Source organism: Anguilla rostrata, chromosome 1 (genome assembly GCF_018555375.3).
Source record: "Anguilla rostrata isolate EN2019 chromosome 1, ASM1855537v3, whole genome shotgun sequence".
Lineage (NCBI taxonomy): Eukaryota > Metazoa > Chordata > Actinopteri > Anguilliformes > Anguillidae > Anguilla > Anguilla rostrata.
Window position 1 is genome coordinate 26746140 of NC_057933.1, and position 60948 is coordinate 26807087.

At 44.9% G+C, this 60948-nt stretch overlaps 4 protein-coding genes across 5 annotated transcripts in view; 1 reads left to right on the forward strand and 3 right to left on the reverse strand.

The window, feature by feature from the left end:
* Positions 1 to 7146, reverse strand: part of LOC135253310 (serine/threonine-protein phosphatase 4 regulatory subunit 3-like) — an 18393-nt gene extending 11247 nt beyond the window's left edge. Inside the window, 5 exon segments of the mRNA XM_064332441.1 lie at positions 1167 to 1244; positions 3858 to 4475; positions 5111 to 5209; positions 5528 to 5583; positions 6189 to 7146. Of these exon segments, the coding sequence (XP_064188511.1) occupies positions 1167 to 1244; positions 3858 to 4475; positions 5111 to 5209; positions 5528 to 5583; positions 6189 to 6330 (993 nt within the window). The 5' untranslated portion in view covers positions 6331 to 7146.
* A 2356-nt stretch (positions 7147 to 9502) lies between these two features.
* On the reverse strand, positions 9503 to 14673 carry eif2s1a (eukaryotic translation initiation factor 2, subunit 1 alpha a). Its single transcript, XM_064332427.1, has 8 exons — positions 14470 to 14673; positions 13277 to 13518; positions 13084 to 13163; positions 12690 to 12841; positions 12227 to 12333; positions 11195 to 11292; positions 10499 to 10642; positions 9503 to 10353 (listed from the first exon to the last, which is right to left on the reverse strand). Exons 2-8 carry the CDS (start codon positions 13515 to 13517, stop codon positions 10228 to 10230), a joined length of 948 nt encoding a protein of 315 aa, XP_064188497.1. The 5' UTR covers position 13518; positions 14470 to 14673; the 3' UTR covers positions 9503 to 10227.
* Positions 14674 to 16550: 1877 nt separating this feature from the next.
* atp6v1d (ATPase H+ transporting V1 subunit D) lies at positions 16551 to 23538 on the forward strand. The gene is made up of 9 exons (XM_064332452.1): positions 16551 to 16780; positions 17427 to 17544; positions 18025 to 18104; positions 18398 to 18465; positions 18564 to 18608; positions 18830 to 18933; positions 19362 to 19428; positions 20416 to 20494; positions 22160 to 23538. The coding sequence occupies exons 1-9, from the start codon at positions 16740 to 16742 to the stop codon at positions 22302 to 22304; spliced, it is 747 nt and encodes a 248-aa protein (XP_064188522.1). The 5' UTR covers positions 16551 to 16739; the 3' UTR covers positions 22305 to 23538.
* A 1998-nt stretch (positions 23539 to 25536) lies between these two features.
* Positions 25537 to 60409, reverse strand: pals1a (protein associated with LIN7 1, MAGUK p55 family member a). Of its 2 annotated transcripts, none has more exons than XM_064332472.1 (14): positions 60140 to 60409; positions 44041 to 44570; positions 40597 to 40805; positions 37420 to 37497; positions 34390 to 34539; positions 33501 to 33662; positions 32833 to 32910; positions 32085 to 32268; positions 31349 to 31420; positions 31129 to 31200; positions 29596 to 29763; positions 28681 to 28883; positions 27723 to 27833; positions 25537 to 27139 (listed from the first exon to the last, which is right to left on the reverse strand). In XM_064332472.1, the coding sequence occupies exons 2-14, from the start codon at positions 44504 to 44506 to the stop codon at positions 26963 to 26965; spliced, it is 2130 nt and encodes a 709-aa protein (XP_064188542.1). In that variant the 5' UTR covers positions 44507 to 44570; positions 60140 to 60409; the 3' UTR covers positions 25537 to 26962. The 2 variants fall into 2 exon arrangements, with proteins under 2 accessions (XP_064188542.1, XP_064188532.1); XM_064332462.1 differs by lacking the exon at positions 60140 to 60409 and adding an exon at positions 59961 to 60061.
* Between the last annotated feature and the right edge of the window lie 539 nt (positions 60410 to 60948).

Consider the following 60948-nt stretch of genomic DNA (forward strand, 5'->3'; position numbering starts at 1 on the left):
GGGGTTGTACTCCACCAGATAGGAGAAGATGTCGGTAGCAGCACTGCGCACCTGGACATCATCCATTCCCTGCCAAGGACCAATGAGGAGAAACTTGTGATGTCACAGACACAGCAAGGATAATCCGTCTAGTAAGATTTACCCCTCATGATGTCATAAAGCAGGAGAGCCAGGCCCAAACAAGCAAAACTCACTCCTTTTTATGTCACAGACAGAATAATATAGCCAAATAAATCTCACTCAATGTTGCATAGCCAGGACCAATCAAGCAAGACTCACGACTTGTGATATCACAGACAGAGCAGCACAAGGAAGTTAAAATCTGAACAAAGACATAAGGTGTGTCCCAGACTGCAAACTTCCATGCTCCAACAACACAAAGCGAGTATGCAGCCATCTTGGAGTGTGACTTTCAAGTATGCATTGATGCATGCTTTGACAGGGAAAGAAGTAACTGAACCATCTATTCAGTTTTTGAATAGTTACGGCAAACTTTGAGGATAAAAACTCACCACTGCATCCCAGTACTGAACAAAATCTTCCATTTATGCTTTCTGTGTTCCAAGAAACTGGAGTGGACATTCAAGAGAACAGTAGTACAGAGCATGGAAGTATGCAGGGACACACCTGTTGACACCGGACATTCTATACTCTTTGGATATGACACCTAATCACTGAAAACATCTTGGAAAATGCCGTGGAGCTGGGGACCAATATATCATCTCTCTGGCTTACCAAAATTACTTCAAGTGCTGGAAGTTGACAATGTTTTGAAGAAGGCATCTCTGTTCTGAGGTTGTAATGTTTGAGAAAAAGCACAAAATTCCTTCAGGAAGTTTACCTACATCAAGGAAAAATGTTGCATTAGACAGGAATACACAAGACAGGAATACACATATAGATAATGGTTATTTCAGTTTCCTTAGTCAAGGTTCAATTTCAACTGCAGCAATACTGAAGAGTTTCATTACAGGTGATGCTGTACAAGCAAATGGACCCAAGCCAAGCATGAAAATACATCCATTTTGTGAAAAAGGAATTTGTCAACCTTCGCTAATGACAGTAAAATAACCCCTTCTAAACCTCAGTCTTCGCCTTTCACTGAATAATAATAACAATCACCAACCAAAGAAGAATATTAAGATGGCGGTCACTTTTTTCTTTACCAGTTCGTGTCTTTTGTGGTCGTCTGTCGCTTCCTCGGTTAGCTGTGCGAAGAGGTCCGTCAGGAACTTCTCATCGTCCTGAAGGAGTAAAAGGAGAAACGAGGGTGTTCAGGGCAGAGTGGTCACATGCATGATCTATTCCTGGGGAGCTGATAACGGCGCCGTAGTGCGGAAAAGCAAAACAGCCCGTTCTCCTACTGCACGTTTATGCTTTTTTTCTGGAAAACCTACAGCCCCTTCCACACTTCGGTATGAAAAATACCATTGAGTTGCGTGGTATGTGTGTGGCTAGCCAATTGGAGGATGAGGGAGGACACTTGAACGGCATTCAAAAGCAAAAACCACACCAAGAACATACACCGGGGCTACACTTTTTGGAGGTGGGGAGATGGACCTTCCCATTTCGGCACGGAAAATGGGGGTATGGGAAAAGACTGCACGCAAACTAGGGAATGGGCTATAAAACTGCTTCCGGATTAATCAACAGCAGGCCATGCCACCGTGTGGCTGTAGACACCACTTACCTCAGTCTAGTCTAGTGCCTTTTTAGCATGGTGGTCCCTGAATGAACAACAGCTGCATGACAGTAAAACATGGTACAGTCCGTACAGTACTGCTCAACCACAACAACCACCAGTGGATTTGAACCCTATGACCAACTGACATCCAAGGTGCCAGGGAGGAGCTTTGAATGATCTGAGGATCTTAGGTGAAGGTTCCTTTCTTGCGCATGCTAGCAGACCTCGGGGATCTGGAAACCTCAGCTCAAACACAGAAACGCAAGTTCAGAAGGAGCTTGGTTTACTTATGCGCGAGACACTTGGGATGAGTTCATGAAGACCAAAAATTACACAGACAACCTTTAATACAAAAGTACTCCATTCAGCACCACCAAATGGAGGATACAGTTTTAATATGACAGATGAACATTAAAAAGAAATCCCAAAAGTTCCCATGAATTTATCCCTCCACCACAGTTACATCTAACGCACTGGCTAATCGCTTACCTATCCTGTCGAGTGCGATGCCCAGTTCTGCACACACAACCACTCGAGCATAGGGCTTCAATAGTCGATTTGAAATTTGTTTTTATGGTGGGGTTGGAAGTGACATTCTGGACCTGAGAGCAGATTTCTGCCACACAGTCTTTGACAAACCCTTTAGGCATACCAATATTTCCAAGACTTTTGTAATTTCTCCAAATACGATGAAAACGTACAGTTCCTCGTATCTGGCCATCAAGTTCTATGAAAGAGTCATCCGCAGAAAGAGAAGTAAAGAGAATCAAGGCCAGACGTATGTTACAGAGCGTTACATCTTTCACAAAGCAGCAAACAAACACACGTAACCTGTAGGCTTCAGCTACCAGGTCAACACATTACGAGGTCATTAATGTTCATTTAAGCAGATGAACTGGCACAATGCAATTGCACTAAATTAACAGGTCTACAAAATGTTTTTTTGAAAATGCTTACCCAACTGACAATTCAATGACTCATTCTTTGACATTACCGTAACAATTGCCTGGATTTAAATACATTTATTGGTTATAAAGAAGTTCAATGCATTAAGAGTTAATACATGACTTGGGTGTTTTAATGTTTCAAAAATTGTACCAGAAACTGCTGTAATGCCACTGTTGACCTAGTGGGCACATAAAAGTGCATTTCCCCCAATTTTACAGCATAACCAATATTCACTAAATGTCATTTGTAATATTTAAATGTTAAATACATACTGAGTGGAAAAGCCTATTTGAATGTAAAAGGGTTTTGATGATATCAGGTGAGGCAGGGGGCAACTCAACGCAATTACACTTCTCAGTGCATTTGTCAAAATGGCAGACACTTTTTTGTGATTTTTAAGTAAAGTTTAGTCAGATTCAGCCATTTGGTCAGTTTGAAAAACTTCCACTGACCTTACGTGCTTACTTTAGCTAGCACCATCTGCAGTTACATTACAAGGAGTACAGCTGCAATTTCTGAGTTGTTTCATCACGGTCAATGTTCCTTACTGTGCGCTCCAACTATGTTTGAGTCACACCTTTACACCACGGGGCAAAAATGAAGGAAAAAAAAAAAACAACAGACAATGCATTCAGAGAATTTACACAGAAATCCATGAACAAACTGTTTTTTCCCTAAACTACAACCACTGGCATCACCATGTATAATTTTCTCAAAAGTAAAAAAGTCATTCTGGCACAAGCTTCTGAATTACATGGCAATATTGACTGCTTAAATACTGTGATGAATTCAGTCCTGCAATAGGGCGTCTGTGTAACCATGACAGTCAAACAAACGCATGATCTTAAAAGTCATTAATGTTACCACCCAAGAGACATTTTAAAATAAAAGTGCCAAAACTTCCAATTAATTAAGGGAGGTATTCTTTTCTGTAATTTTTTTGACCACACCATAAAACAAGGTCTTAATGGAGCTCACAAAGGCTATAGTAAAATAAACGTTAAAAGATAAAATTGACCTACAAAATGACACCAGAGTACTTATTTTCAGACTGCAATGACTTCTTGTCTGCCCACCTGAAAACAAACCTTTTAATTTCACAGGAAGGCAAAACATACAAATTCATAAGTAAATTGAAAAAGGTTCAGATTTACACACAATACAAACAACTTCAACTTCAACAATACAACTTCGGAACACTGAGCAACGGGAGAGAGCCACTTACCTGCAGCATTCCTACAATTTCCACTTTATTAAAAAAGATAAAGGAGTGGAGGGTGGACAGCATGTTCTCCTCAAAGACGGAGGGGGTGGGGAGGACCATGTCCTGAATGTACTGCACCCGGTACGTCTGGTGGATTTTCTGCTTGAGTTCCGGGTCCGATATTGGGATGACCTCTTTGAACTTGGCCGTCTTAGTCAGGAACTCTCGGTGCCTCCTGGGGTGAGGGAGGGCGGGGTCAAACTCCAGGCAGCCAATCACGTCCATGATGCACTCCTCGGAGAACATGACCTCGAAGAGCGCCGTCCGGTTGAGGAGGAAGATGCCCTTGATGATCTCGTAGAGGTGGTGGAGGCCCTCGCGGTTCTCCAGGTCCTCGCACAGGTGGAAGAGCTCCAGGAGCTTCTTGATGTAGCCCTCGTTCTCCACGGCCAGCGCCAGCTTCTCGCGCCGGAGGGGCGAGGGCAGTGAGGAGGCCACCAGCTCTGCCACCTCCTCCAGCCGGCTCAGCTCGCACGGCGGCAGCTCCAGGCCCGGGGAGGACAGGTCGTCGAAGCGCTCCTCCTCCGACTCGTCCACCAGCTCCTGGGTGATGTCCACTGACGGGTCTTTGCCCTGGACCTGCACGTATGTGCACACAAAACATGCACGCGCGCATACACACACACACAAACACAAACGCACATGCACCCACATAAACACGCACGCACAGGCAAACAAGCACATGCACAACACGGACAGAAAGACAGACACAGTGAATGTTTAATTTGGGGGGAAACATGTCTGGCTAATGGTCCTAAACTCCAATAGAAGCAGTGGGTCCAAAAATCATAAGATGTTGGAGCATAAGGGGATTTACAGAGAATTTCTTCAAATGCATTTTACCAGCCGGTTAGAATTTACTTAATATTTCATGGTGGTATCTCAGAAATCACAAAAAAAATCACAAAAATGTTCTCCATGGGATGAGATGTTAACACCTCTCATTGTTATTACAGGACAAGTGTGTGTGAGTGGGAGAGGGAGCTATCTATGGCAAATGGCACCTTCAATGTGCAATTTTCATCTTCAATGTGTGAACAGAAACAAAAAAGAATTAGGTTCCTTAACTTTTTTCTTTTCTTTTTTATTTGCAGTGTGCAAACGGGACCATTTAATCGTTTACTGATCTGTAAAATGAACATGTCTACACTCTAAACAACAGACCCAGTACAGATGCTTAAAAACAAAATAATTAATTAGAAAAACCATCTCACCTGGCATATTTTCTCCCATATTTCATCACATCCAGCCTTTTCTTGGAAGCTGAGAGCCAGATCATAGTTCTCTGCCTCCGACCACACTATCAGGGTGTCCTAAGGAGAAGTATTATAATTATTAATATTAATAATAATAATAATAATATTAATAATAATAATAATAGGCTGTCCATCACTGGCAATTTACCACCCTACCCTGCTTCTGCACCTCACTTAAAGTTTACTCTGCAAAAGAAATTAACAACAATTTTTAAATAAAAAAAGCCTAATTGGAACTTTAAAAGTGACTTAGGTCGGCCTGGATAGATGGAAAAACTTGCATTTGTTTCCTTTGCTGGGAAATTCATGCACGTGTATTGTATGTAGGTTTTTTGCCCGACGGTAAGGGTACCTGTCAGTCTGAACACTACTGACCTGTTGTTTCTGGTAAGCTGTATTTGGGTTTATTTTAGACTCCAGTAGAAGTGACCCTGTAATGAAAAAGCGCAATAAAAATAAGATAAAGATAAAACCATTGCTACTAAGATACGTCAAAATTCCTATTGGTCGTTTTTCCTATGAAGACGTTATGAACAGATATATATAGTTACATTATCGGCAGTTTTAGTAACACAGCAAACAGAACACACCTGGGCCTGCGATATGAACAGTACAATCTCTTGTGACAAGGACGAAAAGTACTTACCCGATTAATGTTAACAGCCAAAGGGATTCTTAATCTTACGCTATCAGCAACCCTACTCATAGACACACATTCATTTTGTGTGCATTATCGCACACTACTCATATTGGCTCCAACGAAAACAGACCTTTAGGACTAGACACCAAAGTTGAATCGTTTATTTTTAAACGACTTACTCATAGAACTTGCTGGAGGCTAAATCAAAACACAACCTTCGTTAACATGCGACGAATGCCAAGTTAAACGGACTAAATTGTTCAAAACATTATTTAGAGCAGTACTAGCCTGCTCCTTTTTGCTGGTGGCTGCTTTTGTTTCGTTTTCGGCGTAATACTGAAATAACAAGGAAACTAGGCTGTACAGCAACTAACAAAAAAGACAACATGGACTTACCATCGCTTTCAGCCCGCACCAGCAGGGACATGCCTTTCAGCCTTTCGACATAGCCGGATGACACATGCCCGGTGCCGCGGTCGTCCCACTGTCTGTCCTCGTTCAGGGTGTAAACCTTCACTCTTCGGCGAGTGTCGGTCATGCTGCAAATCCTCACCGCTGTTTACACCCGAAATATTTTCAGGCGACACCTTCAATCTGAAAGTTAGGTAACGTGAACCTCAGCGTGCTACTTGTACAATACAAAGTGACTCAGTTCGGTCTGCCTCAATCAAAGACAAGAGTTCTTGTTCTCCCGCTGGGTTATGAGAGGAATTGCTAGCTAGCCTGGGTAGCTAGCTTTGGTATTTCAGACTGTTTTCTTCATTATACATTAGGTTGTTCTTTCTTCTTTAAACACGATCCCTTAACAATACAAAAAGGAGTTGAGCCCAAACAATCACAGGCTCCGGCTAACTAGCTAGCTGGTTTGAGTTGTCAGTCCAAGCTGAAAGAAGGTGAGATCTTCAGAGCACGACGGGAGAATTTTCGGGTACCCTCAGCGTTTCTCATCGTATTCCTTTCTAAATGTTCGAACGTGGCTGTGGGAAAATTAGACGACATTATCAGTCTTTTAGGTGTTTATCCGACACCATGCACATCAACAGGAACGCTATGGCGTTTGTATACAGCCCAACTGTTTATCCCCTTATTATTTAGTTACACCTTTGCCGAGTGTGCCGCCATGTTGACGATTTCTAGGGCTGCTGAGGGACAAACGTCTAGTCTTTTCCCTCTCAGCGTGTCAATATTTTATAAATCGAATCGCTTCGATAATCTGAATCCTTTCCTGAGAAGTCTCAAAAAGAGCTACCCTTGCTTGTTTATTCCTACCGTTTCGTTTTTATCATAACAGCTTCTATAGTCTGTAGTCCGCCATCTTGGGTTCCTCATACCGTTTGTACGGGGTCTCCAGTCCTCCGAAAGCAAGGACAGTCCGCCACTGTTTTAAAGGTACAGTAGATTTTAGTAGAGCTATCTAACGATCCGATAATTTTATTGCGATCAATACAGGTGTTTAATCAAAGCATCCAGTTTATTCTGTAAATTTCACACTAATTTTACTGGCTCTTGGGACTGACAAAGTGGCATTTTAGCCGCTGAACAAAGTATGTGTCGTCAGTATGAGTGGTTTAGCGCATAAGATACGTACCCGGCCTATTTCTTAAATAATAAAGATGCATGTTTTTACATATTTGATAAGTGGTTCAACCAATGAGTGCTTTAAAATGGCAACAGAATTTCACTTATTGTAATTTGCAGTAGAGCAATAAGTAACAGAGGTTGCTGAGCAGGGTATCTTGTTAAGTATTTGAACTGAATGGATGGTCTCAATGTTTTGAATTCTTATGCATAAGGCTCCCATCACAGAACCAAGAAGAAGAAAAAAAAAAGAGTTCTGTGGCGTGCACAGACATGAGTGGGAGGAAGACACTTAACGTGAAAGTTGAGTGTTTTCCCCCCCTATGTGTGTACTGTACGTGTATACAGGCACTTTGTACGATGGCAGAATTAAGCAACAAACCCCACCCTCACTCAGTATTATAAAAAGTACATTCTGTTGTGAGCAATGATGATGACAACAAGGGACATAAGCAGAAGAATTGTAAGCTGCTGCAAATAGTAACTAGACACTGGACTCTTGGAACTGGCTTACATAAAAAGACATACATTTACAATTTGTTAGTCTATCAAATGTGATGACATTCAGATATTTATGCATGACATTTGAACTTGTTTTCGTGTTCATACTATTCATTTCGAGTGAAAATTGTCACAAAATTACATTGGATGAATCTCTTTTTGTCAGCTTTGAATGGAAAACCATTGTTGCCCTCTTGAGGGAAAAATATCCACTGAGCTGTAATTCCATATGCCAGCTGGTAGGTTTTCCCTGTTTATTAAACCTTTTTGTGCAAGCAAAGGCTGTTTAGATCAGTGTTTCTAAACCCTGGTCCTGGGGACCCACTACCCTCCATGTTTTATATGTCTCCCTGCTCCAACACACCTGATTCAAATGAATGGGTCGTCATCAAGCTCTGCAGAAGCCTGATAACGACCCATTCATTTGAATCAGGTGTGTTGGAGCAGGGAGACATCTAAAACAAGCAGGGCAGTGGGTCTCCAGGACCAGGGTTGAGAAACACTGGTGTAGATAAGACCAGATGAAAGCATGCTTAAGTCTCAAGCCAGGGTCATGTAACGCTGAAACGAATGGGATATACCACACTCCACCCCAAGCGTGCACCTATCATATCCCCACTTAAGTCACCCAAGCCAGGATGCAAACCGGGTAATAAAATGCTGACTAAAGTGCATGGTCATTTTAGTTAAGTGTGTCTATCTCAAGCTAGGATCAGGCCCAAAGTGTTGTCCTCTGACTCATGCCTTTTCAAGCCCAACTTGCCCTTTGGTAAGAACTGGTGTTGACATCACCACACTCCCTTGGAGAACACATGCTCAGTTGTGCTTTCTGAAATCAACAACAGGTGCCATGAGTGTTAGAAAGGGGAAATAGAATATAGACAGGATAGCATTCATTTAATTAAAAATACAATAATCCTGTTGTGTAATTTTTAAATGACCTTGTTGCTAAACAATATGGTGAATTTTGCAAAACTGACTCACCTATTTTCATGGGCTTTTGCAAAAAGTTTTCAGTTTCTTACCATGATCCCCATGTCATATTATTCACCAAATATGAATGGGAGCCCTAAGGATTATTCTTAAGCAACTGACATATTTGGGTCTATGCATTTAGATCAGTTTGTGTATTGGCACAAGAACAATAATATTCCACCTGTATGCCAACTTGCAAGTTATTCCTCAGCAGCTGACATTTGTTAATAAAAATGTATTTTTAAAGGGGCGTGGTAAAAAGGGAAAACACGTAGGAACACCTTGTTGAAAGGTTTTTTTGGCTTGGCATTACTCATGGAAGTGGAGTAGTCACCACATACTGATAATCAGTAAATTACCAAGGAATAAAGAAAAATTAGAACCTCAAATTTGATACATTTTCATTATGCATTTATAAAAAAAAGTTTTATTTTTTAAAGATTTTAGTTTTAACTTTATAGCTGTAATAAGCAAACAGGTTGTTTACAGAACATTAGCCTTTGAAAGATGCAAAGCACTGCATACATTTGTTTCCATAAGAGGCCTGTTCTAAAAAAAAATATTGTAGTCATGTGACTAATAAAGATGCTTATCTTTAGAAGTGACTTTGCAGTCGCCTCCTTAGACTTACACCAAACAAGAAAATTCACTTAGAATATTTGAAAACTTCCAGCGATTTATTGGTTTTCCGTGAGCTGAACCAGAGGTCCAACCTGATGCCACAAAACTGGACAGAAAGGAGTACTGTGGAAAACACCCAAACATTTCGGGCGTACACAATTTTTAAGCTCATCTCTCCTACGTGCCTCGGTCAGTGGAGTGCCAAACCAACGTCTTGGAGAAAGACTGGGTCTAAACTGGGGTTTGGGAAAAAGAAAAGGCCACTGCTCATTGAGACGTTAAAATACAAGCTTGTTAAAAAAGTGTTTAAGCATTTTTCTTTACCATTGATAATATTTTCAAGAAATACTTTGCACTGACACCACTCAACGGAACACAGGCTTGTTTGCATTAAAACCTTTGTTTCTTCCAAATGCACTTAATTGAGGTCTTCCTTTTTTCCTTGATATACATCTTTGGGACATACTCAGTATACTGGAAAGTGAATTGTTTGCAAGAGATGTAGCCAACTGTCTCCCAGTACTATCGAGCTATGGTACCAGTGGACTGTTGGGTGCTGCAGTCTCATCCCCCCCATTACAAAGTCTCCCTCCCTCCCGCTGTCCTGTGCCAGTTCATTTTTTTCCAAAGTTCAGTCAGAGTTGCATTGCATGTTACGTGAAGCTGATCATTTTGTATCTGTCCAAATGCTTGGGTGTGGCCAGGTCTGTCCAATCGCTCCCTCCTCCTCCCCTCTGTCGGCCAATTGTTTTGCAGGCTGCTAGTCGTCGGTCTTGGCCTCCATCTCCTCTGCGTCGTCATCCCCGTCCACCTCGGCGTTCTCGCGCTCCAGTCGTTCCAGCTGCCGAGCGAGCTCTGTCTCGTCTGTGTCCGTCACCACCTTAGGCTGGGGTGGGGGCAGGGCAACAGGGAAAAACACTGAGCCAAATACAGATCAAGCAACGCAAAGCCCGAAACTCACGTTGATCCAAGGACTTGATCAACTCTTGATCACGACCCCTCCCTCCCATGTCGCCTGCCCAGAACCTCACCTCCATCTGAATGTTGAAAACACCCCTCTTCTCCTCAATCTTTTCCTTGATGGCAGCCATGGCTTGGTTGAGCACAGAAAGGCCCTCTGTACGCTCCAGGGTGGTGGTAGTCATTACGTAGCGTGGTGGTGCAATTAGGTTGATCTACAACATGATAGGATACTACTTTATCCCTTTGAGGCAATTTCTTAGAGAAAATCAGCAATACACATAATACTGTTTAACAGTTCACATATTAACACACAGATAACAGACATAAAATGAGAAGAGATATAGGGTCAAAAAAAACTGCTGGGAGAAATATAGCAGGATTAAGTTAACAGTAGTAACACACACAATATGAATTAATGGCCCGATACACAAGGAGGTGCAAGCTCAACAGGTGAACTGCAGATGCCTGACTGACCAACAGGGATTGCTGGTGCACAATGAAAGTCATCCCAGCTGACTGAAACCCTCCTTCCCTGGGCGATGATCGCACCAAATGCGCATCACCCTATAGACCTGCCAGCCACATTCGGCACCAACATGGTTCAGATTCCACACCAGACTGAGGGGCCCACATGTACAGGAATGCTGCCTTAACAGGTTGAGCCACCCAGCAGCCCAATTTCTGTAATGTATTACCATTTCATAATTATATTTTTAAAATAATGAATGTTTGTTGAGGGACCAGGCTTCCTGGCCTTCACTGACCTTGATGGGCATGGCCTCAGTGGAACAGCTCAGGCCTGCTCGCAAGGCATCCTTCACGGCATCGATTCCCTCATACCCATAGCAAGCCACCTCAATGTCTGAGGGGGAGAAGGGAACAAGGAAGAGCGTTCAAAAAGTTAAGAAAGAATCGATGCTACTTCAAGTACCATTCCATACATCATGCGAAACCCATATATAGACAAAGCAATGCTATGTATTTACTGTAGGGGTTAATGGGAGATGTAGTGCAGTAGCGCAGCTCTAGACTTCCAGTGCTCTCCTGCTAAAGATGTCCATCTCTGCTTTTATCGATAGCCAATTCAAACACAACCAATCATTGAATCTGGAACAGTACCTCTTGAGAATACCGAATTGACATATAGGTACAGTGTCGTTTGTATCCATTACTTAAGTGTAATGCCATTGATGTTTGTCGGACATTCTAAACCCTTTCCAGATTTTCCCTAAATGTGGATTTGAGGCACTAATTTTCAGTCTGGGTGACAAAATTTTTGATCATTCATATTGGCCAGAAATTATTGATGAATGACAATCAAGTCGAACTCATAAAATTGTTTCAGACATCACATTCTACATTTAAAAAAAATGTATTTCCATCTCATATAAATGCCACCTCATGAGGTCAATTCAATTTTTTAAACAATAGACAGCTTCAGTTGAAACCCACGAATATGAACATGACAGGAATTGATTCAACTGCTTCAACAAATTTTGTGGCTGACTGTACACTGTAGAAGTAAGATCACATTTCTCAAATTAATGTTGGCTACTAGCAATAGTAAGCCATCTAGCTCACTGGTTAATGTGCACGTTAATCTGCCCAGCTGAAGAGCTCGACTCACACGTTCCCTATGGTTTGCACTTGACTCACCAAAAAGTTGCAGTGAAGGTTTTCAAAGTTTCTCATTCATACCTACACATATAATCTACTGATGTTTAACTTCAAGCAATCTGTAATACGTGAGACAGCAAGGTGCAGAAAGTGCACGGTGAAGTGGAGGGTGTTCCCACCTGCTCGGATTTTGACTGCCTGCGGGGTAAGCCGTCTGTTGATGTTGTCGATGAGGACGTTCCTCTCCTCCTCTGTGAGGTCCAGCCCGTCCAGGATGGATGGGTCCCTGCGGACAAGTATGACGGGTTGGTGAACTAGGATCACTTCATTATAGGATACAATTTCAGAAACAGAAATAATTTAACAGAAAACATTGCACTGTAGTGCAATAAATATTATTTCCGTACAGCACGGGGGGGGGGCAATATTGGTTCTACAAAACTGTAGGTTATACTGGTTTTTGTTTACACTTTAAATTAAATTGGCAACCAAATTATATTCACAAAACCACGTGAGTCAGGTTAAACAACCGAATACTTATTAAGTTATTTTAAATGATCAATTAATTTCTGAGTTAAGGATGTGTCAAAAGCAGCAGTTCTGAATGAAATAATTACATTATGGGACAGTCACAGCACTTACGATACGGCCTGCTTGAAGACGTCATAGGCTCCATATCCAGGCCGCTTGTACTTCTCATCAAACACCCAGGCGGTGCGCTGGAACAGGCTCTCCAGCTGCTCATCCTTACTATACTCCAGAACCTCTGCCACATGTCGGAGGATACTGTAAACCTGTTACAGGCACGCAGGGTCAGAGCTAGGAACATCCATGCCTCAGCTGAGACTCAGTGTAGTGTTATGATACAGATATTTTAGCACTAAGCTCTTTTATGAACCATCTGGGCACATTGTTGGTTTCAAAAAATTAAAAGCAATTTATTTTTTATTTTTATAAAGACAAACAAACCTATATGGTTCACAACCTCATCACAGCTCTATCACACTAAACTTGGAGATATTGGGGCTTTGCTTACAGTTTTAGATTTGGTGAATTTGTCTTCACACTTAATGGCCTCTTCAGGCGAAACTCTTCTCTTTGATAAATCAATGTATCCTAAAAAGGAAGCACACAAAGGAGAGGTATAAAAATAACAAAACAAGCATGTGGGTAAACCAAACATGCAGGTACAGAAACAAAACCGTCCATAGCAGCACAAGGCATCTCACCCTTCTCCTTGTCAACTCTGATGACAACAACGCACTCGTTGCGCCCGATTCGGATGAGTTTGTTGATTGAGCGGATACGTCGACGTGACAATTCGCTCAAAAGGATCATGCCTTCGATATTATTGTATTCGAGGAGGCTGACATAGGCGCCCATCTCTGCTATGGACCGCACGTTCACCATCACGACGTCCTCCACCTCAGGGAATTTGTGCTGGTAGAATCTACAACTGAGTCCCGGCATCCTACACCGGCATCACAGAAACAGGCAAAGAACAGGACCATGAAGAGTTCAGAGTGACACATGTACATACATTTAAATGGGTGAATAGACACCTAACCCAGTTTCAGATAGATAATATTTTAATAACTTATCGAAAATGACATCATTTTTGTCAATTTACATTATCTTTGTTACAAGTAACAGTCACTGAGCTGCAGAGTTTTATTCAATAGCATTTGACTGCTTAAAAAAATGTCTAACGAGTCCATTCAGTGACTGAATGATTTACAGGTAACTGGCCAACAGATAGCAACTACACTTCACAGCATGGTTCATTGAGACTGCCGCAAAACGTTACCACAAGAGTTCATGCTCGTACTTTCATTCCAAATGTATCCGATGTTATAGCTAAGGATTAGAAAATATTGTACGAATCTCCTTGAGCTAAATAACGTTACGTACAGGACAATCAGGTAGCTAGCTAATTCCAAGTATACTATTCGCATGTAATTACTGCTCTACAACTGCCCCCGTTAGCTAACTTAGAAATAAATAAAAGAGAAATTGGGGGACAGTGGCAATTAATACTGCCAATAACTAAACTACAATCCGTTAGCTACACTTGCTTATGGGATTGTCACCCATCTGAGCCAACATGACGCTTTAGCCACAATAGCTGGAAACTGACTGGTGTGGCAGCTAACTAGCTCGCTAAATTTGGTAACTAGCACGCGAGTAACTTTGTGGGTCAGACTGATTATCTGGCTGACTTGTCACTAAGCCACATCAACCTCATGTCAGGCTTTGTGAAGAAAGCATGCTTCCCCACAGTTCCTGTCGCCTATTTATCGCTGGTTTGTATAGCGGCAGCGCCTGACAAGCTAGCTGGCGAACGAGCCAGCAGGCTGCCATTCATTTCTTTTCAATCCAGACGGGAAGCTAGCAAGCCAACTTACTCGAGCAGGAAACTCACCTTTACTCTAGATTGTAATAGGCAGATCTAAATCCAATATCCAAAATGTAGAAATACACGCCTTCAAATGATTTTATTCTCGTGTTTAATAAACTGGAAACGAAATAGCTCCCTTCGCTAGGTTCGCCCGCACACGAAATAGGCCCGAGTTTCTCAGCAGTCAATTTCATCAGCATGCACGGCCGCCGAGGTAAATGTGACCCGGAACAGGAAATAAAGTAGTCCATGCGAAAGGTGACAAGATTCTGAAAACGAACCAGATACTTCACTTTGCAAATTCGTTCTGTATCGGAGGACATTATGTATTTGTATTTTAATAATTTGTGGAAAGGGTATGATATATACGCACAGATAGTATCAATTCTCTTTATTATAAAAGTATATCCACAAAGTAATGTGCACATTTGGGATATGATGATGCTAAGACACATTTCCAGATTAACTGGTCACAAAAAGAACAATGCAGCTTAGTTCTGGTTTGACACCCAAAATGGAAATATCACGGTCTGTTTTTATCTTTTTATTTTTTATTTTTACCATAATTTGGGTCCACAATTTGGGAGAGTTGTTGGGACAAATCACAGTTGTTGGCCTGTCCCTTTATTGCAACATCATCTGTCAGTTCAGGAGGTTGTGTGATACAACACATCATCTGAATTTAGTGAAGTTTGACTATTTCTTCTATCCCTGTAATCTGTGATTTGTATTCACAAACTTTATATCATGACCCACCTGGAGTAAATATGTGAAACACATGAACTGCGGCTCACTTCTTATTAAAGTGAACCGTGGCTCACTTTTTGCTTCTTATTAGTCCTAGACATGTTGAAAAGGAATTTTAATATTTTATTGTACACTTCCTTGTAGATGGCTTAATTTGATGAGTGTGAATGTCTATGGAAGGGGAGTACAGTATTGGCCTATGTTTCCATATGAGTAAAGCATATGGTAAAATTCAACAGTTGCTTCTTTCCTATCATGCAATACACTGGTTGACCTTATTTCTCACTTTGTGCAATGAGAAATTAGGTAACCTGCTAAAATGGTGTCTCTTCCCCTTCATTTATGAATGGATTTAAGAAAATACAAGTGTTACACATGACTTCAATTAACAGCAGGCAATCGTCTAGATATAATTTGGGCCAAGAGGCATAACACTGCACTACATAATTGCCTCAACAATTGCCCCTCTGCCCTGGTGTGAGCAAGCCACATTATCTCCAATGTAGAGGGAACGTGCACCTGTCATAAGAAGACATCTCAATATATGACCAATGGCCCTCATTCATGAAACGTGTACAATCACATTTGATCTTATACTGCATATAAGAATGTTTCCAAGAACATTTCAGAATTCATCATTTTTTACTTACCTGTATTTGTTTCATTATGCAAATCACTTTAACAGAATTGCACATAAAATTTACAAACAGTCAGCATTCATTAACTCATGCACCTGCGATATGCACAAAAACAAAAAAGGTGTGCACATGTGCTGTAAATCTCATATAGTTTTTTTCATAGGAACATTTTTAAGAACAAAAGTAAGAATAATTTAAGGAAAGTTCTGTGAATGAGGCCCAATGTCTTTGACAAAAAGGGTTTTGTGGCAACAATTAGTAGCCTCAATTTAGATGGCGACATCTAGTGGAAGCTACACACGTTTATTGAAGGGTGTCTACAAGTGTTTTATTTAGTAGCCAACCTGTTTTTATATCATTGCCAGCCAAGGCGCCAGCAGTCATAAACTATACTCTTCAAAATATAACATGGCCATAAACTATATTTTGCAACAAATTACAGGGAAGCACATTTGTAGAAAGGTTCTTTATCAGCGTGTTAGCTAACCGGTAACTAGCGAATCATCCAAATCTTAAGCGTGCAGAACAACTGTCAAAGAGCTACCTCGCTAACGACACTGTTTTCGTGAACAAAGGAGAAATATTTTTCAGTTAACAGCTAGCTACAGTTTGGTTAATGCGCCGTTAGGCGTGGAGAAGTGAAAAATGAACATTCCAACTTTCACGCATGTCGACTACCACATCAGGTTCGCCCTTTCACCTTTCACCCTTAATATTCTCAGTCACGTGACGCCTCAGCTGACTGGCTCAGGATCACTGGAATTTGTTGAATGACATCTACTTGCGAGTTAGCTATTTACCTTTCATGGTTATAGGCTAGAGTATCCGTGATATATTGAAAACGTATAGCTAGCTATCCTACAGATCTAACAAGAGGAATAGACCACGTTGTTCAACTGAAACTACAGGATGTCAGGCAAAGACAGGATCGAAGTGTTCCCCTCTCGAATGTGAGTAACCTGCTAGTTGGTTAGCACGCTAACTGATCGGCCAATTTAGCTTCTATGTTTTCGTTGTCGAAGTTAATCTGTAAATTATTATTTTAGTACTAATGGCAAGCGACCAAATACTTGCTTGGTGGACGCAGTAGTCTATGCCATCGTTTGAGGAGGGATATAATTAGTGGTCGACAATCTACTCGTAAATAGATAGGCTAACAACACATTTCGATTGCATGTAAATAACCTTTCTGGACTGTAAATAACTACTTAGCTAATTAATTACTTGGATTTTTTGCTGTGAATTCCGAGCAACATTTACACTGTCAACTGACTGGATGATTGAACTGATGTACTGCATATTTTGTTACCAAATTTGTTTTCTATCACTACTTGGTAAAATGTAAGTTTTAAGGAACAGGAAGGAACAAACCCACAGTCATATGAGGAACAATCAAAGTTTCCAGTGAAGATGGAATTACTGCACCATTTGAAAGACAAGACTAAATCAAATGCAGTAATAATCAGCAAATTGCACATTCCACGTGTCGCACTGTCGTACGCGAATAGCAGGCAGTGATTATGTCTGTTTGACTGTTTTAAGGCATTGCGAGCTAACAGTTCTTTTTCAACGACCATGATATAATATCCTTCCTAGGGCTCAGACCATTATGAAGGCACGTTTGAAAGGTGCACAAACGGGCCGGAACCTGCTCAAAAAGAAAGCGGACGCGCTGTCTATGCGCTTCCGACAGATACTGCGAAAGATCATAGAGGTAAATGATACTGAGAAGTGGCAATCATGCATGTGATATGTTGCTTATCGAGTCACATCGTATAGAATCAAGGAACCACCAACTGTCTATCATAAGGCCAAAATCCACTTGGAGTAAATGCAAATGCACTCCTTATTAAAAGGAAATCCTAGATGTGTTGAAATATGGAATTTCAATATTTTAATATACACCAAAAACCTACATGTAGACATTCTTGTAGACAGTTCAGTTTGATGAGTGTGAATGTCTATGGAAAGGGGCCATAACATTAGCCTGTGTTTCCATGTAGGCTATAATGTGTATGTCCTGTGTCTCACTGACCTCTCCGGTTAGGAACCACTGGTGTACAGCAGTCAAAACGCATTGACCTCAAACATAGGTAGTTAGATGGTTCATAGAGCTGTTGTGCTTAGTTTAGCCTCCAAACCTGCTCATCACCCACCCTCAGAACATTTGAGTATCCTTGTGTGTGTTGTTCAGACCAAGACTCTGATGGGGGAGGTGATGAGGGAGGCTGCATTTTCCCTAGCTGAAGCAAAGTTTGCTGCTGGAGATTTCAGGTGAGGCTGATTAGAGAACAAATTCACATAATAATGACAATAACCACCATTATGATGATGATGATGATGAGTATAATAATAATAATAATAATAATAATAATAATAATAATCATCATCATCATCATCATCTGCTTAGTAGATGCCCTTATCTAGAGTGAGTTCCTTTCTTATTTTTGTTATATTTGTTATTCATTTCTGTGGCTGGGTCTCATCCAGCACTGCAGTCCCTGCAAAATATTTTAGCAGACTGGTGTTGCCCAGGTGTGGAATGGCATTTTTTCCTCTCTTCCCAGTACCACAGTGATCCAGAATGTGAATAAAGCTCAGGTGAAAGTCCGGGCAAAGAAGGACAACGTGGCAGGTGATGCTCTCTGGCGGACTGTTTATCTTGGGTTCTGCATAGCTGGCCAGAAGCTGCAGCATTGACCAGTTTAAATATGATTTTGTTCTCTTCTTTAGGTGTCACCCTGCCAATTTTTGAACACTATCAAGAGGGAGGGGACAGTAAGTGTCTGTCAAACTTGGAACCAATCGTGTTTCAAGAGTTACAGAGTCACAAAAACGGAGAACTCATTTTCTTTCCCTTTAAGATAAGAAAATAGATTTTTTTACAAAGGGATATTAAAATGAACATTTCTTTACATTCATAAATTTCATTTATTTAACTTACTATAGTTAAGGTTTAAAAATATATCATAGGAATCTAAAACCTTTCTTCCTCTCAGGCTATGAGCTGACTGGTCTGGCCAGAGGGGGAGAGCAGCTGGCCAAACTGAAGAGGAATTATGCCAAGGCAGTGGAGCTGCTGGTGGAGTTAGCCTCCTTGCAGGTAGGGGGAGCCACTTTTTCCTCCCGCTTGGTGGCATTGCCAAAAACAAAGTGCAATAGGTACTTGTGTTTTTGCATCTAATATTCATATGTATCACTTATGTGTAGTATTTTTTTATGTGCATGCAGTGCAAAATACTTGGGCTGCATTGAACTTCCATCAGGTTTTTTTTAAGTGTAAAGTTTTGTTCTCAGTATTTTCTTGGGACAGAAGTATACCTGATGTTTTTGTAGTTCTGTTATGTGCAAGTTATTTTATTCTGTAATTCAAGCTGTATTTTGCTATAACTTTATTCAGCCCAGATTATTTTGAGAGCGTTTTGTAATACGATAAATACATTTTTGTAACGTGTTTGTCTCGCAAGTGACCATCCAGGTTTACAGTGGCCACACAGCTTCCTTCCTCACTGAAACCCTCCTGTGTTTCAGACCTCGTTTGTAACGCTGGATGAGGCCATCAAGATCACCAACCGCCGCGTGAACGCCATCGAACACGGTGAGAGTTTGGTCCTGGACCGCTGTATCGGGGTGGGGGGGGGGGAGGTGACCGTTGTTTGGTTTCTTTTTTCTTTTCACTGCAAGGGTACTAACTGGTCAGTTAATCTGAGATTCCAGTGTTTGTTCTGTCATAAAGAAGCCTTTACTGCAGATTCGTTCTCTTTGGTGTTGCCTGAATTGAGACTGGAAAGAAGATGGGATTTGTACTTTCGTTTGTCTATCTAAAGTTGGAAAGATAACATCATCTCATAGGAAAGGTTTAGTATTGAGGGGCATGAGGATTATTGGGGGAGGGGGGTTGGCTTGGCTGGGGGTGTCAGCAAAGTTATTACGCGTCAAACAGCTGAGTACATCTCTTCAAATCTTAAGGGCAAGTATTTGATGTTTTTTTTTCCCCCTACCATTTTCCTCCCAGTTTGGAATGGGCAGTCATATCTTAGCTGTGCTAATTGTTGCAACTAGCGCTGTCCATTCGGGAAGAGCGCAGACAAGCATGCGCCGTCCTCGGAGACGCATGTTGCGGAGCCGTGGCTTCTTTTAAGAAGCTGTAGCCCACAAGCTAAGCCCGCGCAGACATGATTTGGCTTGTGGGAGCACAGCGCGGGCGCCTGGTCGTTCAGCAGCGGTCGCTGGTGAGCGCTGAGTCAAGGTCGCGCGGTTGACTTAGTCGCTGCCTCCCTGGGCGGGGCCTCGTGCGGCTGCCCTGTGGGGCCGCTAGGCCACAGTCGGTGCTGACTCAATACGGCCTCCCACATGCTGGAACAGCGCCTTAACAGGATGAGCTCCCGAGCAGCCCCAGAGATGGTCTTAAACATCATCAGCAGTTTAGGGTTAAGCCAGTCTTTACATCTCTCACATGCCCCAGAATACAAAATAGGGGTAGCTGATAGGACAGATGGAGCTAGTTTTTTTAGCTTCTTTTTGGAAATGTTCCCTTCATTAGATGGTCTTTTCACTCGTCTTTCACTTCACTATGTCTGAACAGTGATCATCCCTCGTATTGAGCGTACCCTGGCCTATATAATCTCTGAGCTGGATGAGAGGGAGAGAGAGGAGTTCTACAGGTGAGTCTATTCTGCTGCCCTGCCGTCATGTTTATGATGTGAACATTTGTTCAATAAAGTTCAATTCAAAATTCACTCCCAAGATACTGTAGACCAACCAGATATATAGCTTTAATCTCAATATTCTTAATTGTGAAAGTTCTCCTGTTGAAGCTGAAACAGGTTGATGTATAAAAGGATTTATAAAGGGATGTGGATGAATGTTGTCCTTTTGCTGAAGTCTTGATGAATATTAGTAAACTAACATGGCAGGGGGATTTCAGGTTACAAACAAGGAACATCTTGCATTTAGGAAGTTCTTAACTTCCTACCTGCAGGTGGCAGGAGCTAACCATCTGGTTGGTCTATGAAAGTCTACAATCACTTATACAAAACTGACAACACATTTCAAATCAAAGCGCTTTAAAACTATTGTGACATCATATCCATTTACAGATCAGAGTTTAAATATCTGGTCACATCTTTTAGACCCAGGTCTGCTGAACTATTCACTACAAATTATGTGATAAATTGGGGGACATTTTGGGCTCAAGTGCCCTGCCTCCAGCACACGTAGCTCAATTTTGAATGTACATACATAGCTTGTAATCAAAACATGCCAATATAGCCGAAAACAGCATTTTTAGGTAGTTCTGGACCACTTGAACACGATTGTAATTCGCGGCCATGTATTACTCCTGGTTGCACGTCAGCTGATCATGCTAGCAGTTGCTTGGCAATAGGGAGGTGAAGCAGAAATCCCACTGAACAGCATTTCCGACATACTGCCACATGCAATGCTAGCGCATTTCATCATAGACTGCAACAGCGACAACTTCATGCAAGCACATGAAGCATTGAATCGTTCTGCAACCACAAAATTACAAGGCTCCTCATCATCAGCAAACGATCGATATGCAGCTTTTCATAACTTTTTAAAAGGGCCCGTATTAAGAGGTAACAGTCAGATTTGTGTACCAAATACAACAACAAGGATGACGTTACCCATCCTCGGCTGGCCAGTCTCTTGGGACGTACCAAAACAGTCGGGCCCATGGGGTTTTTTCTCATCCTGCTTTAGATTGGTTGCAGGTTGTCTTCAATAGGGTACCAATGACCAATGAGTTAATTTGAGAAATCATGAGTGCCATTTTTCAATTGCAGTTAAATCAGGGTTTTAAACATCAATACAAGCACCCCTGCCTGTGGCATGAGAACGGTCCAGTTGAGGAAATTTCATCGATCTGAAAAGGGAGGCATTATGGGAGACTGTGTTTTAGGCTATATTGGCGATCTGAAAACATGAAATGGGGCATTTAAAAATTGAAAATATTGAAACAAAAATTGAACATATAGCAATATATTTAAACCCTGAAACACATACTTTGAACCCAGAATTAAACGCTACCTAGTTTTCTTATTTTTTAGCTTTCGTCCCTCTATTAGGGAGGAGTACACCTTCCACTTCACCTTCCAATGGCTCATAGCCTCATCTTCGTGAACACAGTTGACACAGTTTACAAACAAACACATAAACTAGGGGAAAGACAAAGACATTTCCCCTAGATTATCACATGATTTGTGGTGAGTAGCTCAGCAGACCTGGGTCTAAAAAATGTCAACTGTGTGTTTAACATTGAAGAACCTATGCTCTTGTCTTAATCTTTATCTTAATCTTGCGGTCAGGCTGAAGAAGATCCAGGAGAAAAAGAAAGAGTCAAAGAAGAGGATGGAGCTGGAAATTGCCGCACGCTTGGCCAAACTAGGCCCCATTGCCGAACCCGTCAACCTGCTGGCAGAGGAAGCCGACGAGGACATGCTGTTTGAGTGACAGGTCCATGGGCGGGGCCTGCCCCTTCTCTTATTTATTATAAGCCTCTGAGACCATTTTGTCTTTGGAACTAAAATTGTGCTTTTTTTTGTTCTTGGTTAATTTGTCCTGTGCTTTGTTGTCATTTTTTTTGTTCGCCTCAGATGAACACTTGTGTTGATGAATGAGTATTTTACTTGATTTTCTTTATCGCACAAACCTGTCTGTGTTGCTGGTTCATTGCAGTGTTCAGAGACCAAATAAAAGATGGTTAAGGATTCATGTGGTAAAAAAAACTAGGAAATGTGGAAAGGGAGGGAAAAGGAATTGCGGTGGTGATTCAGAGCACTCTTTAGAGGTTGGTCACAAAGTTCATGAAGACCAACTCACTTCACTGACTGCTAATGCACACCAGATTAGTTAAAATATAGCTGCATACTAACAATAACTACAGACGACCAGACAGAACTGTGGAACTACAGTTCCCACTGGGAGTGTCCCTGATACAAAAAGGAATATGTTAAAAGAAATTGTAGCTTAAAAATTGTAAATTTTACTGAAAATATGTTAGTAGCAATTAGCTATAATGGCTAGGTGTACAAGATTTGTCACTGATTTATTCAGGTGTACAACGGCCTGGCATGCGTCTCCTTTGCAGCCTTATTGTAATTGGCCCAGTCCAATCTCTCTTGTAAAATGTGCCGGCTTGCTTTTCATCTCAGTATAATGTTTTGCCAAGTAAACCGTGGGTTGCCATTGGATTTTATGGCGCTCGGCTAGCAGTAGTAAGTGTGATTGATTGTGTTGCTTTCAGTGCATTTGGGCCTCACTGTTAAGTCATATATTCACATACTGTTCTGTGACCAAGCATGGGCAAAAACATGTCCTCTCTCTACCATTGTGAAAACCAAGAACGCGTTCTCAATCGCTCTGTTCTCCCTCCCCCGTCCCAGATGGGGTGTTCAAACATTCAATTTGCTGCCCTATGACCACCCTGTAGCTAAGGACCTCCACCTCAAAATGGCCAACATTTCACATCTTTATTCAAGTAGCTGCAATGCATTGGCTATTTAACACACTGGTACATAAAAGTATGTGTAAATCTTCCCATTATAAATATATGGTTCTGTACAAGACATAGGTACTTAGGCAATATAAGTGTTTAATTATAGCGATCGCAATATTACCCAGGAACTGTAAATCGATGTCTGTTTAGAGTCTTAAATTATGTCATTAAAGAAATGTTAAAATACAACTTAAGAGTACAGCTTATTTTCTCATTTGCTGAAGAACTGGGCTCCCAAAAAACCTACCCTGGTCTAAGAAACCCTCTGGTGTTAGACTAGCACTACAGTGCAAAACCTGAAGCATGTCCAATTCCAGAACACTCGTGAATGCAAATAAACTTATGTGAACCACCCCACCGATTGGCATGTTGTAATTTTTCATTCACCACTATCCCCATAAAACCAGAGGCAATACCCGTCTCACCTGGATGATGTCACATGCGATGGAAAGACACAGAGCAAAGCCTGGCATGGAAGAATAGCTTCATTTTTTTTTTTTTAATAAAAATTTTGGGCTCCAACCTGGGGTTATACATATCCAATTCCCACCCCAATTTGAAATGTCCAATTGCCTGCAACCACAGCTGCGTTCTTTTATATCTACTGTGCAAGTCTGTCTAGCACTGATCTGCAGAGGTGATATGCAAAATTTAGAAGGTTCTAGAATGCCTTTGCTATGACCTCATCATGTTAGAGTGGACACTGGCCACAGCATGACTTTAATGGCAGGAGAGGTGAAGGGCCATAATCTAATGCAAGAGACCGGAGGTTCAAAACACAGTGCTTGCTGTACCACAGGATCTTTATGGACAGAAAGATGCTTTTCAAATTATAGAAAACTAATGGAAAAAATAATGTAACAAGGTAGTTGACCAGACCCCTGAACATGCTGCTGCACTAGCAATCTGGAAATAGTCTTGGGAGCTTGTCAGCTTGTTTCATGAATAATGAAGGTGTTGAGCTCTTAAGCCTAATTTATACTTTGCCACACAACCTTTTCGACAAGTGTCATATGATAAAAATGAAAGTCGCACAACGTTTTGCATTTGTACTTCAGAAAAAAACTGGGGAGGGTTCCGTTGTCTCTATGGTAATGAGATGCCAAACTTCTGATGTTTACATCTGTGAAATTATTGAGAAATGGGATAGATAAATTCTCTCGACACAAAAACGTTTTCAATGTACAAAAATGCCAAGGTACTCACGCATACAAAGCACTTTAACCATTAATTAAAACTTGCAAAATCTAGGCCTGCCATTAAAAGTATTGATATCAAAATGAGTTACAACAACAAAAATATTTGCAATCTTAGCTCACACAATTTAAACAACCTCTATTCCAAAGCAATGTTCCTTAATTTATTTCATGTAACTTGGCCCTGTGTCTTTCCATCTTACCATGTCAACAGAGTGCCACAAAAATATGGGTCAATGGAGGACAGTTGTATCAAGGTGAACTGAATCTAAAAAAACGTCAAATCTAGAAAACCTGTCAATTTTCTGCTGAACTATCTGGATGGATAGACAGTATTCTGGGTAAGTGGAAACATGGGTGAACGGCCCCTTTTAAGTGGCTTTCCTTGTCGGATTGTGACCCTCAATCAAACCCCTGTGCTCAAACAAACCCAGCCTGGTGTAAAGGAGTCGATAGATATATACACACGCACCCACGTTCTCCGAAACACGCACACACACACACACGTACATAAACACACATAAATATTGCAACGTATTCACAAACCACTGCGTGTGTACGTACATGTAGTCAACACACCCACACAAATAAAACCAAAAAAAAAAAAGAAAGAAATTTGTTAAGCCCTTTTAAGGTTATTAATATAACGAACAAGAAGGAGAGCTGGGGCAACACATTTGGTCCAGCAAATCTCTGCGACGCCAACGTTAAAAAGCGAGGCGAAAAGAGCGCTCCATTTAAATTACAGGAGGGTGCCCGAGATTCCACTTCACAACACAGTTCGGCCACGGCGAAGGACCTTGGGCTCCGGACGAACGGGGATGTTGTACGCTCACAGTGGTTGGCGGTGACCCTGCGCTGCTGATTCGTCTCTTCCGTTTCAAACAATACTGCTTGTTACCCTTCTGGAAAAAGTCCGAGAAGCGTGCGAATACTTCGACAGGAATTACAAAGACAAAATAAAAGAGACGCTATTGCCTCTTCGGTTTCATTTTTTTTCTCGTGTTTTCATCTAAACATTTAATTCTCCGTAATCCAGTTTTATTGGAACTACTGTAGCACCTGGACGCCACAGGAAAGCGTGAGCGACCGTGTTCTCGATGCCGTGTGAACGCAGACTAATGCCTCACTCAGACGAAGGGCAGCCACGCGCCAGTCTGAGGTAACCGAGATTTAAATGGTGCGGTTTCTAATCTAGGCGGTAAGATACATTCATCCCTTTTAACGTTACGGTACGAGGACACTAATGCTTTCGCCGTTAGTGTCACACTAGAGAACACTGTTTAACCTCTGTTAGGGGGCGAGACAGACGTACTTCAGGCGAAGATGCAAAAAGAAAACTGACGGGGGTTATTGCTACACAAGATATCATTCTAAAAAAATAGTGTTGTTTCTCCTACCTCCTCTTTTTAAAATTCTTATTAGTAGTAGTGAAAATCGAATTGCGTGGAACAAATTTTTTGTATAGTACAGTAGTACAACAGTACAGTTTAGGACCAACTCAGAACTTGAACACACGTCACTCGTCAGACCATCACATGTCACACAGGGCCTGAGGTCACAGTAAAGCAAATTAGTGTGCAGTGCGATTCACTGGATATGCATTCTGTACTACCATTTTTTTCCTCATCAAAACTCATTTTAAAATATATATTTACAATTATAAATAGATATCAAAAAGCAGTAAAGGACAACTATTTCTATTGCTGCCACCAAGTGCTGGAAGATATAGCCTATCTGGAATGATGACAATTAAGAATAAGAAAAAGCATAATAAAACAAAAAAATAGAACAATTACAATAGGGACACGCCCCCTCTCCAGCCCCCTGAGAAAAGGAATAGATTCTGGGTCGGTTCCAGCATGCGTGATGACTGTACACTTACAGAAGGCAGGCTAAAAAAAGGACCTCCCAGCTTTTTTGCCAAAATATAGGGTTGAAAGCCATTCCTTCTAGGTGATTCAGCAGTACAGAGGATGGGGGAGATGAGCAACATGGCCATCTTTAGCACAGCTGAGGAGGGTGGGGAAAGAGCTGGAGGGACAATCATCCTCAGCGTATTCAGAAGGAAGGGAAAGAGGTGGAGGACCAATCATTCTCAGCGTATTCAGAAGGAAGGGAAAGAGGTGGAGGACCAATCCTCCTCAGCGTATTCAGAAGGAAGGGAAAGAGGTGGAGGACCAATCATCCTCAGCGTATTCAGAAGGAAGGGAAAGAGGTGGAGGACCAATCATCCTCAGCAAAGTCAGAAAGAGAGGAAAGGGCTGGGGGCTGCTCATCTTCAGAGTAGCCTGAAGGGGAAAGAGCAGGGGGGGCCCATGATCCTCGGCGTAGTCAGGAGGAGGCCGAGAAAGGCCGGCGGCCGATCATCCTCAGCATCGCCAGAATGCAGGAATGAGCTGGAGGGACGCTCATCCTCAGCGTAGCCAGGAGGAGGGGACCCACTGGGGCTCCGTATCCAGCTTGTTGATCAGACGCAGGAGCTCCTGGTAGGCCTTGTCCTGATCCGTGTTGACGATCGCAGCGTCGAAAAGGTGGCCGAAGTTCTGCTCCATCTCCCGGGCCTTCTCAATGATGTCCCTCAGCTCCTCTGGCTAAGGGGGGGGGGGGGGGGAGCAGAGCAGAGGGGTTGAGGTGGGAGTCATCTGAGGTTTGAGGAGAGATCCATCACATACGGAAAACCAAAGTATGGCTTCCAATGATGTCTAACCTCTAGGCTCACAGTCATTATGAGACTCAGAATAAGTGTGCTGATCAAGGATGAGGCTGCTCTTGTCTAACTTCATCCATTATAAAAACAAAATTCCAAACTGATCCCAGATCAGTACTCCTAATCTGAGATGCCTAGGTAACTGAACCTCAGGAAAGAGGTTTTGCTGATTTTAATGCCTAAATGTGAATTAGTTAATTGCTTGTGTGAGTTTATGAAGAACACTGTGTTCACTCTTACTGAAGAAGGGCTGGTATTCATGCAGGAATTCATTTCTTTATTCATTTTTACCACTGCTAAAATGTTGGATTCAACAAATCAAGGTCTTAAATGAAGACGATGACCAGCTGTATAGTTGAATCAGGTGGTTATTAGGTTTAACCTATTGTGTAATATTTAATAATGACTTAGACCAAAGGTCTGTGCTGGAAAAACAAAGATCCTCTCTGGACGGGCAGACTGGGTACCTTGGGGTTTTTGCCCTCCTTTACCAGGAGGGCCCGCAATCGCTCCTGAGACGGAGGGGCAATGAAGATTATGTACGGCTTGAGGTCCGAGCTTCGCAAGACCTTTAGGGACTGCAGGGAGGGAGGGAGGGAGGGAGAGACAGACGTGTCACACTTAAAATCAGTTTACCGAAGAGATGTGAGACGCTCACTGCAGATGTGAAAGCATCACTGACATCCATTGGCTGCCATCAGCAGCAAGGCCTGTAAGCTTCCACGCGATTGAAAAAAAATCACGTGATCACATAGAAGATGTATGACCTTGCTGCTGATTGGCTGTCTTATCGACACCAAATGGATATCGGCGGTGATGTTTTTTCCTGGAAGCATTTCACACGGCCTCTGACGTTTGGTTGTTTACTACCGCATCAGGTATGAATAAAGAAAAAGAAGAAAGAAAGATCACCTCTATGCCCCATGGCGACGGTTACTCTTATAAGTTTAAAAAAATGGCGATTTGACATATTGTGCAGCCCTACTTTGGACTCACCATCGATTGGATTATTATCTATGAATAGTTTCAAAAAATCTATGAAAGGAGTTTCAAAAAATGCATGAACTAACAGAAAATTGAGCACATTCGAGAAGTCCTAAGTACAACCTTTCGCAGAATACGGTTTTTGTGAAAAGAAAAAAGAAAGGAAAAAAAGCACTTGTTAAAATTGCAGGCTGTGATAGGAGAGTGAGGCTTCAAAAGACCCAAAATGGGATAAGCAGTTCATTTCTCAAATTAAACCAATAGTCACACTTCAGTGCGTTTAAACCACTCAGCTACTGACAGCTCATCGTAGCTCCAACCCATTACGGGCTAATGCAACCTCACTATCCATCGCTACCTGTGGGGGAACCCTGTCGTCATGGAAACGGGTGGGTGGGCGTGTCCCGGGGGGGAGGCCTGGGGGGGCGGGGTCTCTCTCACCTGGGTGTGCAGGCAGAGCAGGCAGATCTTGCCCGTGTTGATCACCTGCCGGACCGAGTCGGTGCTGGTGCCGTACAGGTTCTTCTCGAACTCGCCGGACTCGATGAACTTCCCGGCCGCCGTGTCGGCATCGAAGGCCTGCCGCGACACGAAGTGGTACTCCCGCCCGTTCACCTCCATCTCCCGCCGGTTCCGCGTGGTGTCTACGGCACAAGGGAGGAGCCAAAAATCACGTCGGGTGACCGAACACAAACATACTTGCCCACAACGCTCTTTCAAAAGGAAATGCAGCATAAATGTCACTGAGGCAGGCTGAATTAAAACATGAAATCTGGCTGTGTTCTAGATCAGCAACCTGTATTGAAATATCCCACATTTATGAGAGATAAGGACCCTTTTTAGCCCTGTAAGACTGCATTTATTCTTTAGTCATCATATGGAGTGAGGCACACTTTTTGTCTGTACGTACATGTACGTGCACTCGCGCACGCACCAATGCCTGGACACAGTGTCAGGCGGTTATCTGGCGGTAAACGTGACGAAATCCAGAGCAGTCAAAAATTTGACAGATAAGGCATTTTCTCAGTCCCCACAAAAGGCATGCAAGGGCCCCCCTCACAAGTAAAAAAAAAGGTTATATAAGAAAAGAAGTAATATTTTGAAACATTTCCCCAAATCTATATAGTCATTCAATATCAAGTCTGGCCAAGGACCCCCTACAGCACCTTCACAGACCCCCTGCATAGGCTTTGGATCAAAGTGCGGCTAACAAAGACCATACATGCTAAAAGAGAGACAACCATTTGTGGACTACTTTCTTTAGAACATTTAGTGATACATTAAGTGCTCCCCCCATCCAAAACTTGCACCCCGAACCCCCCCGCTCCTCCTCCTCGGCCTGCCCATGTGACTTACGCGGCACGGCGCCGGCGAATCTGTCGGGCTCGCTGCTCATGAGCCTCTGCCGCAGGTTGTTCTGCCCGCAGTTGGGCGGGCCGATCAGGGCGATGGGCCGCTTGCGATTGGCCGGCTGGTGGTACAGCGCCATCTCCTCATAGGTCAGGATCTCCTCATTGTCGTAGTCTGGGAGACAGAGACAAGTAGGGGGAGGGGGGTTGGCGGCATTAGTACCCAGCAAATCTTTGGCACGATCCACAATCTGGAGCAGTGTTCCACTGCCAGGCCACTTGCTGAAGTTCTTGGAAGTCGCCACACAGGGTTTGTTTTGGGGGGTTTGCATTCAGTCACTGCGAGCGCTCTTAGTTCCTTTCTTACAAAAAATTAATTAATTAAGAATTCTGCTTGGAACTCCGTTTTGCATCAAAACTGTGCCTCATGAATTACTGCAGTACCACCAGGGGGAGCTGCATCTGAAGCAGGAGCATTAGCCTGTGAGCCACTGGACCTGCAGGTCACACAGGCTTAAAGCAGAGACGGCACACACTGAAGGAGAGGACTGGGCAATACACCATGGTCATAATTACCAACTGTTTTTTTAAGCGCAACTATAACCACTGACGCCGTGTGGTTCATCTGCTTTCTTTACGTATTTATGTTTTTAAACTTACCTGATATGGTAGCGAAAACACATGACACGATCACATGGGTGCTGCATGACCTTGCTGCTGATTGGCTGCCACATTAACACCAAACAGACACAAGTGGTAGTGTTTTTTTTCTGGGAAGCTTTGGTGTTGTCTGACATTTGTTGACTTAATGTGGTCAAAAGTATTCAGTTATTATCATGACTGTGTATAACACATACCTCTCACCGATTACAGCTGGTAGCCTGAGGGCTCATCTTAGGGGGAAATTAATGCAGTGATGTCTAGAAACCCTGGCAGACTTAATCTCACCATACTGCTTGTGAGATGAGGCCAACGGTCTCCCAGCGCTGAGACAACCGGTTTCTATAATACTCTATCTGTGCATATTACATCAGGTGGAGACATTGCCATGGTAATCTGTGGCAATTTGCATATAATACCCCTCCTACACACTGCAGTGAGGGCCCTCCTCTGCAGTCACAGGTACCCGAGTAGCACCTCGTCTGACACCGAATGGGAACAAGCGGAAAATTCCACTTGAGCGTGCATCAAAATGCACGCGCTCAGCAGATTCCTTTCCGCGTCTACGTGGGCGGTAGACAGTTCAAATAATCAGCCGTCCACCTGCTTGCCCCTGTAACAACCTTGCTCCTGTTATGAATGTGTGACGATCTAGACTCACAGTTGCAGTTTAGCTCAGTGTAGCTCAGTTGGATGCTACCCTTAGGTACATAACCCAAACTACACCAGTAAAGTTGCAGCTGCCCAAATTAAACGCATACATGAAACAATAGCCAGGGTGGGGCGATGGGAAGGGAAGGGAAAAGAAAAGAAAGAGAACAAGACAAATAAACAGGGAGAGAAAGACACAGAAAGAGAAGAGAGGCAGTTCCAGACTCACCGTCATTCTTATGGGCGTTGTACAGGATCTTCTTCCTTTTCTTCTTGTTCTTCTTTGCACACCAAAGTTTTCCTGGAAAACAGAATTGATATGTGTCATATATATGGAAACTTACATTTTTAGGTACACAACAAAAAACAAGCCCTGTGTGCATGTGTGTGTATGTGTGCTTGGTGTGTGTGTGTGTGTGTGTGCGCGCGCAAGGAAGGGAGAGATTCACCTGACTTCTCAGGCTCCTTGTCCTCCTCTATCGTCTGCTTCATGGCTTCTCTCTGCTGCTGGAAACTCTTCCCTTTAGAGAAATGAAGAGGGATAGAGAGCGCCATTTTATTGTTATTGCTGCTGCTTTATGTTATTCATTAAGTAATCCCCTTTATCACTACTATTGCTCTAATTACGATTATTAATTGTACCATCATCCTCAAGGCAATAAACCAGATGAAACCTCAACCCAGCTGAATGGCAATGGCCTGAGTTGGTCTAGACCAGAGCTGGGTGAATTCATTCCTACAGGGCAGGTGTGTACGCAGACATCTGTCGTCACCAATTACCCTGAAGAAATGAGCTAATCAGCTGAATACACTTACGCTGGTTTAATTGTAGAATAGTCCAGAATAAGATGTTTCATGCTTGGACACAGGAAGTCTTCCACTGTCATTCATTAACTTAAAAAGAAACAGCCAAAAATCCCTTCCTAAAGGATTGGACCCAGATAATTAAGTGCAGAAGTTGGCACGAAATCCAGAGATAGATACAGCCCTCCGTGCCCACCCTAGTCTAGACACAGCACTAATCCCTTACTAAATCCCATCTGATTCTTGGGTTTAACCCTATGGGGATCCGTTCAAAATGGCTGCCGAGCATGAAGCACATGGTTGCTGTGCACTGGCTTCAGCCAGGGGCACTGTGGGTGACTTTGGGGTGTTGCCCAAGGTCCCAGCCCTCCTCGTTCCTACCTGGGACCAGGCCCGCGAGGGGCTGATTCTCCTCGTCCCCGTCCCTGTAGGCCTGCCACCAGTTGGGGTCGTCCTGGCTGATGATGTGGAGGATGTCGCCCTTCTGGAAGCAGAGCCCCAGCTCCCGGCAGGGCACGTAGGGGTCGTCCGAGGGGTCGTAGTCGAAGTGCGCCTTCACGTGAACCTGGGGACGGGGGGGGAGGGGCGAGAGCGGGCCGGGCACTGAGAGAGCTGCCATGGGGTGCTCCGATGGGAGATTTAAAAGGGGATTTCGAATTAAAGGGCCCACACAGCCATACAAACTGACTCAGAGACGTTTGCGCGTTGCAGATCTTTGCCATTAATATTCTCCAAGTGCAAAGAACGAAGAGTACAGGTATCCACAATTTAAAATAACGTCAATAAAACGTGCACATTTTTGCGATGCAAATATCACTCAACTAACAGCCTAGAACTGACTACGTCTGACAGTATTGACTATAATACGTTTATAATACAATGTGCTTATATTCATTTAATAACACTAACGCTGAAGGTCTGCAAATGCATTTTTATTTACTTTTATTTTTAAACTGTAATGACAAAAAACCAGTTAAATCTATCACTGCAACAAGCTTAGTATACATTCACGAACTTCTGACTTATACAAATGGACCACATATACAAATGTGTTATGAACCAGCATGCAAACGTACACAGACGCTCTGAGCACGCTCAGCACTGGATGGGCGGCAGAGGCTGCACTCACCACGGTCTCTTTGAGGGGCGGGGGCTTGATCTGTGCGCTGGGGATGAGGACGAAGGTGAGGGTGCCGTGCATTTCAGCCTGGGGTGGGGAGCACAGCGTGAGGTAGGGACAAGGAGAGCAGAGGCCACACATTAACCAAGCAGCACCGAGGCCATGCTTTAAATTTCACACTGATTTACAGTACACACCGCCATGACGATTTTGCACAATGCTAAAAATCTATATTTTACACCGATATACACACAGCCATAACGATTTTACACCGATATACGAATGGCACACAAATATTGCGATACGCAGAGATTTTCACGGTGGACAAAAGAAAAATTCCACCGCTCTGCCTAACTGTTTGTATGGTAGTTGGATTCTAGGTACTGGGATTCATTTACAGAACTGAGAATTGCACACTTGCTCACCCTCTCTCTCTCACACACACACACACACACACACACACACACACACACACACACACACACACACACAACACACACACACACACCACACACACACACCACACACACACTAAAACACACTAAAACACACTAAAACACACTAAAACACACACACTATATGCTGATCTCCTTTTTACGAAGGCCATTTTCTTTCCCTCAGAACGTCAGGATAGTTTTCTGACAGGGGTACTGGGGGTGGGTGGGGGTGTTCCTCACCAGGATGTCGAAGACCTCGTTGACGTCCTTCCCGCGGATCTCCACGCCGTTGATCTCCAGGATCTCGTCGCCCTCGTGCAGCAGCCCGCTCCTCTCGGCCGCCCCGCCCTTCACGATGCGGCTCACGATCACGCTGTCCATGTCGTTCCGCACCGTCGCGCCCTGAGGAGCACGTAGCGACGCGCGGTCAGGTGGTCCCACAGAGCGGGCATTCTCTCCATTAACTTAGCATGTTCTGTTTATTTTCAGAATCCAAAGTTTCCCTATGATTTTGTATTCTTATCCTCTCATACCTTCCAGTTAAATCCCTAGCTGCCTATCCCCCCATACATACATTTCTATTTAATGTATGGGGAGATAGGTAGGTAGGGATTAAACAGAAAGGTATGAGAGGATAAGAATTCTAAATATGTATGAGACCCAACTTAAGACATCAAACCATGATGAGGGAAATATTTTGGGTGACAACAACCACAAACATCTGGCAACATCACAGGAATTCAGCAGAGGCTGTTATCCAGAGCGACTTTTTCCAGCTTTACATAACACCCATCTTCACATCTGGATATTTCCCAGCAATTCAGATCAAGTGCCTGGTTCAACGGTACAATGAAAATGTCCTACCTGGGAATCGTACCTGCAACCTTTGGTCTACAAGCCCAGTTCCCAACCCGTTATACTACACTGCCACCCACAGCGATGTCATAAAACAGATTAAAAATGGGTGCAACTACCATGTGACTCCTATGACTCATTTTCACCAACCACACCCTCTTCAGTCAAACACTGACAACACATGGCAGCTCCTCCCATTTTGAGCTTCATGGTGCCTCATCTCTCCCACTGGCACAAAGGGAACAGACGTGCAGGAAGCCATGTCGGCTCTCACCAGAGGGATGTCCCGGGCCTTTTCCAGGCGGACGATCTTGACCGTCTCGCCTCCGTACTGCGTCAGCGTCTCTAAGGGCCCGTCGGGGGGGCCCAGGGGTTCGGGCTGCATCTCCTGCTCCGCAACGATGTCGTGGGCCTGCATTAGGCCCTGGAAGGGGGGGCACAGAAGAAAGGGCGGGTGGGTGTTAGACTCGTTTGGTGACACTTGGCAGGCAGAGACAACCAAACATGCTTTCTCCTCGGATGTTCATCACAGGATTAATCAACACACACACATCCGACACAAATAAGTTCAGCTTTTGATACAGACAAATGGAGATTACAGCCTTTCTGATTGGCTGGATGGGCAGCTAGCCATATGTTTACTGGCTACCAAGCTAGGTATCCCCTACAGGTTCTTGCCTAGGTCATTGTGAGGTTCTGCATCCCCCAGGGAATCCTTGCTTAGCGTATCCGTGCAAGCCATTAACTTGGAACTTGATAAATAAAAATCACCCTTGCATCCAATAGCTTGTACAATGAGCCAAGTCACAGCGTCAGCAGGCGGACTCCGCCGTCACGGTGACCATTTCAGACAGCCATGACTGCTTCTGCTTGCTTTGTCCCTGACACAGAGCGAGTCAGTTGTCTACTATAAGTCATAGAGTTGATCTACTCTGTGGTTCTGATCAGTTTTCCGTCGACCAACCACAGGTACAGCAGACCTCATTTTGGGGCGAGTCAGCCAAAATGCAACCGTCGCCGCCAAACCCGTCTGCGCGGTTTGCAATCGTTTCTTTGTCGGTTGTTTTCGACCGTAGGCAGTTTACTTCTGCAAAGGGTACGCTTGTTGCTGCGCGAACCTGTCTGAGCCTGTCCGGTTATATAACGGCAAATGTAATAACACTAGAGGACAGGGAGAGGTGACTAAGTGTGCTTCACAAAAGTCTTCATACATGGGTGGAGTGTTACAACTGCAAGGGGGACCTGAGTGAACTACTGTTCTGCATTTTAATGCTGTGCCGTCAGTCTAGTCATCCAAAACGGTGGTTGTCGTAATGTCTCTGAACTTCTAAAGCCGTATTCCATACGCTGCACCTCTTCTCTTTCCTCACCCCCTCTTTCTTCTGCTGCCGTCCCCTCAGCTCAAAACCAAGTCCAGTTCCCTCTGCTCCAGCCTACTCAACTGAATAAAAACTGGGCCTCCCCCAGCAAGCACTGGCCTAAATTAGCTTCTCGCTCCTGGCTAAGCTTTCACCTGTACGAAATCCCTTAATCTTTCCCGCCGTCTGAAAGCCGCCATCGTGAAATATACCGCCATCCACAGCGTCATGGCGACGCGGGGTCCCTCAAGACAGAGGGGCCTCGAGAGAGAACCCGCCAACGCTGGCGCCAGGGCGGGAGCGAGGCTCGTTTTGTTTTGCTACAACGAACCTGCTAATCCGGCGGCTCTCCCAAAGCCACATCTGTCGTCTCCACGCTCGCCCTTAATTGGATAGCGCTCACGGGAGAGTTAAATTGGGCAGGGAGGCTCACGTCCTTTTGGGGCATTCTCACGGTCACGTGTGCGGATCGTCCTCAGCTGGGCTGATGGGATTTACCGCCGAGCCGCGAGTGAGAGCTGGAGCGCTACGCGCCGGCAGTGACATACGGTAACTCTTTTTCTCCAAGCGCTGGGCTGGGCTCATGTTTTCCGATGGCGGTGCCGTATCGAAGTAATACGGTATATGTATTGTAATGGCCTTATTTGTCCACTTCACCCATCGCATTGTGTCTCCACAGTTTAATGAGTTTGCACAGCACTGCTGAGGCCTCTGCTGATTCTAGTCAGCACAACTAAGGCTTATGCCCCCCCCCCAGGTCTTGCTTTCAGGTTTTTAAACTTATCAATACTGCAGAAACTAGAATGGTGTCATATTAATTCTATTTTAAAAACCAGGCCTGAACCCAAGTAATTGTAATTGAAGAAAAAAAAAAAACCTCAGTCTTAAGAACAACATTCAAATAGCAGCTAGAAAAAGTTCCATAATAGGAAGACATTTTGGGAGGAACATTGGCTACAGAGGGTGAGCCTCTACTGGCCAGCCTGGGCATATCTGTTGTTAAAGATGCTTATCAAAGATTTGTTATGACAATAAGGCCACGTCATGTTTCACTGTTACCTCCACAGTCTAATTTTAGTCTAGGTCAAGGCCTCCATAGTTTAGCTCTACTGTGTCTGAGGACTTAATAGTTCAGCACTGCTGACACTACTGCCGCCGAAACTGGGAAAATTCATAATCAAGCTTTTCTTTTTGTTCCGAATATGTCTTAACCTCCTTCTTGATGTCAGACCATGAAAGCGCTGACCTTTCGTGAACTCTGACTCACGAAATATGAAAAATATATTAAGGTCATCTGCACTTCAGTGGGTAATCCAAAGATTTTCCTGGAATTTATCTGTTGTCCCTTGACACAGAGGTGTTGGATCACTGTTTACCCGGTAAAGAGCGTTAAGTGGCAAAGTATGTCTGTCTGCTAGCTCAGCAGGATGAAATGATAGAGCAAACAGCCTGGGATATCAGTGCGCATGAACACCCTGGAGAGCCTGCATCTCACACAGAGGCTCATCCCTGTTGCAACCGCAGTAGGTCTAATCGCTAATGTCTAGCGTGGCGTGCAGGCAGGAGTTTAGACTGCCGTGTAGAGCGGTATGTGGTGCTTCTTGGTGGCATATAGGTGTTGGAATGGTGGGGTAGTCTGCAAAGAGTGGTTTGCGAAGTGTGTGGAGGGTATGTACGGGTTGGGGCATAGATGGTTTGCAAGAGCAGGTTAGGTCATATAGAGTGGTTTTGTGATAGTGTGTGGAGGGTATGGTCCTGTGTTGGGGTGGCATATAGAGTGGTTTTGCGACAGTGTGTGGAGGGTATGGTACTGTGTTGGGGTGGCATATAGAGTGGTGTTGCGATAGTGTGTGGAGGGTATGGCACTGTGTTGGGGTGGAGTCAAGAGTGGTGTTAGGATAGTGTGTGGAGATGTGTTGGGGCGACTGCAGTGTTGGGGGGCTCACCTGCAGATGTGGGGAGGTCAGCAGGGCGTTGAGCTCCAAACCATCCTTCTGCTGCGTGGTCTGCAACATGGTCTGCACCTGCAGCAGGAAGAGGTCACATGACACTCCTGTACACACACACAACATCAGAGAGGAACAGTGTTTCAGAGAGAGAGAGAGGGGGCAGGGAGGGTGGAGAGGAACAGAGGTATTTCAGGGGGAGGGGGGCGAATGATATTTAAATGGGGAAGGGAGAAAGGTACAGGAGTATTTGAGAGAGGGAGGGAGGTGATTCAGATGGAAACAAGGAGATATGGGTTTCAGGAGGAGGTGGGGACGGACAACCGGATATTTCTATTGGACAGACTGCTTCCTGAGGTCTACAGTGACCAACCGCATCCCGCCGTTGAGCCGAACTGCAACGCCCATGCCATTTTGCCCCAATAGTAAGGTAGGGGTGGAGGGGAGGACCCCGTACTGCACCGGAACGGTGTTCTGATTCCCGGGTCACGTGGAAGTGAAATGCTTTGAGGCATTTCCCTCCCACACAGTTGGGGAGGTGAGGTGGGGGGTGGGAAGGGGGCAGGATTAGGTGCCCGTGGCAGTGTGAGGCCTCAGGTGGCCAGTGACTGAGGTGAAGAGGGAAAAAGTCCAGGGAAAGCTATGCGCTTTAACTCTGGGACCCTCGTGACGGGAGAGAGGGGTCTCTGTGGGGGCGGGCTCGGCTCAGGCTAAGCCAGAGGAATCCGTAAACGCTCTCTGCTCGTCGATTTAAGAGCCCGCCTCTTCACTGCTGAGCTCCGCCCCCCCCCAGCATCTCCTCTGGCCCAACAGGGAAAGATCTCTAATTTGGGTGCCGTCAGCTGGGCGAACACTCCTCTTTTTCCATGGACACGCAAACGGTTTTTATTGAGCAGAGAGCTGACTCGGCTCGCATGGAGAAAAAACATAAATAACGCTGCGCTCAGCACGCCCACGTATACACAGACATTCTCACAGACACTGACACAGAGACACTGAGACACACAGAGACACTGACACAGAGAGACACAGACACTGACACAGAGACACTGAGACACACAGAGACACTGACAGACAGACACTGACACAGAGAGACACAGAGACAGACACAGACACTGACACTGACACAGAGACACTGAGACACACAGATAAACTGACACAGAGACACTGAGACACACAGATAAACTGACACAGAGACACCGAGACACACAGAGACACAGAGACGCTGACACAGACACTGAGACACACAGAGACACTGAGACTGAGACACACAGAGACACTGACACACAGAGACACAGAGACGCTGACACAGACACTGAGACACACAGAGACACTGACACAGAGACACTGAGACACACAGAGACACTGACACAGACACTGAGACACTGACACACAGAGACACAGAGACGCTGACACAGACAGACACAGACACTGAGACACACAGAGACACTGACACAGACAGACACAGACACTGACACAGAGAGACACAGAGACACTGACACAGAGAGAGACAGAGACGCTGACACAGACAGACACTGACACACAGAGACGCAGAGACACTGACACAGACAGACAGACACACAGACACACACTGCAGCCCCTGCCTGCTACCTGCGCCTCAGGACGGGAGCAGCGGAGGTTCCGTTGAGCTGCTGTGCTCCGGGCGGCGGGGTTTTGAACTCCAATTAAAAAAGCCGCGCACAAGGGCCGCTCTGTGCCCCGCGTTCTCATCGCAACGGAGCGCCGAGCGGAACGACAACAGGAAGTTTACCAGTGACTCATTAGCGCCGGAGAGCGCGGCGCAGCCTGCCAAAGACTCACTCATGCGGCTCCGAGCAGCCCACGGGCAGGGCTCTACAGCGCTGCCATTTTAGGAACACTTTCTCCCGAAAAACTGACGTGCCCTAATTAGAAAAAATAATTCTGGGGTACATCTACTAATTGGGATGCACCAGCCTAAATTTTTTTTTCAAAGTAGGGTAGGAGCACATTACTCCTCGGGAAAAAAACAAAACAAAAAAAAACAGCGTGGAGCCCTGCCGGTTCTCAGTAACGAGGTGGAAATCATTAACGGAGTCGGGTGGCGAGGGTGGTGCAGGGGGTGGGGTGGGGGGGGTCATTCCATGGCCGAAGTAACTACAATTTTTGACATTTTCCAGAGACAGCTTTCAGCAAACCCCCTAAATAAGGGAGTCTATAAGGACCTTTTGTGGCTTTGAAACAGTGTCGACAATTATAACTTCACAAGCTCTAACTGTAAGGACCACAGACCTGTTACTGGTGTAGAGTCTCTCTTTCCACACCCTGGCCTAAACTCCACTTCCCAACTCACCCTACCCGCCCCCCACAAACCAAACCAGGCCATCATCACCGCACCAGACCACAGCCCCACGCTACTGTAAGCTGACTCACACACATACCCTTACAAGTCTTGGTTATTGGTTACTTAGGTTTATAGAGTTTAAAAGAATAAACTCTATTATCAGTTATTGTTCTTTTGCAGATTTGTTTCCCTTAAGAGATCTCACAACAAATAGTATAAGCGTTGCATACTGACGCGAGGAGATTAATAAAACCTGATGACTTGGAGAGCCCTGTCGAGAAGGACTTGACGTGCGTTTGCGTGCGACTTTCAGTCTAAACAATGTGTAAGTGTCTGATCCACTTAAGGAGTCGGTGCGCTGCAGCAACAGGATTAGGCTCTCGGTGAGTAATCTCCCTCAGGAGATGAACTGCAAAAGACAGCAGGCCCCGGGGAGGACGAGCACCGCGTTCACGTCAGTGGCGTTCGGTACGTTCATCTTGTGTTTAATGTAAACTCGGGTGAACGTGTTGAATAACAGTAAAACCACAGCTGTTAAACACCCATTCACTGCCATTATCGTTTTGACAAACTGCCCTCTGGATGTTGGTACAGGCGCTTGCGAAGACATGTTTCCATAAAAGTTCTTTGACAGTTACCAGGCACAATATTTATGTGCGTTCATGCCAATGGTTATGATCTTCATGTAGCACTTTGTAGATCTGCTTTTAAGAAAAAAGGTTAACAAAACAAAATCAAATCTTGGCTCCAGACTGCGTAAAAGTCAGTGGGCTCTGATACAGAAATCGTTCCCATCGTATTTCCGGCGGGGCCTGACTCCGCCCCCTGCCCCGCCCATCGCCGCGCCCCCTCACCTCCTGTGCCAGCCCCTGGACCCGGGCGGTGAGGGGAAAGGGAGGGCTGGGCCGGTTCATGTGCAGCGCCACCGCATTGTGGATGCTGAAGGCCTTCTGGAAGTCGGTCTTCTGGACCAGCTGCAGCACCAGGGCCACGTCCTCCTGGCTCTGCGAGTCGCTGAGACAGTGCTGGACCTGCTTCAGTGACATCAGCAAGTCCTCAAGCTCTGTGAGGGGGGAGGGAGGAGAAGGGGGTTAGCATGGTTAGCATGTACGCTCACAGACAGTCATCTGATACAGCCATTACGGTCTGTGTCGCAGTAAACAGGAAGTACCGCCTCCACTCGCGGGGAAAAGGCAGCAGACTACAGTCTCCAGACTCAGGAAACAGTACTACAGCCTCTTCTCAAAGCAGGGCTGCCCAATCCTGTTCCTGGAGATCTATTGTCCTGCTGTAGGTTTTCACTCCAGCCCTAACAAAGAACAACTGATTCAGCAGCTAGAGATTTAGTTGAGCTGCTAATTAGTAAAATCAGGTGCGCCAAATTTGGATTTAAATGAAAACCTACAGGACGGTAGATCTGCAGGATCACAATTGGGCAGCCCAGGCTCAAAGAAAACAGAAACCACCGCTTTTTCCTCACAGGACTAAGGAACTACAATCACTTCTCTCCCGAAACAGGAACTACAGCCTCCTCTCAAGGAATTAATCTCTACAAACAGGAAGTACAGCCTCTTTTTACAGGAAATGGGAACAATTCTCAAAGGAAACCAGAACTAGAGCTGTAAACATTTAGTAGCATAGAATTGCATTTCTCCATAATCTCAAATTGTAGACTGCATGTTGTGCTCTGCAAATTGGGCTCAACAACAGATGTGAATTTCGACACAAAAAGTTTGAATAAAACAAAAACAAAAAGCTTCAGTAATGAAATCTTTAACTCCTCATTTGTGGCATAAGAAATGTGCAACAAACAACACAATCAATTTTGACCATTTTCTTTCTGATTACAGAAACACGACCAAACTATGCTAGTTAGCGAACAATCATAAATTAGAAACTCAAATACTGTATCAACAGACAAGCAGCTGAAAGGTGGTCAATGGCATCAAATTACCTTTTTTTCTAAGAAGATAAACGTCTAGCTTATAGCTACATGTTTCCTTTCAAAATATTTTGACCACTTAAAATTAGCTGGCTAGCAAATACAACTTTCTAGATAGCTTGACACTTCACAGAATGGAATCATTGAGATAACATCTAACAGAGCACAGGAAAGCAAGGAAAGACACACAAATCATCATTTCCCAATGTAATTCCAGTAATTAGATGGAAATACCACTAATAAAACTCAAATAGAATTCAAAATAAATAATAGCATCAAGTTATGCCTGGCAGGTCAGTGTCACATTGGTATAGCAGTTTTTCAAAGGCTCTGTACACTTTGCTCTGCACTTGTTCCGGTGCAATGAAGGGTACCAGTGGGATCCATCAATGTACAAACTGCATGCGTGCTTGAGTTCTGGAGCAGCACTCAAGGTAAGTCAAGGTAGCGATAAGCAATTTCAACACTGTATGCTTTGCAGTATTATGCATGCACTTTGGAACATTCCCCCAGTCTCCTCACCCAGAACACCGAACCTACAGTCTCATGCAGAAAACTACAGGCCAATCTCTTTACACAGGAAGCAGGAACTACAATTTCATTACACTGGAAACAGGAAATGGATTCCCTTTCACAGGAAGCAGAATCTACAGTTACTTCACCCAAGAATACAAAAGGAAACGTAGTTTCCTTCAACAGAAAACACAAACTACAACATCCCTACACAGAAACCATGAACTACTAATCTTCCCACACAGAAAACAGGAACTACAGGAAAACAGGAACTTCCATCATGCAGCAACCATCTTCTCCAAGCGTACAATTCTGCCACCTCATCCGATATCTAGATTTACCTCACGACGGACAAGGGACTTAGTCACACCAAGCAACAGTAATACCCGAAACCACAGGACACGGGAGCTGCAAGCCCACTCTCATTCGCGTCAACGGCCCTCAAAAAACACTCAGGCGGCAATGGGCACCAGGCTCAGAGAGAGCTCTCCAACACAGATCAAGCTCACGAATAACAATTACGGATCGTACCGGGACCGCCGATATTCCACCCACGCGCACTTACGCGCTCCTGAGCGCTGTCTTAAGGTTCCATAATCCGCCTCACTCTTTCAGATCTCCTCTCTCTCAAATCCAGAACCTGCCGCTGACAATGCAAGAACAGGCCCCTTGAGTCTAAGACCCTTCTCTGCGTTAGAGGGTGTGTGTGCGTGTGTGTGTGCCGAGTATGCGTGTTTTTGAATGAGAGAAAGAGAGAGAGTGTGTCAGGAAGTTTCTGAGTGGGAGCGGGGACTGGAAAGGCATGCCTCATTATATTTTTGATTGCACGTCTTAAGATTCCTTTCAATCAAGCGAAATACCTCACAGCGGCACCTTCTTCAGTAGGCTGGTCAAGGCTGAGCTCACATGAGAGATTATAACAAGGTGTGAGTGACAGAAGAAAGAAAGGGGAAAGCCTCCTCGAAGAAAGCACTCCTTGAAGGGCCAGCGTAAGACCTGGTCGGTGTTGAGCAACAAGCCTTTCCCACCGAAAGACTCCCTCCGAGGGGTCTGCCCCCCCCCCCCCCCACCTCAGGAATTCGGCGTACACCTCCTCCCTCGCTTTCATTACTGGCACGGTCTCCCCCCCAATCTCTCCGTATCGCCCTCTCTCTCTCTCTCTCTCCCTTCTGCCCTCAGTCCCTCCCTCCTTCAGAAAAACAACCCGTCGTTGAGCGTGACCTTCCCGCCGGAAGTCCAGCGGTCGCAGTCTGTTTGGTTAAGAGCGCTCCGCTGGAGGGGGCAGGCGGAACGCCTTCCCTCAGGGAGACCCCGTTCCAGCCGCAGGGGCTAACCGTCGGCGGAAGGCTACCGTTTCCATAGGAGCGGATTAATAAATAAGTGAAGCGTATCGATGGCCAGAGAAATCCAATCAGAGGGCTTGCTGGATTGCTGTGGATTATCACATCCCATCTGAGTGATTAAACTCATCCTGTGATAGATCTACTAATGAGACACCGAGAGACAGAGATATAGAGAGAGAGATAGTGTGAGAGAGTAAGTAGGGTGAGAGGGAAGGAGAGAAGCAAGGTTGACGGAAAGAAAAGAGAGCGAGGGAGAAAGAGGGACGAAGAGGACGAGGAGATGGAAAAAGAGAACAGGTGAATTATCTAGTCAGCTAAACTACATCTGATGAGGAGAAAAAAAAACACCACAGAAGCTTCATACTAAATAGAGTAACACGAAGAAGCAAACTGTTTTCACTACCAATAGTCTTTACCAAAACAAAAAAACATAAATATGTACGAACACCCACCCACCCACACACATACCCACCCACACCCATACATACACAACCACTTACCTAGCAGGGTGGGGGCTCCTCCCAGGCCCAGGCCCTGTCCCATGAGCCCCCCGGGCCCCTCGACGGGGTCGAAGGTGGGGTTGTCGATCCCCACCTTGGGGTTCTGCGCCAGCTTCTTGAGGCGCATGGAGGAGTTGAGCTCCAGCTCCTGCTTGCTCCGCCCGTCCTCCTCCCGCCTCCTGCGGTCCTCCTGCTGCTGCCGGATGCGCTCCAGCTGGGCGCTGCGCCGGACGGGCAGGGTGCGGGCGCCCAGGTCCCCCGGGCAGTCCACGGGCATCTCCCGCTGCCACTGGGGCTGCTCGTCCGGGACTCCGCCCGCCCCGTCGCCGTCGGGCTCCGTCGCGTGGCCGTTCATGTGCGCCGCCGCCGCCGTCGTGGGCGTCGCCGCCCCGCCCCGCCCCGCGTAGTAGTAGTCGGCGGTCCGTGTGGCGTGGGTGGCGCGCGCTACGAGCGGTGATCTCTGCATCTCCGCAGGGCCGGGGCCATGACACCCTTGTTCCGAGCTGGGGTCCTGTCTCCGGGGGCCGCGCCTGCGGGAAAAAACGGGCCTGGGGTCAGTACGGCGGAGCAAAAACGCAGTGAAACGACATCACAAATATAGGGTGATACTGATCTGGGGTCAGTGCAGCGAACTCGTAAATACAGGGTGAAACTGACCTGGAGGCAGTACCACAAACTCAAATACAGAGCGAAACTGAGCAGAGGAGTAATAACCAGCAATGGACACAGGGGGAGCTCTTCTTATTTTCATTGCACAATGGTGGACAGCAGAGGTCATATGCTGTCACAGCAGGAGACAACTTTACCAGAAACAATGGAGCTTTTGCCCATCGTTTGGTACAAAGTTTAGAAATACTTCACTTCTGAGTAAGCAGCACAATTTTTTGTGGTTGAAATAAGCAGTTTTTTTTTTTGTTTAAAAGTGGGGCCAAAATGTTTACATTTATTTCTGATTAAGCGGCATAGTTATTTTGCTGAAAAGCAGGCCAAATTTACTACAAAAAGCTACACACTATTTTAAGTCTTATACTTCTGAATTCCGTTATTTTGTTAACATTATTTGTTAACAATATTAACATTATTACTTTTAATTTCATATATCATATATAATATCATATCATGAAAATGTTGGCTAAGATAATCGTACTGTGAAGTTTTAATATCGGAACATGCCTATATGCGTCCCCTGTCACCTAATGGATGAAAATAGGCTGAACAGGCTGTAAGGAATAGCTTTGCATGGACTCTTCTGTAGCATGATGCCATCTGCTTGTGCCAAGACGTGATGTCACAGCGTGGTGTTCAGGCATGCATGCGGCATACAGCCTAAATCATCCTGGAGGCAAGGCAGCACCCACAGCCTACCCCCCCCCCCCCCCTCCCAAGAGATCCAGTCAGCAAAGTGCAGGATCAGGAGGCAGTAAGCTTACCTCACCGTGGTGACCTTACACCCTCCCACTGCCTGATGGGCAATCTACCAATGGCTATCGCCTTCCTCTGAGTTTGTGCGTGTGTGCGTGTTTGTGTTGGAGAGTGAGTGAGAGAGAGAGAGAGAGAGAGGGAGAGGGAGAGGGAGAGGGAGAGGAAGAGGGAGAGAGAGAGAGAGCCTCTGTGTGTGCGTGTCTATTTGTGTGTGTATGTGTGCAACAAAAAAAATGCTACAGTAGCCTTATCAGAAAACAAACACTTCTTAAATGCCTTCCATACCAATGCAGGCAACAGAACAAGACTATGCCTTTCTGGCTTATTCTTATTCCGTTACTCACGAACACTTTGACATGCATCTCCACAGACACACGTTCACACACACTGGGACATTCGAGGGGGCCTCCATTTTGTGCTCGGAAGGTTTGGTGGGTTTGACAGGGACCAGGCCTGCCCTTTATCGCCCGATTTATCACCTCCGTCGACGCAGGGTGTTTTCGAACCGAAACGCAGACTACTACAGATAACAGGCCAGCCCCTTTAAGCCTTGAACCCGAGTTTGTACGGTTCCCAGATCAGATACAAAGGACCTAGTGGACCTGCAGATCTGAACAACAGCCCTTAAAATATTTTACGCACAGACATGCACACACGAGCGCATGCACACACACACCAGAAAAGAAAGCCCCCACTTTGTAAGTTACACCAATGTGAAGGGCAAAAATGTGAGCGATTTCCAGAATTTTCCATAGGAAATAGCCTAAATATCCACAGTACTGAATTGCTCCCAAAAACATTTAAAGTTTAAATCTTCCAGCCATCACTGAGGTTTGAAGTATTATGTACACAGTACAGCAGGGAAGATGTGCTCCCTCCCCCATGAAAAAAAGCCTGGCATTGCCATTTTGTCCAAAGTGATCCGTCAGTTCACTTTTGCTTCCGTTTTTATGATGGAAATGCAGTCACTTTTTCCAGAGAAATTCCTAGCAAAAAACGGGTCTGTAGCATCAACCTGCAACCACTCAATCTCCCCTCACAGATAACCTCCACTCCTCCACTCACATTCCTCTCGGTCTTGTCTTCAGACGCAAGCTTTACACGCACACAGACACACACCAGGCCTGAAACGTAGGACCTTGTGACCCGATCTGACCAAAATAACGTGGATGCAGACCATTAATCATAACTTTACATGCAAAGACCCCCCCCAAAGTATAACACTCTTACGATAGGATTCAGCTTCTTAATGCATCGTATTTTTATTCTCCATCATTTATTGGCCTACATTTCTCTCTAGCATTGCTAACGCGTATTACTCCTTATAAGTTAGCATGTCAGTCAAAATGTGCAGCTAAAACAGAACATCCTCTCATTAAAAAATGAAACAAATTCATATAAACATACCGAACATTTAAATAAAAATGCGGAGAAGCACTGCCATTTTTTAACTTCCCAAAGCTGGTCCACATATTAAGCTTGGCTAACGGGCTAGCCCATTTCACACTACTTAAAAACATACAGGTTGGAGAGTGACTAGGCGAAATGTGACTTCACAAGCAAAGTGCAAAGTTCACTTCTCTGCTTCATTAAATCATATTCTCGAGTCACAAATTATAAAGCCAAATACTAAATTTCATCTTTAAAAAAACAACAAATGATATGCAGCTTCCATTATTTTTAGTCCATTTTCTAAAACAAATTTGGTCAGTACATTAAACCAAGCACTGCAAGCAACTGTGCGCTTTATAACCTAATTAAACAGTCTAAGCAGTCCTGCCACTCACTGACATTTGAATTACAAAGAATGCAGGCAGGCTATGCAGCCAACATTGCTCATTTTGTTTAAAAATAGAAAAAAACAATACGGTAGCCTACAGATTACATTCAAGTGAAGTCCACTCTCTGCTTTATTTTAAAGGTCACAGTAAAGTAAATAGCATTCCGCTGTGGCTCGGATAGAGTACACACCTGAACAATTCCTCATTTGAATAGGTTCCTGAACACGCCCTGACCCCAGAGGCCACTCACGCACCCTGACCGCACCTCACAGAACCTGAACGCGCTGACCGTCTCCAGCAGTGTCCATGACGTGAATTTCACTCAGTTCAGTCAATTCCGGAAATGAGGCGAAATTCAAATCAGTGATGGAAATTTAATATCATTATTTATTCATTTACCTTCCTAAACTGACTCCATCCCTGCGGTGAACCGTGATATCAAGGGGCTGTGTGATGGCTAGAGGGGTCATATCCAAAGGCTTAGCGCTCACACTCAGGACCTCCTCGTCTCTGCACTCCACCCCCTCTCTCCTGCCGCGTGTGTCCCCCCATCGCTAGGGAACGGCTAAGCTGGCTCCTCCCCCGACCCCCATTCTCCCTCAGCCCCGCCCCTTCCCCCCCTCCCCCCTCTCTCAACCTCCTTCAGTTGGACATTGCTTTGCCGCTTGCTGCCCCTTGCGTTGCTATGGCGACGCCCGTCAGCAGGCGGGAGGTCCCGGGGCCCGCCGGAGAAAGAACAACACCAGGACACGCTGGGTGCCTCTCCCGAATTCCTCGCCCCGTCCGGGAAACTGCCCTCGCCCCTCCTTCTCTCTCTCTCTCTCTCTCTTTCTCCGTCCCTCTCCCTCTCTCATCATCTCCTTCTTTCCTCCTCTCTTTTTATACTGGAGTCTGGTTTGCCTGCACCACTAATCCCACTCAATCTCTGGCTGCCCTTCTGGAAATAAATGCCCTCCCTCGTGGGGGACCTCAAAAACAATAAAAAAAACACCAGCAGCAAGATGTAATCGCGCTCTTCATAAAGGATAAAACTGGGATTTACTAAAGACCGCTGAATTAGCCTAAAATATGTTTTAATATCATTATTATTATAAATGCAAATATTTTTGTATGCTGCGATCATTACACGCTGCAACACCACGATTACACGTGAAACAGGGATTACATGTTTCCTAATATCATATCTTCATGAAAAGGCCTGGTAGCCGGTTGCAAAGATGGCTGCCATTAAGTTAAATAATTTATTTCCCCACTAATCATCACATAAATATGAAAAAAAAAAAAAACATTATAAGACAGCAGCACGTACTAAGCATTACTCACATATTGCATTAATCATCAAAACAAACATCCAAAAATAGATCAGAATAGATTAGAATAAGCACAGGGGCAATCCTGCCCAAACTTTCGCTGAGGTGGTTACAACTGTGCGTGGGATTTCGGGCAAACCGGACGGTCTTCAGACCGCAGGAATGAATCACACAGCTTTTCACCATTATCATCAAAGAGTTTGAGTCCTTCCTTCTGCCGGGATCTCAAACTCATATCCAGGAGGGCCACTGTGTCTACTGGTTCCTGATGTGTTGCTGCAATTAAGTCACCGATTGGCTGAAGAGCTTGTACACCACGTTTCCAAGGCCAAAATTGGCGACTGATTGAAAAGAAATTGTGAAAATGAGCAGGTGCTGCAGCTCTAGAGGACTGGAGTTTGAGAGCCCTGTTCTAGGACGCGGTTTCAGTGTGCTGACGCACCCCATGGTCAGAGGTGGGGAGTGCGCAGCACTCTCACAATGATCTTAGTCAGGTGTAGCCATAGCATGAAATTACAAGAAGCTACATATGAGAAAAGAAATCTCCCAAATCCTCCTCACTGCCAGAGGCCCCTGTTCGCCCCTATCAGACCTCCCAATGTGACCCCCCCCTTCCCCAATCACTGCGCAGGGGCCGGTCTGACGCACCACCCCCACCCGACCCCTCCCGCCCCCGCTCGATACCATCATCCCGGCCGCACAAAGGTAGCGGAGCTATCCCATAATTCCGAGCGTGAGAATGCCAAACAGCCTGGGAACCGCATTCCAGGGGCCGAGCAGACAAGCATAAGGGTCCTATTGTGTGAGAGCCGGGCTCTGTGTGCGTGTGTGTGAGAGAGAGGGAGAGAGAGAGTGTGTGTTTATATGTGCATGTGTGCGTGCGTGTGTGTGTGAGAGAGAGAGAAAGAGTGTGTGTTTATATGTGCATGCGTGCGTGCGCATGTGTGTGTGTGTGAGAGAGTGTGTGTGTGTATATGTGCATGTGTGCGTTTGTGCGAGTGTGTGCATGTGCTTGTGAGAGAGAGAGTGAGTGAGTGTGTGTGTGTGCACACGTGTGAGTCTGGCTTGTGTGTGTGTGTGTGTGTGTGTGTGTGTGTGTGTGTGTGTGTGCGTGCGTGGGTGAGCATAAGAGTGTGCGAGGGCAAGCTCCGCTCGTTATAATCCTTGCGTCGGGCCCTTGGAACGGCCAGACAGAAACCAGCCCGCCGTTTCACGCCCCTCCCATTCTAATAAATCACAAGGGAGGGACGGACGGTGAGAGGAAGAGAGAATTTGAATTTTGAAGGGAACTGCATTCAACAGCCCCTCAGGCACCAAAACAAACTGGGAACAGTGCAACAACATCGTCGATGCCCGATCGTGTCATGAAAACACGCGAGAGACGAAAAACAGTCAAATAAAATCAAAAAGTAAAATATAATTAGCCGACAGAAAAGAACAGGGAAGAGAGAGAGAAAGACAGCAAGAAAGGCCGAAATGCAGAGAGCGAGAAGCCAGAGTACGAGAAAGACGAGCCCTAAGAAGGGATAACGGAGAGCGAAAGAGGCCACAGAGAGTGCTCAGGTGTGTTAAGCAGGCCCGTAAGCGGCATTAACGCAGTAAGCGTCAGGCCTGGTCATCTGGCTTGCGGCGGCCTCTTCGTCACAGGGCTCCCGTCAGCCGGTGAGCAGTTTCACTCAAGAGATTATGACCAGGTTAACTCGAGCCCGGCCTCTCACCACAAGCCCAGGGACGCACGTGACAAACCACCACAAGTCTCAAGCTCTGAAGAAACGGTGGAACGTGGATAGACCTTCATGATCTGCAGGCCAGTGCCTTAAAATGGGGTATTCAAAGTCTGCCTAAAATCCATACAATCTTTATTTATACTAACCAGAGACAGAACCCCCTCCCCCCATTTACAAAGCAATTCAAACCTTCCTGGCCAGACACCAAATAGCAGGAGGGGAAATTTATGATTTCCACCATAACTGAACGTGTCATTCCAGCAGCTCTTGGAAGAAGTGAAGAAATACTTTTGGTTTTAAAAATGTGTCTTAGGATTATTTCTTGGCTTTTATTTCATTGAACTTGGGCGACTTTTAAGATATTCCTAGCATTTGTATCTCTGTGATTTACACCGCATACCATACAGAGAGGAAAGAGAGAGAGAGAGAGAGGGGGGAGGGGAGGGAGGCAGGACAGAGCGAGGAGAAAAAAAGAAAGCATGCTCAAGGATGAGAAAACCAAACAGCAGCATTTGTGTGACTGTGCGCACGTGCTCCTCCCCTCCACATGACTCTGCCCTCTCTCTCTCACTGTGAGCCACACGCATGACTCCACCCTCTCCATCCCTCACTACAAGCCACATATGACTCCGTCCCCTCTCCATCCCTCACTACAAGCCACATGACTCCGTCCCCTCTCCATCCCTCACTACAAGCCACATGACTCCGTCCCCTCTCCATCCCTCACTACAAGCCACATATGACTCCGCCCCCTCTCCATCCCTCACTACAAGCCACATATGACTCCGCCCCCTCTCCATCCGTCACTACAAGCCACATATGACTCCGCCCCCACTCCATCCCTCACTACAAGCCACATATGACTCCGCCTCTCTTCCATGCCACTCACTACAAGCCCACATTTGACTCTGCCCCGTCTCCATCCTCACTACAAGCCACATATGACTCCGTCCCTCTCCATCCCTCACTACAAGCCACATATGACTCCGCCCCGTCTCCATCCCTCACTACAAGCCACATATGACTCCGTCCCCTCTCCATCCCTCACTACAAGCCACATATGACTCCGCCCTCTCCATCCCTCACTACAAGCCACATATGACTCCGCCCCGTCTCCATCCCTCACTACAAGCCACATACGACTCTGCCACCTCTCCATCCCTCACTACAAGCCACATATGACTCCGCCACCTCTCCATCCGTCACTACAAGCCACATATGACTCCGCCATCTCTCCATCCCTCACTACAAGCCACATATGACTCCACCCCTCTCCATCTCTCACTGTGAACCACGGACCCAGGCTCCACTTTACCTCTGCCTGCCAGGTCACTGGACAGCAGGTTGCTGGTTAAACTCCTGCCAATGTTCCACTATGCATGGGGTCTCAATGATGGGGCAGGGGGCCACAAAAACATAGCATCTTCTGTGATCCCCCAACCATGAACTTAATGCAAGGTTAGCAGACAGTTGCAGGCAAGTAGCTGTCATTGACATATTGTAATTATAAGAATTATAATAGGCCTTATGTTCATAAATATGGTCTACACTATTATAACTAAATATTTTCTTACTTGCCAGCGAATTTAATGACACAAACAGCCACAACACTTAATTGCTACAGTAATACGGTTTCATTATGTCTGTTGTCAATTATGTAGGCTAATCCACACCAAGCAAATATTTAAAATATTTAATGCTGGAGCCTTTGAAGACGATGCCTAAGGCACTGAGTGCTGACACGTTGGCGTTTCATGAAGTGCTGCCTTTCTGGAGTAGCCTATGTTTTTAAGCGTGTGACCATATCTTGAATCTGTCACGCATGTCTGTCATTGGATGGCCCCATTACTACCTAAGACATTTCCGCAATGTGTAAAAATATATCACAATTTCCTAAACTAAATTTTCCCGTGCTAAGATAAGATGAGGGCGTGCCAACCTTGAAACACAACGGAAAGTTCCAGGGCGTCATACGGCCTGAGAAAGTCAGATCGCGCGGTGCCGCATAGAGAAGAAAGTGTCATCCTCAGGTGACAGTTGTCAGGAGAATAATGTCCTCAAAAAATTTAAATAAAAAATAAATAAATAAAATACAGACTCATTCTGAGAGGCAAGGGGAAAAGTACTGCGATTAGACTGGAGCACTGCTGCCTTCATCTGTCTGCCTGTCTATTCTTGTTAAAACACAACTGGAGAATTGATTTTACACTCGAAATGGACTCCATTACACAAGATTTATGTATGGCTTTCATTCCGAAGACTTAATTCTCATTTCAGGCTGTTTCAGAATGGTGGGGGGAGGGGGGGGGGACAGGAGTCCTACACATGTAGAGGACTAATATTAACCTTCAAAATAATGCCACAGAGAAGGCTATCATGTCTGTGAAATCCATGGTGGTAGAACTGACAATCAAGCAGTCAGTGAGGAGCTCCACCCTCCTCTGTTCGGCTCCTCTTTGGCACAGATGACCTCCACCTCCAGAAGACTTCCCAGATGACCTTGCAGGCCGAGCTCTCAACTGGTTGGCTTTCTATCTTGATGGTTTCTCTTTCCAGGTTGCATTGGGAGGATGCAGTTTTGAGGTCTTGTCACTGCCGTGCAGGCGTCCCCCAGGGTTTGGTCCTTGGTCCCCTCCTTTTCGCTCTCTATACTAATCTCTTGGTTCTGTCATCTGCTCCCAAGAAGTGAATTATCACAGCTACTCTGATGACGCAGAACTTTTCCCCTTTACATTACAGGCATTTAGCACCCTTATTCAGTTATGTTGTAAATCTTGCGCCCCCAGACGAGTGAATTTGAATTTTGTAAATCTGAACTGAATCATTTGAATTTGCATGTGAGCTTTTAAAACTGAACACCGTGATTTGAATGTAAATGTCAAAAACCTGAATGCGCCTGGATCCCGTGGATATTCCATTTTTCTCAGTATTCAGTTTCAGTTCAGTTAAAAGGTGAATTTGGAACTTTCAAGCTCCATTCAGCCATTCAGAAAGCCGCGATTCTAAATTTGACACTCAGATCACCGAAAGCTTTCAGTTTGTGGACATCCTGGCACTTAGGAAAATCAGTTATGTGCAGATATAAACAGACTTTTGGAGCACGTCACTCACTTCTCATTGCACATTCCCGAGGGCAAGAGGTTTTCTGCTCAGAGCCATATGTCAATCTCCACTAGCTGTGTAGGCTTTAGACACTGCGAACGGGTTAGCCCACATACGGACACCAGGTGACCTACGGGTTACAAACCACTAGCTTCGCCATTAATGACATCATCCCTGTGTCTGCGGTCTACAACGTAGCCTTTATGCAACCTCCTGCGCAGAGGGTCCCGATCACGGTCCCTGCAGGAAACGTCTTGGCCTGAATCCCCCCACCCCCCCCACCTCGGTTTCCTGCATCGACTGAGAAATAAAGTCAGAAATCAAAGCAGGGGTATCCAACTCACTGCAGATCCTCACTCAGAGCAGCTGCAGTATATGCAGGAAAGGTCCTTCATCTGCGTCGCTGGCTATTTCAGCACCGAATGCTCACCGAACAGTACCATGTAAGCATCTGGGGGTGAATAAAGGGGTAAAAATATCCCCTCAAACACAACTGACATAATGCCATGCTTGCATCTTCTGCACTAGTAGAAAGACTCCAGGGCCACTGACATAACTGACCTCTTTTTGAGTGTAAGCCACGCAGCAAACTGACGCTGTGATTTTATGTTGACTGCGCTTTCGCTTGGAATTTTGATCAACTCGACTGGGTTAAGACAAAGGCTCGTGTTGAGCAAATAAGAAATTGGATGAAAAACTGACCGAACACAACATAAACAGTGTTCCATCCTCAGCAAAAGAAATGGCTTAAGGGGACCCTCCTCTTGGTCTTGTCTTCTCTACCCTGACAAACCCAGTGGTGGGTTAAGTTCTCCACAGCAATCAAGGGCAGCAAAATCATTTAGCCTACCGTCTTCTGCCACAGACTGAAAACACACCAACTAAACTACATACTGACTTCCCTAATGCTGAACATTTCACATGGGTTTATTAGCCCCAGCTACACCAACTCGAAAATTATACCCCCTAATGCATTTGCTTCCTAATAAAGCCACTTCATCCATTTCAGTCCTGAGCCCACTATGGCATCTTACTGTGCTTAAGATTACATAGGCGTACTGAGTATTCCTATCAGTTGTGACCCTGATCACTTACTATCAGCGTTGCTCTTATTGTCTAAACTTAGCGATACAAACTTAAGAAAGTTGCTCTGGATAATGCATTTATATTGGCTTAATGCAAAAATAAATGCAGTCTAAATTACATGACAATTTACAACATATTTTATGCTCAGGATATTTATTTAATTTAGCCCACGCTGCCATATGCTGAACAGTGTCTGCATGTCCCATACCCTCTTTTTCTCCAGTGATTTCAAAGACAAAGACCCAACATGCAATTACACAGCCAACTGCACAACAAACAGGGTGGATAAATCAATCACAGGGGTGTGACTGAGCTCCAACGCACAGGAAAAGGAGTCTGCACTGCATGCATGTGTCGTGTTTGCAAACAGGGCAGCAAGGAGTAAAGTCCAATAGTAAATATGTAGAGAACTCTGCAGCGAAAGGGGCCATTGCTTTTATCAAAGCAGCCAGCCTTGGCCAAAAAGAGCAACAGAACAATTTATCAATAATTGATAATGTAGCCTAACTGCTCCTTTTATTTTCTGTTCTGTAAATGGACCCAGAAAAGCAGCATGCTGGAAAATGAGCACACAGGCAAGCCAAATGCTGTGGCCAACAAGTTAAATTCTGTGATTAGACCAATCACTTCGGACGAGGTAGGTTAAGGTAGGGCTATACAAAATGGACAAATATCATTTGTAATATTTTTGAAAATTGTGGTAATGACAATGTGCCTATTCAGGTAAAGACCTAATTCAGTACTAAGCTATCCAAGAATCAGTAAATCTGATGTGCCAACAATACAAAAGTGAAACAAATAATTTTAACATTATTTCTGTATTTTTTTCCCTCCACCATGTTTCAAAATGGTGCAGATGAAAAGAAAGAGAAAAGTCTATGGAATAATCTTTAACACTACAGCCAGTGAGGTAAGACTGCTAGCTGACTACCAATAAGGGAGTTCAATTTTTCAACATCAGACAACATTAAACAACTTCTCCAGTAACCACAAAATGGGTAAGAGAATCACTGAAAAAACTGCAATTGACTATCAGTCATTCTGCCAGTTACAAGAATGCTTAAGGAGCACTTCCCTAGTATTAAACCAATATACATTGTTGACACAAACAATAATATACAAAGAAACAAAGTATGCACCAATAAAAAATGGTGCCTCTAGGTGCATGCCAAAATCTGTCAGCATAAACAACAAGACACACCCACAGCTACAGCCAAGACGGGGCCAAGACGAGCCTCCCACCACAACCGCCGGATAACTTGCGGAAATTGAGCTTGCAGACCCACCGTCCTGTCCCAGGGCTTCAGGGATAATCGCGCTGGGCCTCCCCTCCCCCCCTTCACGGACGTACCCCTAAAGAGATAGGTGGCTGACGGGCGCCAAATCTGGCCCGGGACCATCTGCTGCGCTGGGCTTAAGCCCTTGCGGCCCTCCTGGCCGAGGCTCTTCGGGGGGGTGGGGTAGGGTGGGGCAGATGCTGACCGGCATAGTAATGAGGCCCCCCAGAGGGCAGCGCTGGGTCAGAGCAGTGGACAAGTCGACCGAAGGACACAGACAATACTGCTCTGACTCTACACAATCGCCATCTTTAGCGCTTAATATCTGACCAGGAGGGTATTTCATGAAGCAGGCTTAAGGAGTTAGCTAAATAACTGTGGCGAATAAAACCCGGAACCCTCCCGATTCTGGAACATGGACTGAAGTAAAAGGAGCTGGTCTGGGTTTTACTCAGCACAGTTACCCAGCTATAATTCAGGAATCCTGCTTTGTGAAATACCTTCCATATGAATAATAACAACAATAATAATATTGCATTATATAGTGGTTTTCGCTATGTAAACGCATGCTGTGGTGTGTGGGGGGGGCACACCTGTGTAGCACCCGAGTGATGCACAGTAGCCATTTTGCACTTCAAGCACTGTGCTATTGCGCAAGGCTCGCAAAAAGGGAGGGAAAGTGTGTGAAAATGCTTCGGTTCCCGTTGGAACAGGTGCACGGTTGTGGCCCCAGGGCTAGGATGAAAGACTTGCAAGTCAAGGTAAGGGTGTTTACTCGAACCTAGGACTGCTAGCATAAAACGTATATACGAGCGTAACAGTGCTCACATACGCCATGTGTTTCAAGACCTCGGAAACATTCAGAGCAAATTTGACCGCTGCCACTTCGCCACAGACCCCCAATCCGTGAAACTATATGGAGCTCAGCAAGCTCCAGTTGGCATTGCGCAACCCAAAGGTGATGTCATATGAGCGCGAACATGTGACAGTCCCCGGGTGTGACAATCGCATACCTCTACAGGACAGACCTGTACTGTAGACATGCGAAGACTGGCCTGGGCAACGTTCTGCGGCTTAGCGGCACTCAAACGTCAAGCTTCGCGGCGCTCAAGAGACCCGAGGAACCCGCCGCCAGCCACTTCAAAAGATCGACGACCTTGGATCCACCTTTGTCTTGGACAAAGAACGGCTTGTTTACTTTCACGAGACTGCCTGCAGAAGCCCGAGCAGGCAGCAAAGACCTACGTGCAGAGACACAATTGATCTAATTATTCATAAAAAAGGGGCTTACAAACGCAACTTTGTACCGACCGCAAACCTGTCCGCAGACACCCTTGCGTCGAAATGGAGGGACCCACCAAGCTCTAGAATTACGAGACTGCGGGAGACAGACCGGCCTGTCTCTGGAGAGGAGAAACAGATCTGGACTGTTATCTCCCCGCCCGAGTCTGTGACATCACAGTCCAGCGTTCCTCACTTTCGAACAGAAAATTCCAGATTCCAGCCCCGAGAACTGAACTCTGTACTACTCTGTGCCAGGAGAGAAGGGTGGGAGGAGGAGGAGGGGGCACAGAGCGAGGGAGGTAGAGAGACAGAAACAGAGGAGGAGGGAGAGGTTGTGGGGGGTAGGTGAGTGGGCAGGATCTTTATCGGGCTGAGAAAAAGCAGCAAAAGACATACAGAGTGGGAGGGGAGGAGAGAAAAACAGAGATGCAAAGGTCAGCAGAGGAAGAGAGAGGCATGGCCATCCCCTTTGCAGGGGTTGGGTGTTTGTTTTTAAGATTAACATTAAGATTTGATAAAGATATAGGCCTACTTTATTGCCCCCATGGGGAAATTTGTCTTGGACTTGTTAACACCCCCGGCGCTCCATACGCCCTGGGACGTCCCAGCGGATAGGTATGCTTCTTTGCATTACCTAGTCCACATCTCCAGCTTTAATTTAAACAGGGCCCCAACTCAATGATGGGAATGGGAAGATAAGGGTGGAACAAAAAGGGACTCCACAGTGGCTGTGGCTAGTTGGAACAGCACATTTCAGGTGGTTGCGAACTCGTATCTCCTAAACCTCAGCCTCTTTTAAATAATTTATTTTTATTTTATTTTTTAAACTTAGCACCCCCAAAAAAATTTGCTCATTAATTCCTTTCAACTGGTGGAGGACAAGAGGCAGCAGGTTGGATCATTTTGCAAATCAAACTGAATTATCTTAGGATGCTTTCACACTAGTGAAACAAAACCAGATGGACTTGTCTTGTGTCCAGATCACATTCCTAAAGCAAAAAAAACAAAAAGAGTCACCAGCAAACATCCACCAACAGAAGTTGAAACACTTCTCCTGTCATCTTCCGAATTGTATGCCTCCCTCCACCTCATCTGCCAATTACAGGGGCCTCTTGCTGTATGGCACTAAGAGGGTTAATCAGAGTAATACGGTAATTCTCCATGAACTCTTACAACCTTTAAATCAGTCACCATCAGAGATATCCCAAGACTGCTATCTGGGGGGCTAAGAGTGAAGCTGACCCCAGAAAAAAAAGCTTTGCATAAAAAACAAACTTATCATTGCTGTAAGTGACTCAGATCTCTTGGATACAGAAAGAAACCCTGGACAAGCAGGTGGTTTCCAAGAAGTGCCCAGATCAGCTCTGATGTAACGTGATTCCACAGCCTGACTTAGTACCTTAAAGTCCCTTCTACATTACTGAAACTGGACAAGAGTCAGAAAGACCAGGCTCCGTCAGCAGTGACAGTGTAGATGTCTGGTACGTCTCCCTGGACACGTACATGGACCTAGTTATCCCTCAATCCCTCTTATTACAACCAGGACATTTGTTTCTTGGGGTTAGTAAACACCCATTATACACGGAGTTATATGGTGATAAACGGACAACAAAACACTTCCTGATTTCAAACTGAAAGCATGACTGGTGCTACAGTGTTTATGAGTATCGCTAGAAGTAATCTCAGCAATTCACAAAATCGATTAAACGCTCCTCTAATCTTATAAACACGAAACTCGCGCTTTTGCGAGTAAATTGTGAAATGGGAGACTGCATACCTTTCTGAAACACATCTTAAGCATGGTATTTAGCTGAAACTCAGCTGACTTGAAATATGCGACAAGTACAGGTGATAAGGTTCAGAATTGCTCACTTAATGCATGAGGACATCGGGCAATCAACATGGCATTTTCTGATTTTCTGATTTCTAAGCGGTGCATGTTGCGAGTAATGTGGAAAACCAGGTTTTCAAGAATGATACCGTATCATTAGGCATGGACGTCTACATTTCTTACAATAAACAGTTTTTAATCAGTTAATGCAGTGATTGGCACCACATTCCATCGGTAACGCCCCGACAAAACTAAAGGTTGCTAGTTACCGAGCTAAATAATGGTCATTGAACTCCTGAAAGTCACTGACTTAATTGAGCAACTGATACAGGTAACACTAACAGTTAACTATTTATTAGTATTAATAAAATGCTTCAGCATATAAAAAGCGATCAAAATTGCTGTCAAGTGTTTATCCAGCAAAGCAGTAACGTTGGTTACAAATTGACAGCTGAGGACACAGATTCAATGCATTTAACAGTTACTAAACCTAGCCGGACAGCACTGCCCAGGTGGCTAACTCCAAAGTCTACCAAGGATAACATTATTAGGAATCAACCAAGCGATACAAGACAGCCAGACCCATCTGTTAAAAAATATAATCTTCACTTCACTTTAAGCATTGCATATAAAGAGGGCTTCCTATTTTCATAAGCAAAAATTAACCGCAAATGTAGACAATATTGTGATAGACTATCTAGCTTCCAATTTCAAAATTTGAAATCGTCAGACAAGTTGCAGTAGCTAGTTGTTATTGTTAACATTTACACTAAAGAAAGTGGTCTAATGTTTAAAAATATAAAAGCGATTTCGTGAACATAAAGGACCAGTTTCTTAAATTATCTCGCTAGCTAGACTGTCCGCTAATGATCATCCTATTAGTCAACTATCTAGGTAGCTATCAAGCTGGGTGATAGCTAGCAAATTAGCCAGCTAACAGGCTAAGCTAGCTACCAACAAATAATAAAGGCGAGCAATCTAAGCAATCTACTACGAACTAACTGGCTTGAAGTTAACTTCAAATAAAAGTTACTGTTGTTATATTGTAAACCGCATTTCTTTATTTAAATTTCAAATGCTAGCTAGGTAGACTACGTTACTTGTCACAACTTGCAAGCCACTCGCGTCCAGAGCAGAACCGGACTGTTCCTGTGTGTTGCGACATTTGCTGAAGCCAGGCTGATAAAGTGGATGACGAGCGTCGCTGGGGAACCTGTTGCACACAATAATGTTACGAAAAAGAAGAGCGTTTTAAGCGATGAAAATGTAAAACACTCACCCGCCTATTTCCAACCGCTCGAAATACGCTTATCTTATTTCCAGTAAACCCTTCGTGGGTTTCGAAGTCAATAAGCCAAACAAAACAGTCTATCCTTTAGTAAAATGCAACAGCGTCGTCCCGACTTTTCCCTCTTCGGCTTCCCAGATCGGATGCGGAAACTGGCCGCACCATAGTCCAGCCTTCGCCAAGGCAACTCCACAGCGCCCCCGCTCTCCTCGTCCCTTGAGACAGCGTTATTGATTGGCAGCCAGAACAATTAGGAACTTTATTTGTCTTGTAGTGTTATCCAATGAAGTTTCACTTTCCATCTGTCAAAGAATGAGAGCAATACCGAAGAGGCTGGGCATTCGGCACAAAGGTAGGGCACTAGCCGCATTGATGTTTAAAGCGGTAGAAACAGCAAGGGTTTAAAAAAAATGTAATTTAATAAATAACTCCCGAGATTGAGAAAGAGTTTCAGATTCCCATTAGTAGATGTCACAAGTGCTTCTGGTATTAGGTTGGGTGCCATAAAGCTCGTTAGAACGGTGCGGTCTGATATGTCAGAAAACTATATGTTGAGACCAGGGGCTCATTTATGAAAGGTAGCGGAGGTTCTACAAAATTTCAGGTTGATTGTGTATAGGTGAGCGTACGTAGTTTTATAAATCAGAATGCAGTATGTTGTTTTCTTCGTTGGTACGTAACCTTTTAGAACCTCCCATATGTGGGGCAAATGCTGAAAGTAAGAGAAAGTCACACGCCTAACTAGAAAAGCTTTTATTTATTTATTTATAATAATAATAATAATAATAATAATAATAATG

What these genes read in the sequence shown, in the direction of transcription:
- eif2s1a (XM_064332427.1), bottom strand. Translation starts at nt 13,517, where the DNA reads ATGCCGGGACTCAGTTGTAGATTCTACCAGCACAAATTCCCTGAGGTG. An exon ending in CTGAGGCCATGCCCATCAAG is followed by an intron (nt 10,643 to 11,194) that starts GTCAGTGAAGGC and finishes ATCATGTTGTAG; the next exon opens with ATCAACCTAATTGCACCACC. An exon ending in TTTTCAACATTCAGATGGAG is followed by an intron (nt 10,354 to 10,498) that starts GTGAGGTTCTGG and finishes CCCCCACCCCAG; the next exon opens with CCTAAGGTGGTGACGGACAC.
- atp6v1d (XM_064332452.1), top strand. Translation starts at nt 16,740, where the DNA reads ATGTCAGGCAAAGACAGGATCGAAGTGTTCCCCTCTCGAAT. An exon ending in TACTGCGAAAGATCATAGAG is followed by an intron (nt 17,545 to 18,024) that starts GTAAATGATACT and finishes TGTGTTGTTCAG; the next exon opens with ACCAAGACTCTGATGGGGGA. An exon ending in TGGAGTTAGCCTCCTTGCAG is followed by an intron (nt 18,934 to 19,361) that starts GTAGGGGGAGCC and finishes CCTGTGTTTCAG; the next exon opens with ACCTCGTTTGTAACGCTGGA.
- pals1a (XM_064332462.1), bottom strand. Translation starts at nt 60,025, where the DNA reads ATGTCGCAACACACAGGAACAGTCCGGTTCTGCTCTGGACGCGAGTGG. An exon ending in AGGAGCCCCCACCCTGCTAG is followed by an intron (nt 40,806 to 44,040) that starts GTAAGTGGTTGT and finishes CCCCCCTCACAG; the next exon opens with AGCTTGAGGACTTGCTGATG. An exon ending in CAAGGAGCCTGAGAAGTCAG is followed by an intron (nt 31,201 to 31,348) that starts GTGAATCTCTCC and finishes TCTGTTTTCCAG; the next exon opens with GAAAACTTTGGTGTGCAAAG.